General features: G+C 40.9%; 1 protein-coding gene across 1 annotated transcript; it reads right to left on the bottom strand.

Annotated features, from left to right (window-relative positions):
* Positions 1 to 36495: 36495 nt before the first annotated feature.
* Positions 36496 to 65887, bottom strand: LOC141575646 (uncharacterized). Its single transcript, XM_074355350.1, has 13 exons — positions 65856 to 65887; positions 57644 to 59559; positions 56081 to 56156; positions 55682 to 55797; positions 55495 to 55576; positions 54802 to 54840; positions 54133 to 54198; positions 53272 to 53335; positions 51834 to 51901; positions 49666 to 49870; positions 48263 to 48370; positions 46283 to 46397; positions 36496 to 43607 (listed from the first exon to the last, which is right to left on the bottom strand). The coding sequence occupies exons 1-3, from the start codon at positions 65885 to 65887 to the stop codon at positions 56143 to 56145; spliced, it is 1962 nt and encodes a 653-aa protein (XP_074211451.1). The 3' UTR covers positions 36496 to 43607; positions 46283 to 46397; positions 48263 to 48370; positions 49666 to 49870; positions 51834 to 51901; positions 53272 to 53335; positions 54133 to 54198; positions 54802 to 54840; positions 55495 to 55576; positions 55682 to 55797; positions 56081 to 56142.
* Positions 65888 to 72089: the final 6202 nt, after the last annotated feature.

Here is a 72089-nt window from a genome sequence, read left to right as displayed (position 1 = left end):
TCATAGTTGATTTTAAGCACTATCTTAAGTGAATCAGCTTATATTATTGTCTGTCTGAAGCAAAAGGAGAGATGCATGGCCTAATGTGTTTGCAAAACAAACAAACAATCAAACAAACAAACACCAAAAGGTTACAGTTGGCTGACATATACCAAGGAACCATGATTATTCGATACAAAATACTCAAAGTGATGTCAAGGATCATTCAGCAAGCATCGACCCAGTATGGCGGCTAGCATGTACTCAACACACTTGTATTCGGAAAACAGATGCGTGCATTCATATTCATAAATATTGATTCATAAGTGCATATCGTGACCCAAACCAAATGACGGTTTTGAATATGATTGGTTCATAGAACGTGATATACACTTACAAGTCTTCCAACAGGATGAACGAATGTCATATTCTACCCTACGTAGAGAAGAAACGGCATAAGCCTATAGCAAAGACAAGTAGCTCTGCCAAACTGTACTAAGAGCAAAAGAGACAGACTACAAAGGGCACATTGGGATTGGTTTCACTTCGAGGAATTTCAGCCCCCATGAAACAAATGGATCCATGTTCTGAGAGTGTGGATGTTTCAGCAGAAAGCAACAGACGGATATGTATTCTGGGTGAATGGATATTACACAAACATGACTTTACTTTAGTGGGTCTCCATGTAATGTGAACTGTTAGAAAGTATCAAGACGTGTGAAAACATAAACTAAAATTGGACACACTTCCCTCCGTTTGTACTCTGTATACAGTCTGGACCAAAGGAAAGCGGGAAGAAAAAAGGACGATTGGACGCCAGTGGATTGAATCACGTTTCCCTTAGGAACCTCTAGTCTAATGCAGCATCACCCCCAACACTGAAATAATGCAGCAACCATTGGGGATGGCAGTTACCGGATGGAATTCCAGAAGGAATGTTGCTGTGTACTGCGAGGCTTGTTGTGGCTGATGGAACCAAGGTACCTGGGCAGAATTCTGTGGGTGGATCAGTGTGATGGAGGGTCTGCCGCCCTCTGTGGAGCTTGGCTTTGGTCTTTTGCTCGGGAAGCTGTGCAAGTTCGAGTTACTGCTGCTGCCCAAAGACCTGAGTTCACGGGTCAGATTCCAGAATCTGAAAGGGCAGACAGTGGAAGATCTGCCTGTCATCAGCATACTAGTGAGGCTCAGAGTTACTTCCAGACTTGCCCAGTCCTGTTGAAGTCGACTTTATGGGAGACACGAAGAGAACCTGGCAGAAAAGTTGGCTGGATGGATTGAGCTGAGATGCGAACATATTGATGAGAGTTGTTCTGCTACAATGGAGAATACCGGCATGGAGGCTTCTCTAGAGAATTCCAGGCTCGAAATTCTTTCATGAGACCTACTGAACCTCGGTGATACTGGTAGAAATATACGGAGTGTCAACGTGCACTTGAGAAAGTTACTCAATTCCCTGCTTCAAGAACGGGTCCAAGATTCCTGACATCTATAAGAGAAGAGATGGCGGAGATGATAAAAGCGCTCATGTTCTTGGAAGAGGTCACGAGAATCCACAGGTCCCAAGGGGCATTTACAAACCATTCAGACCAAAATGCACCAAGCCCAGGTAAGCCTTTTCCCAGGTTTGGGCATAGCTATCAGGCACTTGCACTTCCCACCCCTCCACTCAGTCATCCATTTTAAAGAATCAGATCCTGAGCTGCAATGAAGCCAGTAGGAGAAGAGCAAGCCCCTCCTAGAATCAGAATTCCTCCAACTTCACACTCTGTGAAGAATGGTGAATTCCTTAAAGGTCAAATACTCTCGACTGAAATAGATAGGAATTAACTACTCAGCTCACACAAAGAAATGATGACCTTCCCGTAGATTCAGCAAATGCTGTGGTTAAGTCTTTTTCGGATGAAGGGAGTGTGGTAGGTGAGGGGAATTTTTGACTGAAATTAAATATGTATTAGGCCTCAGTATTTCAAGACAGTATAGTCAAATATTATAAGTCAGAGAGTGAACTGAACTGTAAAAGTCATGAAAGACATTAAAGACACAGGTTATGTGGGGCGTCTTTCCCTTCAGACAAGCCACGGGTGCACGATATCATGGGGGTGCACACTTGGTTGTGTGAAATTTATTTACCCAATATGATCGGATGATTAAGCGTTCTCATCAATGATAGAAGAACAATTGGTTCTCAATTGCCTAGCAGAGCTGCAGCAGGGTTCTCATAGCTAAAATGCCTCTAGGTGCTTTGGAATCAAGCCTAAATGTATAATTTTGTTTGGTTTTTCTTGTATTTTCCTAAAGAGGAATGTTACCCCTTGAAATGCCAACATTGGCCAGTATGTGTCATTGTGAGTAAAGGGAACCACATGCACAAGGGAAACCCAGGTTCTCGGTTATTTCGTGGTTCCAATAGGTACTTCATGGTTCCGGTTGGTGTTGGAGGCTTCAACAGTAAAGAGTTGACATATCCCCTTCAAATTATTGGACAGTGATTTTACTTTATAACTGTCTATATTTTTCTTATAGTTGACATAATGTTACAAAATTGATAGGTCTGGCATCTAGGTGGATTTAGTATGTTTCAAAATCTACCTTCATTTTCTTATAAATCCCAAAACATGTAAATCAATTCTATTAATCTTCTTAAAAACTGCAACTGAGTTATCAACACAATGTGAAAATTGGAGGCTACTGACAGACCCTCCCACCATGGCTGCATATTAAACAGAGCTAAACAAACATCACAATTCTGTGAATTATATCTGTAAAGTGTTGATTTATCGATGCCCAGTTGGCAGAGAACCAGTGCAAACTGCGCTCACTCCCACCCATGTACACAGCAATGTAAACATCCACTCACCCAGCCCTTGGCACAGGACACTTTCCAAAGTGTGGTCTGTTACTTCCAAAGACAGGATGAGGCCTCAGAAAACCTGGAAGCAGGAGAAGGCAAAGTAGAGAATGGAAATCTGTGCAGGATCTGACCTCTGCTGATGGAGCAGCAAAGGTGAAACTCTGTTTTACTTGGACGCACACTCTCAAGCGGACAGCACAGATGGGATTGTAGGTAATGCGCTGAGTGTTAGAAGAGTGCACAGCAGATGCTTGGCTGACATAACTCATAGAAATCAGCATAAAATATCCCCACAATTGATTCTGAGACCAAGATCCGATCTGCCAAATTTGAGCCAGAAGAGGCAGCGGAAAATGAGGCATAGAGCTACAGATAATGGCACACGCTGAGTCTCAGGGATCTGGAGTGCATTGTGGGTTGTGGTGGGTTCTATCAAGAGAGCAAACCGACCTGTTACCCCAGTAAGAAAGCAACCACATTGGCGTGTGAGGTTGAGTTTTTCGATATGTGCCATGGCCACATCCACTGCATTTTGCAGGCCCAGGATCAATTTGGCATTTTACCAATAGAGCACGTGTGGGGCTCAATCAGAGATGTCGTGCAACTGGTCTGAGGGATTCAGTGGCCCTTGGGCTTGAAATCAGTATGAAAACCTTTAGGATCTGCTACAGTCATAACCTGGACAGGGATTATGGATTGGTTTGAGGAAGAGAATTCGGTACAGCTCTGTGGTTGCATTCGTGCACCCATGACCCAAGGATGAGGGATCAAGGAAGAGTGGTCAAAGTCCACAACGTGAGAAGTTGAAGCATTTCCTTCAGCATTATCTCCCAAATGCAGATGCTACATTTTGGATGGCACTGACATGGTACTGCCCAGAGGACACAAAGATCGGTCTGCGGGATCATTCAAGCAGGCCCTGATTTATGGCATCCATACATATGTTTCCACTGGTGTTTCTGTAGACAGAGGAGCTCTGGGAAGAACTGGTAACGTTGGGACATTCCCATGGCAATAGAAAGCACAAGCACACTCTCAGTTTGCTGTTTTGGAAAGACTCCAATATGACATACAGCAGAATGCCGTGCTGAAAACCTTTAAGCTTCATTTCCAGAACAGGAAGTGTACTCTGCACTTTCAGAATTGTGAGGTAAGTGCAATAAAACGAAGTTTTACTAATTGAAAAAATATGGTGTGTTCATCACAACAAAGGCAACACCAGCAATTAGAGATATACCAGACAACACACACAGGAACAGGACATGGCATCAATGCCTAGGGAAAATTGCCCTCACAGAAATATCATGGAACTTTGTACACCCAATGGTCTAAAATTTTCACTTAACAAAGCCCTATAAATCTATATTAGATATCTGATATTACTTGACCAGTAGAGATAAAGAAGTATAGTAAAAGAAACAGGAAGTACCATTTTCAGTTCCAAAGAGTTTGAAGGCCCAAAAAATAAGCTTTCAAACATCTAGACTGCAAAACGCTACCAGAGCAAGTATTGAAAACTGAGGTGAGGAAAACATGAAGTACAACAGTGTCTCAGAATCACAAAAGGCAGTTATCCAGGAAAGGGGAAGAGAAACTCTAAAAACGAGCCAAATAATATCAGAAAACTCAAGGATGAGATAATATCAGGGCTAAAGTCAGTCCAAAGCAGACTTGATAATGCAGACGGACTCGTGAAAGACTGTGAAGACAGGGGAACAGAAATCCCTCGATCAGAAGAAGACATAGAAAAAGAAGTGCAACCCAATGCAAACATTGCTGTTGAAGCCTGGGGTAAGACAAATCATGAAAGAGTAAGATTCGTAAGAGTCCCAGATGGAAAAGCAAGATTAACAAAAAAAGTCTGAAAAGATATTTGTAGAAAAATCAGACTGTAACTTGCTGAAAGACAAGAAAGAATGAGGTATACGAAATCAGAAATTACACATACCAAAGGAGGTGGAAACCCAATACACCTACATTCAGCAGTATTATTCAAATCAACAAAGTTCATGATCAACCGAGTGATTTTAAATGCATCTAGTGGAAAACAACTTAGTCACAACACTACCTCCAGAGGGGTTTCAGCTTATATTTCGAGAGGAATATTGCAGGATAGAAGGAGTGACAGGACATAGACCAAATCCTGAATAAGAAAAAGCTGCAATCTATGGTAGCCTATGCTACAAGACTGCCATTCCTATTAAAGGCAGAGCTAGATCATTTCACAGACCGGCAAAACTTAGAAGAATTCAGCAGTTAGGAACTTATCCTTAAAGGAAGATTGAGAATTCCACCCTGAATCGAAAAGTAGCAAGTAGAAATGTAAATAAGAAAACCATTATTGGAAATGCAAGAAGAGCAATGAGTTTCAAAGAATAAAACAAAAAGGCAATGAGGAAATCAAAATCCTGAAAATGGAAGTGGGGAGCAGGAAATCATAGGTGATTTTCAGCACTATACTAAGTAAATCAGCTTACATAACTCTCTGAAGCAAACGGAGAGATTCATGGCGTAATGTGTTTGCAAAACGAACAACAAGCAAACAAACAATCAAACAAATAAACACAAAAAGTGTACGGTTGGCTGACATCTATCCAAAGGAAACATGATAATTCAAAATAAATTACTCAAAGTGATGTCAAGGATGATTCAGCCTGCATTGACCCAGTATCGAGGCTTTCATGTAATCAACACACATGTATTCAGAACACAGACACGTGCATAAATATTCATAAATATTGATTCAAAAGAGCATATCGTGACCTAACCCAAATGCCGATTTTGAATAAGATGGAGTCATAGTCCGTGATATAGGTTTACAAGTCTTCCAACAGGATCAATGAATGGCATATTCAACCCTACGTAGAGAATAAATGGCATACACCTATAACAAAGACAAGTAGCTCTGCAAAACTGTACTAAGAGCAAAAGAGACAGACAGGAAAGTGCACATTGGGATTGGTTTCACTTCTAGGAATTTCAGCCCCCATGAAACAAATGGATCCATGTTCTGAGAGAGTGTGTATTTCAGCAGAAAAGCAACAGACGGATATGCATTGTGGGTGAATGGATATTACACAAACAAAAGATTCTTATAGTGGGTCTTGGTGTAATGTTAACAGTTAGAAAGTTTAAAGACGTGTGAAACCATAAACAACATGGACAGAATTCCCTCCGTTTGTACTGTGTATACAGATCTGTACAAAAGGATAGAGGGAAGAAAAAACTGATCATGGGACGCTAATGGAGAGAATCACATTTACCTTTGGAACCTCTCGTCTGATGCAGCCCCTCCCCCAACACTGACAAGATGCAGCAACCATTGGGGATGGCAGTTACCGGTTGGATTCCAGGTGGAATCTTGGTGTGTTCTGCCAGGATTGTTGTGGCTGGTGGATCCAAGGTAACTGGGTAGAATTCTGTGGGTGGATCAGTGTCATGGAGGCGGTACCGCCCTCTATGGAGCTTGGCTTAAGTCTCTTTTTCTGGAATCTGTGTAAGTTCGAGATACTCGTGCTGCGCAATGGCCTGAGTTCACGGGTCAGTTTCCAGAATCTGAAAGGGCAGATAGTGGAAGATCTGCCTGTCATCAGCTTACAGGTGAGGCTCCGAGGTACTTTCAGACTTGCCCTGTCCTTTAGAATTTGACTTTATAGGAGACATGAAGGAAGTTGGCAGAAAAGCTGGCTGCACAAATTGAGGTGAGATGCGAACACATTGATGAGAGTTGTTCTGCTACAATGGAGAATACTGGCATGGAGACTTCTGTTGAGAATACCAGGCTCAAAAGACATTCATGAGACATATTGAACCTCGCTGATACTGGCAGAAACATATGGAGTGTCAACGTGCACTTTAGGAAGGTACTCAATTCTCTGCACCAAGAACGGGTCCAAGATTACTGACGTCTAAAAGAGAAGAGATGGCAGAGATGATAAAAGCGCTCATGTTCTTGGAAGAGGTCGTGAGAATCCACACGTCCCAAGGGGCATTTATAAACCACTCAGACGACCAAGCACGAAGCACAGGTAAGCCTTTTCCCAGGGTTGGCCCTTGGTACCAAGCACTTGCTCTTCCCCCCTCCCCTCATGTATCCATTTCAAAGATTCAGCACTTGAGTTGCAATGAAGCCAGTAGGAGCTGAGCAAGCCCCTCCTTGTATCAGAGTTCCTCCTCCTTCACATTCTGTGCACAACAGTGAACTCCTCCATTGTCAACTACTCTCGACTAAAATATATTGGTATTGAATTCTTCGCTCACAACTTGAAATGATGATCTTCCCCTAGATTCAGCAAATGCTGGGCTTATGTCTACTTTGGTGTGAAGGGAGTTTTGTAAGTGAGTGAATTTTTTGCCTGAATTTGGATATTTATTTATCCTCATTTTTTCAAAACAGTATTTGTAACTATTATAATTCAGTTATTGAAATGAAGTGTAATTGTTGGGATAGATATGTAGTGACACTTCTTTTGTGGACAGTCTTTTCCCTTTTGTCAAGTCCCAGGAGCAGGATATAATGTGATTGCTGTATTTTTTGGGTTAAATTGCTTTTCTCAACATAATTAGTCGATTAAACATTCTCATCTTTGATAGACGAGCACATGATTCTCAATAGCCTAGCAAAGCTGCGGCAGTGTTCTCATATCTATAATATCTCTAAGTGCTATTGAAACCAAGCCTATGTAAAAATACATTGTTTGGGTTTCTTTGTGGTTTCCTAAATAATAATTTTTCCCGTTGAATCGCCAACATTGACCAGTATGTGTCATTATTAGGAAAGGGCACCACATGCACAATGGAAACCTAGGGTTGTGGTTGTTAATGGTTCTAAGAATTATTTCATTGTTTCTGTTAGTGCTGGAGGCACCAAGAGAAAACTGTTGACCTGCCTCCTTCATGACTTTTGGCTGCTAATTTATATTTTCTGTGCATTTTTCTTATTTGGATATTTCAAGCTGGTACCTAAATTTGGCAACTCTGTCTTATAGTTAGATATAGTATGTTTCTAAAACTGTATTTATTTTGATACATTTCCCATGTATGTAATTCAATTCTGTTTATTATTTGAAAGTCTGCAATGAGGTATGAACATATTGTCAGACCTGGAGTTTTTGGACACATCCTCCCACAACTGATATACAGAAAAATAGCTAAACAAGAATCAAGTGTCTGTGAGTTATGACTAAATTGTGTTAATTTATCCACGCCAAACTGGCAGAGTACCAGTGCAAACTTCGCTCACTCTCTCCCATGTATACAGCAAGATAAACATACACTCTCCCAGCCCTTGACTCAGGAACCCTGCTGAAAAATGCCCAAACATCTCTTACTTCAAAAGTCAGAAAATTCTCACATAACCTGGAAAGAGTAGAAGGCAAATTAGAGAATGGAAATCAGTGCAGGACCTGAGGGAGGTGAGGGAGCAGTAAAGGGGAAACTGTGTTTTACTGGAATGCACACTCTAAAGTGGACAGGTCATTTGAGATGGAAGACAATGTGCTGAGGGTTAAAAGAGTGCATAGTGGACGTTTGGTTGACATATCTGAAAGCAATAATCACAAAATTTCTCTGCAATTCATTCCCAGACCAATACTCCACCTGTTAATTTTGAGCTAGGAGTGCCTGTGGAATCTGTGTGTTAGGGCTGTGGCTGATGTCACAAATTTATTCCCAGGGGTTTGCAGATTGTTTTGGGCTGTGGTTGGTACTATCTAGAGAACAGATCTGCCTGGGTCCTCTCTTAATATTAAATCTGCTGGCATATGTGTTGTGGATTAGCTTAGTAACCCAGGGCCTTAGACACAGTCTTTCCACATCCACGGTATAATTGATCATTTTCTCCATAAAGGAGAAATGGGTCCCATTCAGAGCCATCTTCATCTAGTTTCTAGAATCCAGGGCAATTTATTGTTGAAATCAGATTCTATAGCCCAAGGATCTGCAACTTTCATAGGCAGGATTGAAATTTCTTATTGTCCAAAGCAGAGGTTTTTGAAATGCCCCATGCTTGCCTTTGAGTTCCAATGCCTTATTGCAAGAGTTCTTGGAGCAGAGATCTGCTGAACAATATGTGAATTTGAAGCCTTTCCATCAGACTTGACTACCACATGCTAAAGCAACAATAGTTGTGGTGCTGACCCAGTACTACACTAAGGACCCAACTGTGGCACTGCACGCTTCAACAGGTTCTAATGTGTGACATCATTAGATTTGTTTCCACTTTTGTTTTTGTTTGCAGAGAACCTGAGGGAACCAATTATAAAATTTTGACTTTTCCGTGGCAATAGTAAGGACGAATGCAATTTCATGAGAGTGTATTGGAACCATTCCCTATCCACATATCCAGCCGGCAGCCCAGAAACCATTTGGAAGCCTGTATTCCAGCAAAAATTACTAGTCCCAGCACTGTCAGAGCTATGATAAGCATTTAACCAAAATGACACTCTGCTAACTTTACTAGAATAGGTTGTATTCACCACAACAAAAACCACACTAGCAATCATAGATATAACAGGCAACAGACACAGAAGGAATGCATGGCATCATTACATACCAAAAACAATCCTCACAGCATTAATACTAAATGTGCACAGAAATGATGTCACTTACAAAAGCTGTTCAAGTCTATAATAGATAACTGATAATCCTTAACCCATAGCGATAGAGAGATATAATAAATTTAAAAGAACCATTCCAAATTTTCAAAAGACAGGAGTCTCCTGAAAGAACATGCAATGTTTTAGACCACCAAAATTTACTAGAACATGACTTGAAAAGGGAGGACATAAAAACACTGAAGGAAATCTTGAGTCTATGAATACACATGCAGGCTAGTATAAATGGAAAGAGAAACACTTTAGATGAGCCAAATAGAATCAGAAAACTCAATGGTGAGAATAGCTAAGCTAAAGACAGTCCAAATCGGACTAGATAATGCAGAGGAACAAATAAGTGACTTCGAAAGCAGGATAAACGCAATCACTCAGTCAGAAGATGACATAGAAAAGCAAGTGAAAACCAATGCAAGCAATGCAACTGAAACCTGGGATAAGAGAAAACATACCAGACTATGACTCATAGGGAACCCACATGGAAAAGAAGAAAAGCAAATGGTTTGAAAAGATATTTGAAGAAATCAGACTGAAATTTTCTTAAACCAAAGATAGAACCAGCTATCTCAACACAGGAAGCACAGAGGGTCCAAGCATAATGAACCCTAGTAGGCCTACAACAATATATATTCTAATTTAAATGGCCAAAGTTGATAATAAAGAAATGATTCTAAATGCACCAAAATAGAAACAAGTGCATTGCAAGAGAACTTTCTAATGTCTTCAGCTGATTTCTTAATAGATAGATTGGTAATTTTTTCTTCCCTCTTTCATTTTGTGTTGATCTCTATTCCAAGAACTGATGAAAGGCAGATTCCTTCAGTCTAAACAAGATGAGTTGGCAGAGATTCTATAAGTGTTCAAGTTCTTGGAAGAGGTCATCATAATCAACACATCTCAAGGGGCTTTTTCAGACAATACAAGAGACCATGCACCAAGCCCTGTTTATACTTTTACCAGGAGTGGGCCAATGTATTAAGACTTGCTGTTCCTTCACACTAAACCAGCCATGCAGGTATACCTTCAGTCTGCTACTGCAGTTGAATTGGAGCCAGGTCCAATTTTACCAACACTGTAGGGAGAACCTGAGCCTGCTACTGCAGGAGACACAGCACTGTGTCCCATTTCACCAATCTTTAAAGGAGGCCCTGAGCCTACTCCTGCAGGAGACTCAGAGCCAAATCACATTCCACCAGCTGTGTAGGAAGAACCCCAAGCCTTCACTTGCAATGGATCCAGGAATGTGTCCAATTCCACTAGCCTTGTAGGGAGACCTTGAGCCTATTCCTGCAGGAGAACCAGATCTCTGTCATATTCCACCATCCCTCCAGGAAGATGCAGGGCCTCCTCCTGCAGGAGACTAAGGAATGGGTCCAATTTCACCAGTCCTGCAGGGAGACTCTGAGCCAATTCCTGCAGGAGACCCAGGACTGGGTCCCATTCCATCAACTCTGCACTAAGACCTTGAAGTGGGTCCAATTCCACTAGCCTTGCTGGGTGACCCACAAGCCTGATCCTGCAGGAAAATTAGAGATATGTCATATTCCAGAAGCCCTGCAGGAAGACTGAAAACCTGCTCCTGCAGGAGACCCAGGAATAGGTCCAAATCAACCAGCCTTGCTGGGAGAGCACAAACCTGATCCTGCAGGTGATACAGAGCGAGGTACAATTCCAACAGCCCTGCAGGGATATCCTGAGGCCACTTCAGCAGGAAACACATGACTGGGTCACATTCCAATATCCCAGAAGGGAGACTGTAAGCCTGTTACTCCAGGAAACCCAGGACTTCGTCCCATTCCACCAAACCTGCAGTCAAACACGGAGACTGCATCTGCAGAAAACAGAGTGGGTCACATAACACCAGCCCTGTAGTGAGACTACAAACCTGCTCCTGGGGGAGACCAAGCCCTTCACAGAGAACATGAGCCAGCTCCTGCAGAAGAACAAGAGTTGTGTGACATTCTACCAGCTCTGCAGGTAATCCCTAGGCTTGCTCCTGCAGGAGACAGACATCCCAGTCCAATTCCATCAGCCTTTCCAGGGAGAATCCCAGCTTCCTCTTGTAGGAGAGCCAGAACTAGATCTCATTCCACCAACCCTGCACGGAAACACTGAGCTTGCTCCTGCAGGATACCCACAGCCAAGTCATATTCCACAAACCCTGCAGGGAGACACTGAGTCTGCAATTGCAAGAGACTGAGGACTGGGATGAATTCCACCAGCTCTGCAGGGAATCCCTCACCTGCTCCCATAGGAGACTAAGAGCCATAAGTTCTGGTGAGGTCCCTAAGCCTTCATCTGCAAAAAATACTACAGAGTGGAGTCACATTCCACCAGCCCTGCAAAGAGAACAGAACCTGCTGCTGCAGGAGACACAGGACTAGGTCCCATTCCACCAACCTTGCAGGGATACCCTGAGCCTTGGACCAAGGAATGGGACAAATTCTGCTAACCTTCTAGGGAGACCATGAGCCTCTCCTGCAAGAGAACCAGAGATGGGTTATATTACAGTATTCTTCCAGGAAGACCCAAGGCCTGTTCCTGCAGGAAATGCAAGAACAGGCGCAATTCCTCCAGCCTGAAGGTAGAGTCCAAATCTGTTCTGGCAGGTGACCCAGAGATGGGTCCCATTCCACCAGCCCTGCAGGGAGACTCTGAGCCTACTTCTACAGGAGACCCAGGAATGGGTCCCATTAAACCAACCCTGAAGGGAGACACAGAACCTACACTTGCAGGAGCCACAGAGCCAGGTCACATTCCATCAGCCCTGTAGTGACCCCTGAGCTGGGTCCAATTACACTATCCTTGCAAGGAGACCCTGTGCCTACTCCTGAAGCAGAATCAGTGATGGGGTCATGTTCCAACAGCCCTGCAGGAAGACCTGGAGCCTGCTTCTGCAGAAGACCCAGGACAGGGTCTGATTCCACCATCCCAGCAGGGAGAAAACTAGCCTGCTCCTGCAAGTGACCAAGGTCTGAGTCATATTCCACTAGCCCTGTAGGAAGAACATAAGACTGCTGTTACAGGAAACTCAGAGCCATGTGCCATTCCAGCAACACTGCAAGGAGACTCTGAACCTGCCCCTGCAGGAAACAGAAACCCAGTCACATTCCACAAGCCCTGCAGGGATACCTGAGCCTTCACATGCAGGAGACCCAGGCCTGGGGCCAATTCTACCAGCCCTGTGGAAAGACCCTGAATCAGCTCTGGCAGGAGACTAAGAGCCATGTCACATTCCACCAGCCCTACAGGTAATTTATCAGCCTGCTCCTGCAGAAGAACCAGAGCCAGGTCACATTCCATGAGCAATGCAGGGAAATTTAGAACCTACAACTTCAAAAGATCCAAGATTTGGACCAATTCCAATGGCACTGCACGGAGACCATGAGCCGTGTCCAATTCCACTAGCCCTGCAGGAAGGCCCCGAGCCTACTCCTGCAGGAGAACCTGAGATTGGTCATATTGCAACAGCTCTAGAATGACCCAGAGCCTGCTCCTCCAGGAGACCCAGGACTATGTCCCATCCACCAGCCCTGCAGGGAAACCCTGAGACTGTTCCTTTAGGAGAACCACAACTGGGTCACATTTCACCAGCAATGCAGGGAGACTTAGAGCCTGCACCTTCAAGACACCCAAGAATTGGACCAATTCCAACAGCACTGCAGGGAGACCATTAGCCAGGTCCAATTCCACTAGCCCTGCATAGAGACCCCGAGCATGCTCCTGTAGGAGACCCAGCACTGGGTCTCATTCCACAAGGCTTGCAGGGAGAAACTCTGCCTGTTTCTGCAGGAGACCAACAGCTGAGTCACATTTCACCAGCCCTGAAAGAAGACCCCAATCCTGCACCTGCAAGGGACCTAGGACTGGAACAAAATTGACTAGCCCTGTAGAGGGACCCTGAGCCTGCTTCTGCAAGAGAATCAGAGATGGGTCATATTCCAACAACCCAGCAGGGACAGTCTGAGCCTGCTCCTGCAGGTGATACAGAGTAGGGTGAAATTGCAAAACCTTGCAGGGACACCATGAATCTGCTGCTGCAGGAGAAAAAGGATGGGGTCTCATTCCACAAGCCTTACAAGGAGACCCTGAGCCTGGTCTTGCATGAGATCCTGAGCTGGATCCTGCAGGAGACACAGGACTGGGTCCCATTCTACCAACCCTGCAGGGGAACCCGAACCTGCACCTGCAAAAAACACAGAACCGTGTCACATCCCACCAGCTCTGCAGGGAGACTGTAAGACTAGCCCTACAGGAGACCTAGAGCCAGGTTACATTACCAGTCCTGCAGGGAGACCCTGAGCCTGATCTTGTAGCTCCTCCTGCATCTACACACACACTTCTATGAGACCCAGAGCCAATTCAGGCATCACCACCACTACGGGCTGAGATGCCTCTGCAAACACCAACACTGTCATCTAATTCTCAGAATCAACCCACTCCCAGACCCGAACTTTACTTCCCTTCTCCTGGAATCATTTTTGTTTGTTTTTTTCTGTAATTTCCTTGTTTTCTTTCATGTCATTTAGAGTATCATCTATTTTTATGTTTTAAGTTTACAATAATAAAATTTAGATGTTTTTCCATTTTAAATTGTGCAATTCAGGAGTATTAAGTGCATTCACAATGCTGTGTAAGCATCATCACTGTCTAGTTTCAGACTGTTTCTTTCCTCATAATAAAACCCTGTATCCAACCCACACATTCTCTTTTCTCCCTCCCCTAGCCCCTGACAAGCCCTAATCCTCTTTCTCTCTGTGTGTCTTTCCCTACCCTGGATGTTAACTATCAATGAAATCATAAAAAAGGTGGCTGTTTGTGTCTGCTCTCATATTTTAACAAGGGACTGGTGTTTTTTTTTTTTTTTAACTTGAAGTAGTATTTTGGTTATTTGAAAGGGAAACCCAGGTGGATTAAACATGAGATGTACAAAATGAAAATTTTTAGTAACTATGTGCATAATCTCGAGATAGGCACTGCTATTCTATGTGTGATACCAGAGCCAGAAGGGAGATGCTTAGCTCTTCCTGTGGCAAAACATAATCTACAAAATAAAAAATAATAATATTCAAAAGCCATGAAAGTCAAACCACAACCTGGAAAAATCATTTTTCATAACCTAAAGTCAGAGAAAGGTTTCACATCCCTGTGGTCCAAAAACTTCTTGAAACACTGTGTTCTAAACAGAAACAGAACAAACACATGCAATTCCAACAAGAGGAAATGCAGGTGGCCAGTGTATATTAGAGGTGCTTGACCTCTCAAGTGAGGATGCACACAGATGTACACACTTTGGAGACAGCATTGGTCACCATCACACTGGCAGGACTTTAGCCTGGTTACAACCAGCTCTAGTGACAACATGAGGAGGCAGAGGCCACAGTAGATCCCCTGGAGGGAAGAGTGAACAGACACTCCTCTCTGGGAGAACAGTATGCAGGATGAATTACAGTTCCACAAGTTCACCCCTTTCCGAGTAGTGCTGATGCTTATTGTTGATCATACTAAAATTCTTGCACAATTTTTCAAAGATGTCTTTTCAAGGATGTTCATCACAGTTCTGGTTTAACTAGTAGGAGATTGGAAGCAACACTAATGTTCATGGAGAAGGGGTGGGATTCATCAGTTCTGGTTCACATGGAGGAATGATTGTTGTGCAGCTGGAAAAATGACTGCTAGGTCTTTACCTGATGTCAAGGAAGCCCTCAGTTTGGATGCTTGTTAATCCATCATCTACATCCCAGATGCCATCTATGACCACATATGTGTCAAATCATCATAGATGTAAATGAATCTTGTGGTGTGTGAGAGACAGAGGCAGAGAGAATAAGAGAGATAGAGACTGAGAGATGTTCACCAAGCCATTCATGACGGTCACTTCTGGGGGTGGGATTTGCAAATCTCTGCACTTTTCCTTTAGGCAACATTTCAAGTGTTCATAAGGTATCTATATTGCTTTACTAATTCTAAGGTATTTAAAGCATATGTTACTTGAGATTCATTCATATAGAATCCACAGCATAAAGTTTATTATTTTTATTTTAAAGTATTTGTTACAAGTACAATCAGCATTTATGAGAGTAAAATGATAAATTCTAAAGAATTAAGAATCAGATAAAGAACAAAACTTTTTGGTGACTCAGACACAGGCCAGCTAGTTGGCAGCAAATGGCAGGGTGGGACAGGTTTCTCTAGAAGGTTGTGTATGTTCTGAATCAGCATCCAATAGAGGCAAGGAAAAATTACAAAACATGTACGCTGGAAACTACAACAGCTTGTTGAGAGTAATTAAGAAAGACCTAGCCCTATTTTAAAATTTGAAGGAGTCAAAGTGACAGAGTAGAAAGACTCACAGCTTGACCTCTCCCACAAATACACAAAGAATTACATCTACAAAAACATTGAATTGCACAGAAACCTCCTGAAATCTGGCACAGTGTCTCTCATTTTGAAATACAGGAAGATTCTCACAAAATATGGTAAGGAATAAAAAGAAAAAAGACAAATTCAGTGCAGGACTGATCCTGCAGGGAAAAAGTAGCATAGGAAGAAAGGCACCCTCAAACTGGGACAAAACCTCTCTAGCTGGGAGATCAGCTAGGAAAGAAGCAGAGCTTCCAAGGTTTGGAGGACACAGTGGCAACTGCATGGCAGGCAGAACTGGGGAATACTGACACAGAGGGTCCCTGTGATGACCAGCCCTAGACATGAACTAGCAGGGATGAGCCAGGACTGGCTACTGGATTCAGTGAAGAGCCCAGGCAGAGGGTTTGGTCACACTGCAGAGAGGCAGCATCAGGAAACTAGAGGGCATTGTGAGCTCTGGCTGTGTGTGTGTGTGTGTGTGTGGAACAGAACAGACTGAAACTCTCATAAAAAAGCACCAATGTTGGTATAATGGGGGAGGAATGATGCATGGCTGTGCCAAAGTCACTTTCTCCACTTGGCTCCATTGTTGGTGTGTTCTCATGAGAAGAGAAATGGGGCTTGGTCATAGTCAACACTGCTGCACAAAGGCAGAGCTGAATGTTGAATCTATATCCTGTGCCATTGCAACTTCACAGGCGGGACTGAGATTTGTTTACAGCCCCAGGCAGAGAGGGTGGATTTGCTCTCTCTGGTCACTTTGTGGATCCACACCTCTGGGACTTACAGGCAGTGAGTGGAGTTCTGACTCAAGAAGGGTGGCCAGTGAGGGTATTTACAACAGGGTGGTGTATGGTTCCATATGTGGATGCAGGATTGGGGTTTGAGCTGAAACTGTAGTGGACCACAAATTCATGTGTGTGACTACACACTTGCTAAGGCAGGTCCAAGGGACTGACACTGCTGGATCTGCACTGATGTTTCCTGGGGCTCAGAACCTGAGGGGCACCAGAGTAGGTGGCTGATATTCCCATAGCTAAAGCAGGGATAAAGCCAACATCAACAAATATTACTTTGTAAGTCTGCATAACAAGTGACAGACAACACCACAGAGGGAACTCCCCAGTGGAAATCTCCTGCCTATTTTTCTTCACAACTGAAGTGCTCCCACCCTGCCTACTACACACCACAGCTCAGAAACGGGTCTAGAAGAAATACATAGAGCCAGAGAAATATAAGTAAATAAAGAAGCCGAGGAACCACTTTCAATTAAAAGAACAAGAGAAATCCCCTGAAAGAACAAACAGTAAAATAGATTGATAGTCTACTAGACTTCAAAAAGGGAATGATCAACACACTGAAAGAACTAAAAGAGACTATCAATAGAGACAGAAAACTTTGAAAAGAAAATTTAAACTATAAAGAAGAGCTAGTTAAAAATAGAAAGTTCAACTACAGGCAATCAAAAACAGACTAGATAATGCAGAGGAATGAATAAATGACTTAGGAGACAAGATAAAAGAAATAACCCAATACAGCAGACATAAAAGCCAATAAAAACCAATTAAAGCAAGATAATATAAAGTGCGCCAGCCTATGCATAATAGTGGGTCCCAGAAGGAGAAGAAAGAGAAAAGGGGATTGAAAATATAGTTAAAGAAATCATGACTGAAAACTTTCCAAACCTTAAGAAGGAAAGAATTATCCAAGTACAGGAGGCACAGAGGGTCCCAAACAAGAAGAAACCAAACAGACCTACACCAAGATATATTATAATTGAAATGGTTAAAGTTAAAGATAAAGAAAATATTCTAAAGGCAGTGAGAGAAAAACAAAATTTTAGTTACAAGGGAGCCCCATAAGCATTCAGCAGATTTCTCTACATAAAAACTTCTGGCCAGAAGGGAGTGGCAAGATATATTCAAAGTCCTGAATGAGAAAAGGCTGCAAACTAGGATATTCTATCTAGAAAGACTCTCCTTTAGAACAGAAAGAGAGAGAAAGAATTTCACAGACAAGCAAAACTAAAAGAATTCAGCAGTACTAAATCTATGCTAAAAAAAAAATTGAAAGTTCTAATCTAAATAAAACATAAACAGGAAGCTATAGAAATTAGGAAACCATAATTGGAAATGCAATAAATACAGTGAATTGCAAGGGAAAACATGAAGATATAAATAAGTCAGTAAGTCAATAAAGAAAGCAAGAAAGAAAGAGAGAATAGCAAAGTCATAAAAGGTGAAAGAGGAGAGCAAGAGAATATAGATTTTGTTCCCTTTTTTTTTTTCTTCTTTCTTTTTGTCTTCTTTCTTTTTAGGATGCACTTGAGCCTACATGACTATCAACTAAAACCAAACAGATGAAGTAAGGGGTTACCATACTTGAAAGACAAGATAACCACAAATCAGAAGTATATAAAGAGTCATAAAACCCAAAAAGAAACCAAGCTTATAGAAAAGAAATTTATCATATGACAAAAATGAAAAAAAAAAATTAAAAGACAGAAACAAATAAGAAATACCAAATCAACTGGAAAACAAATTTCAAAATGGCAATAAAACCACATCTATAAAATAACTACTATAAATGTCAATGGACTAAGTGTTCCAATCAAAAGAAAAAGTGAAGGAGGAGGAAAGATGGTGGAGTAAAAAAGATGCTCAGAGCTCACCCTTTCCCACAAATTCACCAAGAGTGACATCCACAGACACACCCACCACCCAGAACACCTGCTGAACTTTGACAGAATATTGCCTTCTTCAAAAGATAAAATTTTCCACAAATCTGGTAGGAGAAAAGAAGAAAAAGGAAAATAGTTCAGGACCATTCCAATGAGGAGGGAGCTGCAAAGGAGTAATAACATTAATACACTGAGTCTACCCAACTCCAATGGCGAGTTCAGCAAGATGGAGAGGGAACATCTGCGGCTCGGATCTGTACAGAATACCCTTTGACTGACAGAACTAAGTTAATTGGGCACAAAGAGTCCCAATGATCCCCAGCCCTAGACGTGAACCATCAGAGGTGGGATGGGACAGGCTGTCTGAGTCGAGCAGAGGATTCGGGCTGACTGTACAGAGGAAACCTTGGGGGACTGCAATGTTCTGTGTGCCATGGCTGGGAGAGTATACAGATTAGAACAGCCTGGGTCCCCCATAAAATCCAAAAAAAAAAAAAAAAGGCAAAGCAACACTGCTGGTGTGCCCTGGGGGTAAGTGGATTCGTAGCCTTTGTGTCCACAGACCCACAGTGCCATTATTGGAGACTTCTTGGGAGAAGAGAGTCAAGGCTCAGCCATAGCCACCATATTTTCTGGTTCATGGTTCCCAGGTGAAGGAGGGGTCAAAAGCCGAATCCCTACCTAGGGGCTCCACAACCTCATAGGTGGCACTGAGATTTGTTTACAGTCCCAAGCAGAGGGGACCATTACACACCGATGCCTCTCTGAATTGGCTTTTCTAAGACAAATGGACAAGAAGCAGTGTTCTGGAACAGAGCAGGGATGAGGGCTAGTGCAGCTGTTTTCTCTGAGTCCACCTATGAAGCATGGACCTAATGCGGCAGGGGAGCTACCTGCCAACTACCTTGCACAAGTGTGGTGCTGGGACCAGGCATCTGGTGGGGGTGCAGACCACCCACAAACTAATGCTGGGACACAGACCAGGAGCACGACTGGAGGGCCTCTGGAACCAGCAAGTGGTGTTTTCACAGCAAGATTTGGGCAGGAGTGTGACAACCACAGGAAAAAAAGGAGCTCCTGCTCAATAGCCAGGGCAGACTCAGGCCACCAGAACACCAGCCACACCACCAAAAAAGGGGATAACAGGCAAAAGGCATGGAAGGAAGACGTGGCAACCACCCATAATTAAAAACAACCTTATGACAAAATTATTAAGAGTGCATATTCTTGGAGAAAGGCCAAGATAGTGGAGTAGAAGGATACTTGTATCTTATCCTCTCCAATAAATACACCAAGACTGACATTCACAGACACACCCATCCACTCAGAACATCTGCTGAACTTTGATAAAACATTGCCATCTTCAAAAGACGAAATGTGCCACCAATCTGGTAGGAGAAACGGAAAAAAGAAGGAAGAAAATGCAAAATGGCTTGGGGTTGGTCCTTTGAAGAGGGAGCAGCAAAGGAGGGATAGTGCTGGTTGACTGGGTCTCCCCCTTTCCAACGGAGAGGTCAGCAGGATGGACAGGGAACCTCTGAGGCTCAGATGTGTACAGAACCGCCCTTGACTGACAGAATTAAGTTATATGGGCACAAAGTGTGTCAACAACCCCCAAACCTAGAAGTGAATCAGGGATGGGAAGGGACAGGCTGCTGGATCCAGGCAGACTCTGGTTGACTGTACAGAGGTAACCCTGGGGGACTACAGTGTGCTGTGGACAACTGCTTGGATTGTATACAGATCAGAACAGCCTGGGCCCCCCATAAAATAAGAAAAAAAAATAAAGCAAAGCAACTTTGCTGGCTTGCCTGAGGGAAGGGGAGGTTTGTCCTTTGTCTCTGCTGACCCACAGCAACATAACTGGTGATTTCTCAGAAGAAGAGAGATGAGGCTCAGCCACAGCCATCATACCCATCCAGGCAGAGGCAGGGTTGAAACCTGAATATGTACCTGGCAGTTCTGCAGCCTCATAGGTGGGACTGAGACTTGTTTACATCCCCAGACATATAGGAAGGTTCTGTCCTGGTGCGTCTATGAACTCGCACCTCTAAGACAAATGAACAACGAGCAGAGTTCTGGCAAAGAGCAGGGACTAGGGCTGGTGTGGCCATTTGCCTCAAGCCCACCTACAGAGTGTGGAACAGATGTGGAGTGGGGAGTAGCACTGAACAGAGGAGCAACCAACCCAACTACTGTGCAGGACTGCTGCACCTGGACACGGCATTGGGAAGGGGCACACCCTGCCCACCTACCATGCAGGAGAGCAGCACCAAGATGCAGCATTGGGAGGAGATGTGACATGTCTACCTACAGGCACTGGGAGCAGCACAGACCAAGGGTGTGACCAGAGGGTCTCTGGAACCAATGAGCTGAGTTCATGAAACAAGGCAGGGGCAGGAGCTGTGACAACCACAAAACAAATAGGAGTCCCCATTCAATAGTCAGGGTAGGCTCTGGTTAACAGGTTAACGGCCACATCCGTAACCAAAGGGATAACAGACAAAAGGCACAGAAGTAAGACTTGGCAACCACACTTATTTAAGAAAGACCTCTTGATAAAATTATTAAGGGCACACAATCTCCACGGGAACATCCTCTCATCTTTTTCTGTTTCATTTTCTTTTACTTTTTAAATGTTACTTCTTAAATAATTTTTATATTTCTATTTTTAATCCCTTTTAAAATTTTCTTTTAAAATACTAATATTATTATCTTTCAATTTGTCCAATTTCATTTTTATCTTTGTTTTGTTCTTCTGTTATGATGATACTCTGTTCTCAAATATTTTTCTTCCTTTAATGTTTTAAAAATTCATCCCAACTCAATTGTTATCTTGTTTCAATATGTTCTTCTGTTATTGATTATACTGCTTTTAAAACTAATTTCTTTGTGCTTAGTTTTATTTCTGCATCCACTTTATATAAATAAATAAACTCCTAAAGGACGACAGTAGATAACTGATACTCCATAAGCCATAGTGCCAGAGAGATATAAGCAAGATGAAGAAGCAGAGCCACCTCTCTCAATTAAAAGAACAAGATAAATCCCCTGAAAGAACAATCAATGAAATAGACATTGATAGTCTACTAGATGATTTCAAGAAAGGAGTGATCAAAGTACTGAAGAAACTAAAAGAGATTGTCTATAGAGACAGAGAATATGTCAAAAAACGAAATTGAAACTCTAAAGAGGAGCCAGTGAAAATTGGAAAACTCATTTGCTGAGATGAGAGTTGAGCTAAAGGCTGTAAAATGTAGGCTAGATAATTGAGAGGAATGAATATGTGACTTAGAAGACAGGACAACAGAACAGCTGAGAGAAAACAAATAAAAACCAATGAAAGCAATATAAGGGACCTATGGAATAACATAAAGCATGCCAACCTACTCATAATGGGGGTCCCAGAAGGAGAAGAAAGAACAAAGGGGATTGAAAAGGTATTTGAAGAAATCATGACTGAAAACTTCCCAAACCTAAAGAAGGAATCAGATATCCAAGTACAGGAAGCACAGAGCGTCCCAAACAAGGAGGTCCCAAACAGACACACACCAAGACATATTACAATTAGGATGACCAGGGTTGAGAATAGGAAATGATTCTAAAGGCAGCAAGAGAAAAACAAAGAATGAGATACAAAGGAACCCCCATAAGATTTTCAGCTGATTTCTCTACACAAACAGTACAGGCCAGAAGGGAGGGGCAAGGAATATTCAAAGTCCTGAATGAAAAAATGATGCAGCCTACGATACTTTATCCAGCAAGGCTATCCTTTAGAATAGAAGGAGAGATAAAGAACTTCACAGACAAGCAAAAACTAAAAGAATTTAGCAACACTAAACCTATGCTAAAGGAAATATTGAAAGACCTACTCTAAACAGAAAAGAAGCAGGATGCTACAAAAAGGAGAAAACCATGATTGGAAAGGTGATTGCTACAATGAATTACAACAGAATAAACATGAAATCATAAAAGAGGACATCTAAATCATTAAGGGTGGGGGAGGCGAACAAGAAAATGCACAGGTTTCTCTCTCTCTCTCTCTCTCTTTTGTTCTTGGTAGGATGAGTTTGAGCTTATATTACTATCTGTTTAAAACAAACAGATATAGTAATGGGTTAATATATGTAAAAGTAGGGTAACCACAAGCCAAAAAGTTACAATAGAGTCACAAAACTAAGAAGACACCAAGATAATAAAAAGGAAAATTATCAAACCACAAAAAGAAAATGAAAGGAACAAAGAGGAAATACAAAATCAACTGCAAAACAAAGTTCAAAATATAATAAACACATATCTATCAATAATTATTATAAATGTCAATGGACTAAATGGTTTAATCAAAGGATATAGAGTGCAGAGTGGATAATAAAGCAAGTATCTACAATACACTGTACACAAGAGACCCACATTAGGGAGAAGGACACACATAGATTGAAAGTGAGAGGATTGAAAAAGATATTCCACAAAAATGGAAATGACAAGAAAGCAGGAATATCAACAGTGATTTCAAATAAAATAGACTTTAAAATAAAGATTATAAAGAAAGATTAAGAAGGACATTTTATAATGATTAAAGGAGTCATAGATGAAGATATTACACTCATTAACATATATGAACCCAACATAGGAGCACCTAAATACATAACAGATAAAAAGGGAATATTTGATCGGAATACAGTCATGGTAGAAGACTTTAACTATCCATTAACATCACTGGACAGATCTTCCATACATAAAATTAATAAGACAACATAGAAATTAAATGATAAAATAGAACAATTTGTCTTGGTTAATATTTTCAGAACATTATATTTCCCTAAAATAGAATATACATTCTTCCCAAGCGCACGTACCACATTTTCTAGGATAGATCATATACTTTGGCACAAAAGAAGCATTAACAATTTGAAGAAGATAGAAAATATTTGAAGCAACTTTTTCTGAACACAATACCATAAAACTAGAAATTAACTACAGAAAAATAAAGGAGAAATAAATGACAGCATGGAGATTAAACAACATACTACTTTAAAAAAAAATGGGTTGATGATGAAATCAAAGAAGAAATAAAAAAACACAGTGAGACAAATGATGATGAAAACACAACCACACAGAACCTATGGGATCCAGAAAAGGCAGTGCTTAGAGGGAAGTTTATAGCGAATCAGGTCTACCTCAAAAAAGAGGAAAAACTGCAATAAACAATCAAACTTACCACCTAAAAGAATTAGAAAAAGAAGAGCAAATAATAACAAAAGTAAGCAGAAGGAAGGAAATAATAAAGATCAGGGAGGAAATAAATAAAATAGAGATATTAGAAACATTTGAAAAAATCAAGCCAAGAGATGGTTTCTTGAAAGAGTAAACACAATTGACAAAACTATGCTCTATGCTGGAAATTGACACAACAATGCAAACTGACTATAACTCAATAAAATAAAAATTAAAAAATAAATATATTAACAAAAGAAAAAAGAAAAGGTAGTTTCTATTCACCAGACTGGAGGAGGGGACTGCACCCCATGCAGGGTCACACCCCATGGGAAAGCCTGGGGTCAGAATCGGAGGAGCAGGGTGCTGTGGACAGGATCTGTCACAGGGTTTCTGCAGGAGGGGAGGGTGAGGCATGTGAGCAGGCTGAGGACTGGCCATTTGAGTAAGTTCATGGGCTCTGGGGTGGAGGGTCTCCCCCAAGTGTCTGGACTTGACTCTGGGTGAGTTGGGCAGGTGGACAGTGGCTCAGTGTGAGTCCAAGTCCAGTGGAGGGGGTAGTGTGTTAGATCTAGAAGGACTCCTTCTGGGGTGGGAAGGCCCATAATGGAGACAGGAGGCCAAGCCCAGGTGACTGAGAACAGGGTGTGTCCTGCATAGGCCTGCAGGGCAGACGAAAGCATCCAGTCTACAGAAGGTGGAAACACGGTCCATACAAGGGCTCAGCTCAGATGTCACCCCCTCAGAGGAGCCTTCCTTGCCTGCACAGTCTACAGGGACAGCGTCTTCCACGCACATCTCCAAAGCAGACACCTGCTCCATCTCCTGCATAGCATTCAGGAACCGGGTCCCTGCTCCACGCCCAGCCATGGTTCCGCTGCCCTGAGGAAAAGCCCTCACAGGAGCCATCAAGCCCTGCACGACCTGGGCCCCACCTCTCTGTCTCTTCTGCCACCACTGTCTCCACCTGACCCTCTTCTAATCCACTCCTGCACTCCCCCAGCCCTGTGTGCTCTCCAGAGCACGTGTCCCTCCTAACATGCTGTGTGTGCTCACTGTGTCTCATCCACTGCATGCCTCCCACCCAGGTCAGTATCCAGTGCACAGTAGGGCTCAGTAAGTAGAGAATGAATGACTCTTACCATCACTGCTGGGAAGACCTTTGTCTGTGGCCTACAGTGATCACACACACGTCACACATTCGCTGAGGTCCTACTGTGTGTTGGGCGGGTTCCATATACCGGGCACAGCAGGGAGTGAAGCAGGCAGGTCTCCATTCTCATGCAGCAGACAGCCTGGTGGGGGACACAGAGAAAATTAAGTATAATATACACAATGTCCGGAGGCGATATGTTCCATGGAGAAAAATAAGGTCAGGGAGGACATTTGAGCAGATTCCTGAAGGTGTTCAAGAAGCAGGCGGAGAGAGATCCTGGCTGAAAGAGCAGCCAGCGCAAAGGCCCTGAGGCCACAGTGGGATGCGCGTGGAGGGTCTTAGTTATCCATGTGAGTTCTTAGTCCTGCCTTGAGTACGTATGTTGCTTTTATTTGTAAACCTTGATTTCACCTTTAAAGCAAATTAAACTGAATCATCAATCTGCATAATTTAGCCAATTCTGTTTCAGGTGTTGTGGGCACAATGGCGGGCTAGTTACTTGGGTTGGTAAAGAATTACCAGCGTCTGAGAAGGGTCTAGGAAAGTTTAATAGGGACACTGCTATAGGCAACATCAGGCCACACAGGCAAGAGGTGCCTACACGAGCGCCAAGGTTGAGTGTGTGGGGTCTGTTATTGGGGGGGGCTATTCACACAAGGAGGAGGGGGCTGCATGATCAATTCATGCACAGGTACCTGGTTGGTTGTGAGATCTGTCAGGGGCTTCTCTGAACAACAGGCTTTACCACTTTAATAAGGGCAGGATGTGAGGCCTCTCTTCCTGGGGCAATGAGTTTTCATAGGGTAAACACACAGCAAGAGAAGATGTTTTATAGCTTGTGGAAATGCAGGTGTGCAAAGGGTCCTGCAGTGGGGAGTGGGAGGTAAGGTGCCACTGGGCTCTAGGCACACAGAGAGCCCAGGGGTGAGGGTGTATGACTCTAAAGAGTGCCACCTGGCTTCACACCAGGGACTTTATGTGAAAACAGGAGAATCTAGGTTGTCAGCACGTGTCTACTCAGTGAACTCCCTAAGCCTAGCTCTGTCAGGCACCAGGTGGCTGTGAAATGAACATGAAGGTCCCCACCCTGAGGACCCCAATGAATGAACATCTTGACATCCTCAAGCCCCTTCCCCTGCACAACCACCCCACCTCATCTGGGTCTCAGGCTCTGACCCTGATATCAGTGGCACCTTTGTTCCCTATATCCAGCTCCTCTGGAAGTATCTGTGATGAGCTGTTCCATGTCAGCAAGCCCCAAACTGAGCTCTGCCTTTACCCCATGAATGCTTCCTCCCTGTGAAGCCCCTTGTGAAGGAGCCACCACTAGCAGGATCCTTCAGCCCTGAGTCTCTGCCTTCCCCACCCCTCCGATTTCCCCCAGCCCATGATCCCCTCTGGAGGTCCCTATTATCCTCTCCCTCCCACTTCAGTCTTGGGCTGCACACCAAATCCCTCTTCACAATCTCCCACAAGACAGGTCCAGGTCCACTTGGGGACACTGAGGTGACACAGGTGGGTGTTGCTGGGAATGAAGAGCAGGATCCTGGAGCAGAGGAGAGGCAAGGGCTCCCAATCCACCAGAACACAGGCTAAAGTGGGGGCAAGACACCCATAAAGGGTGAGGCAGGCATCACACTGCAGCCCCGCCCTCTGCTCCCCCAGGGTGCCCTGTGTTTCCTGCTTTGGCCTGGGGGACTTCCCCCCTCACTCTCTGTTAGAGGGGTGCCCATTCATTCATTCACACCCTCATTCACCATGTACATGGGTCCTGCTCAGTGCCAGGCCTCAGCTGGATGACAGCTCATCCTTGGGGACACAGCTCAGATCTCACCTCCTCCATGAAGCACTTCTGGATTCCCACCCCTCCTGAAGTTCCTCTGGCCTCAGTTGGGACCACTAGGGCTGAGACCACACTCTGATTACCTCCCAAGTCTGTGATCTCTGTGAAAGCCCTGGGCCCAATGTGGAAAGAGACTCAGAAAAATGGGGCCAAAAGGGGCTAAGAAAAATGTTACTAGTTCTCTATTACAGAGAAGGGCACTGAGCAGAGAGAGGGCAGTGTCCAACCAAAGCTACAGAGGAGGGTCTCAGTGAGCCCTCCCTTGGCCCTGTTACTAGTTCTCTGTTACAGATGAGGACACTGAGCCACAGAGAGGGAGCAGAGCCCTGCTATAGCCTTGGCCCCACTGCCTGTGTCCTTTATTACTAGCTCAATGCTGCCAGCAGGGGTGTGGGCCTGGAATGGAGGTTGAAAGCAGCCTGACCCCCAGGACGCCTTCATACACAAAGTCAGTCTCAGGAAACACCCCTCAAGACCTACTCTACACCCCTGGGATTGGGACCTGATTGCTGTTCCTGGAAGCTGGCTGGGCTTCCCTGTGAATTGGCCCAGGAGATGCTTGGGACAGACACAGGGCCCCTGAGGCTCCCTGTCCCCAGATGAGCAGCTCTGGTCCCCTTGACTGTCCCTGGCAGAGGCCTGATGACATAAGGTGTTGGCCGGGTAGCCAGCTGTGGAGATGAGGAAATGGGAGCAACATGCAGGTACATGCAGAGGTTCAGGTATTCACTCAACAATCATTGATTCAGGCCTTGCAGTGTGGCTGGCCTGGGCCCAGGCCTGGGTGTCCAGTAGTGAATACAGTCAACCCCTTGAGCCTTCTGGGAAAGCAGTGCTCAGAGAAACGGGCCCTCAGAGCCCCCATCCTGCTCCCCATGAACAATCACACTGAGATGAGGCTGCAGCCATGGGTCCCAGTGGAGGGTGAAGGGAGGAAGGAAACCCAGAGTGGGCACTGACCATGAGCCTGGACACTGGAACCAGATGGCCTGGGCTCTGTAATCTGGAGTGGTCACCTCCCCTGTTCTCTCTGTGCCTCAGTTACTTCTGCAGAAATGGGTGATAACGCCTGTCCCTGCCCCACAGATTTTCATGAGGAGTCAGTGATCTCTTATGCGTGTAGGACAGTGCCTGGCTATGGGTAAGGATCCTGCTCACCTCAAAATAGTCTGTCCCACTTTAAAGATGAGAAAGCCAAGGCTAAGGGGGTTATGAGACCAGCCTGGGCTAGCCCCCTTCTCATGCTCTGCTGTCCAGGTCTCCTGCTTTTACATCATCCCTCTGCCCCCATATCCACCCAGCAAAGTAGATGCTGAGAATCTGAGCAAATCAGAGTATGAATGGAGGCACACCCTCTCCCCAACTTGGGCTCTTGGGGCGGTGGGCAGGATGGGGATATCAGGCTCCCCCAGACTGTCCAGGAGGCCCAGCATGTCCGTCACCTCATTTCCACTCAACACGGAGGTGTGTGTCCAAGGGCCAGAGGGCGATGGAGTAACCCAGGGTGGGTGGATGCTAGGTAGGTGTGGGAGGCACAGAGTGGCCCCTGGAAGACAGTGTCCAGGCAGCCAAGGTGTGGGGAATGAGGGTGCCCAGAAGGGGCAGAGGACAGAGTCCAGCCTGGACACCACCCCCTGCTGGACCCTGATCTGGGGTGAGAATTGGGACAAGCCAGGGCCCCGCTAGGGCTCCTCATCCAGCAAAGAGGTGAGGAAAAGTAAAGGAGACAATGGAGGCTGACCCCACCATGCTCCCTGTGTGAGGGTGCTGCTTCCAGGATCCTGGAGGTTCCTTAGACCCTTGTGAATTGGCTGCTGTTTCCAGCCCCATGTGGGCAGAAGAACTGAGGCAGGGAGGACAGAGTGACTCAGGACAGAGCTAGGATTCATCCAAGAGTGTGTGCTGGGCCTCTCGCTGAGAGCAGCCTCTGGGCATCATGGACTCAGGAAGTGTCTTGTCCTCCCTCTTAAGGCTACTGGCATGTTAGGCAGGAAAGGTCCCAGTGCCCATACCTGGGCCTCTTTGGGTGATGCTGACATGTGGGATCATGATGGTCCTGGGAAAGGAGAGAGAATGTAGGCTGGGCGTCAGGTCTGCATCAGACCCTAATGATGCCCTTAATGTTGTGTGACCTGGAAATTCCCTGACCTCTCTGTGCCTGGCTTTCCAGCTCTGACTCAGAGGACTGCTGTGCTTGGCACACAGTAGGACCTCAGAGGAAAAAGCCAGCCCTTCCCCAGGAACCTCTCCTCTTACATGCCCAAAGCTAAGCCCATGTGCCACACATCACCAGAGCTGATACTTGACAAACAGGGCAAGTGAAATCCAGCAACCCCTCCCTCCTGCCTGAGGCCCTTCCCTCCTCAGTGACAGTGGCTCAGAGCAGGTCTCTGCATCCCAGAAGCCTGAACTGAGCCTTGTGACCTGGAGGAGTCCCTGTTCCACACAACTTTTTTTCCAGGTGCTTCCAACAAGACACAAGAACACCTGGTCAGTCTCTTAGCTGCAAGGTCCTCCCTTTGCAAATTCCCCCATCACATCCGGGCTAGAAGATGTGAGTTCCAGGGCACATGACCATCCAAATGATGACTTCAGGGAAACATCCCTGCCCACACTGCACTCTTCAGAGCCCACCTTCTAAAAGAAGGGGTAGTGACCCACGGTTGTGCACAGTTTTATCACAACACAGCCCTCACCCACCCACCATTGGAAACATGTGAGAAGCAGAGATTCCCAAGTGCCTGGACCCCTGTCATCCAGAAAGCAGAGGTTAGGGTAACAGACAGAAGGGGAGAAAGTAATTTCATACTATGTATCTGATAAGGGGTTAACACCCAAAACATATAAATAACTCTTACAATTCAACAGCAAAAAAACAAGCAATCTGATTTTAAAAGTGGGCAGAGGAACTGAATAGACATTTTTCCAAAGAAGGCACACAGATGTCTAACAGGTACATGAAAAGGTGCTCAACATCACTCACCATCAGGGAAATGCAAATCAAAACCACAATGAGATATCCCCTCACACCTGTCAGGGTGGGTGTCATCAAAATACAAGAGATAACAAGTGATGGTGGTGGTGTGAAGAAAAGGGAAACTTCTGCAATGTTGGTGGGAATGTAAATTGGTGCCATCACTCTGGAAAAGAGTAAGAAGACTCCCCCAAAATTTAAAATTAGAACTTCCATATGATCCAGCAAGTCCACTGCTGGGAATATATCCAAAGGAAATGAAATCACTATGTCAATGAGACAACTGCACCCTCACGTTCACTGTATCATTATTTACAATAACCAAGATATGTAAACAACCTAAGTGTCCATCAACAGATGAATGGATACAGAAAACGTGACGCATATATATGTATATATAATGGAATCTTATTCAGACATTAAAAAAAATGAAATCCTGCCATTTGTGACAACTTGGATGGACCTTCAGGGTATTATGCTAAGTGAAATAAATAAGACAGAGAAAGACAAATACCTATGATCTCATTTACATGTGGAATCTATAAAATAAACCGAAACCCATAGAAACAGAGATCAGGTTGGTTGTTGCCAGAGGTGAGTCAGGGGGTGATTGAAATACGGGAAGATAATCAAAATGTACAAACTTCCAGTTAGAAGATAAACAAGTCCTGGGGACATAATGTACTGCAAGGTGACTGTAATTAACAACACTGCACTGTGCATATGATAGTTGTTAAGAGAGTACCTCTTAAAATTTCTGATCACAAGGAAAATAGTGTGTGACTATGTGTAATGACAGATGTCAAGTAAACTTAATGCAGTGATCATTTCACAATATGCACATGTAACAAGCCATTATGCTGCACACCTAAAGCCAACAAAGTTATGTGACAATTGTATCTCAGGAATACTTATCCCAGGAAGCGGGGGTGCGAGCCTGGACTACCTACTGCAGGAGCTGCCTTTGCCCTCCAACAGCAGAGGGTGGTAGTTGTGACAGGGAGTGTAGGTCCCTCAAAGCCTAGAATGTTTACTGTCTGGACCTTCACAGGGAGAGTGTGCAGACCCTGCCCTGGAAGACGGTGGTCATGGCAGCAACAACGGCCTGCCTGTGTGCAGGCTCAGCCCAGACAGCTCCTGTGCTCTGCTGTCACCGCATTTACTTCCCTCCACACCCTCAGAGGGAGAGGCTTCAATGTTCCGATTTTACACATGAGAAAATTGAGGCTCATTTGCTTTGAATTATTGACCAAGTGGTGGGGGAAGCTTTGAACCCCAGTGTTCTGATTTCAAAGCCACATCTCAGTCCTGATTTTTAGAAGGTGGAGGTCCAGGCACTGGGGACCCTCCACCTTCCTCACTTGTAGTCTTACTCCAGGGCTGCCATCCCCGAGGCGTCTGGGTGAACACATTTAATCCGCTTACTCTGCACCAGCTGAGCCCTTGGCTGCCAGTCTGTTGTCGCTGCCTGACACCAGCTGAGTTTTACAAGTGAACCATCACCCCCTGCCAGCCCACCTGCCCTGCCATGTGGGGCAGACCCCTCCTAGCCTGGTCATTCTAAACCCTTAGCTCACACATTTGCACAACTGCATCGAAAGGGCCCTACTCCCTGTGTGGAGGTATCGACAAGGGGAAGGGAGGGGAGTTTTGGGTGGCCCCTTACTCTGAAGGTGACACATGACAGGGACATGTTCATGTCCATAATGGCACTCAATTTGAAGCTAAGAACATGGTCACAGCGAGAGGTAAAAGCTGAGAGGCTACAAGGCTGCTGAGAAAGGGGCTTGACTATTGAATTGTAAATGTGTAATTTAATTTAAAAATTAGCCTCCTGGGTGATAAAAATTTGCCCCTAAGGCCAGAATTGGCCACCTGACCCCTGGGAACCCCTCAATTCCAGGATGTAATCATCTGAGCATGGAGGGGGCTTAAATTGGGGTGCTGTCCTCTCAGTCATGGTGCACCTGCCCACATGTGCACCCATGAACTGCAGTTCTCACACATCAAGGCACCTCTCATGCCCTGCCAAGGAGGTCCAGGTCATAAGGAAGGGATGACAGACTGTGAGGTCACACGTGTGCCCCTGCAGGGGTGAATGTTGTATAGGGCAGAGCCCCCCCACTCTCACCTCCAGGAGGGGTGCTGGAGGGAGCAGGACTCCTGAGCCCCTAGGCTTAGCAAGCATCCTGGCTGAGGGTGGGGAGGCTGTCCACTCTGAAGTCATAGGTCAGATGGTAGATTGGGGTCCCACCCCCACAGCTCACCAGTGAGACCGTCTAGTCTGTTTTCTCTGTAAACTGGAACCCAGTCACCCTCACCCTCAGAAGTAGGGGCAGCCTGTGTAAATTACAACACAAAGCCCTGGGCTGTTTCAGGTGCCTGGGGGTGTCCAGGCCCCTAGGCCAGGCAGGTGGGAGAGGAGATGTATGGGTTAGCAGGTGTGAGAGCAGGGCTGAGACTTGGCTGAGTGCATGCACTCTAATATCCAGGAACTGCGAGCTACCAATAGCAAGTCTGTTCACTGAGGCCATGTGTACTCTCCCTTGTCATTTACAATCCCCTGTTTGAACAGAGGCCTCTGGAGTCTATTAGCCACATTGTTGCCTGTCACCACACTGTTGCAGTTCCAGGGTCTCCATTTAGCCAGCTTGAAGGAATAGTCAAACTTTTTCTTAAAACCAGTGACAGAAAACCAAAGTGGCTTAAAGAAGCAAACAGGGCAGGAGAGAATGACTTACCTAACTGAGACATCCACAGGGAGATAGCTTCAGGCAGGGCTGTACCTGGTGCTCAGTGACATCAGCAGAAGTCATCTTTCCCCACCTCTGGGCTCTGCCACTGGTGTCATCTTCACATGGCTCTGCCTTTACGAGAGCAAGATAGTCACCAACTGCCACAGGCTGACATCACCACCCCTCAACTCCCAACTGAAATAGAACTTCTCTGCTCCCAGGATTCCAGCAACTAGGCCTGACCTCCGTGGAGCCTGATTGGGCTGGTGCCCAGCCCTGAGCCAATCACAGTGGCCAGGGAGGATGGAAAATGCTGATTGGCCAGATCAAAGCCATGTGACCATCCTCTCCAGGAAACCTGTGAGCTGTTCACCTGTTTTCAGGTTGGGAGAGTGTGATGTCTCCCAGAGGATCCTGCTACTAGCACAAACTGCAGGTGGCACAATGAGCTGAAATGAGCCTGTCTGCGTGGTGACAAGTGACAGGTCACTTAGTGGTTCCCTGTTCCAGGGAGGGAGACATGTCCAAACAATATTGGGGCTTCAGAGCCAGAATGTAGTAGAAAAGCCTCCCAGTCTCCCAAAAGGTGGGAAAGTGAGCAGTGACACTGGAAAGGCACTCCTCTCTGTGGCCCTTGGCTTTCTCCTTGTTACAGTGGAGACTGCAGTGTTGCCCCTGACAGCCCCCTTCCCTGCTGGGAGGCCTTTGCAACAGGTGGAGAGTGCTTGGAAAAGCCCACTTATTCTGAGGAACTGTTATTGCTCCTGGTGGCATTATTATTTTCATGTCACTTGTGAGGTGGGCCCTGAGGGGTCCCTGATCTGGGGGCACAGACACCCACAGAAACATGACCCAGTATTGCATTTCATTCAACAATGACTTACCGAGCACCTACTGTGTGTCAGATTCCCAGAGTAGAGCAGTGGTGTTGACAGCACAAGCCCCTGCCTCACCTCATCTCTGCATCCCAGGTGCGGTCACCAGAATGGGAGTTCAGGAAGCAGAGGACGTGGCCGAAGCCTTGTGGGAACCCCTGGGTTTTTCTCTGTGCTGAGGGCACTAGCAGCACACCGATTGTGGGACTCAGTACCCGCAGGACCCAGTATTGATGGGTAAAGGAGAGGGGCATTTCTACAAGCCCATCCTCACTAACCCCAGGCTCCAGAGGGCAGCTCCACTCTGCTCAACCCAAGGGGGCATCTTCCACCATCCTGATCACCCTCTGGTATTACTCCCGGCTCAGATGCACTTTTTCCTGTGGCAGCTACACTCAGAATATGTGTTTGTTTCTCTCCCATGTGGTTAAGTGGACTTCAGATACATGATAGTGATGGAGTAGCTAAGCCTCTGGGCAGATTGCTGGGTGACCCGCGGAAATTGCTGCACATGGTGAGCTCCCTTCTACCAACCAATGGGCCAGGCCCCACCACTGTTCTGTCTGTTCTACCTCACTTAATCTGCACAGACACTCTGTGCAGGACATCCTGTTATCCCCCATCTCTGATGACCTTGGGTGGACAAAGCTTGGGTTTGAGAAAGTTGCCCAGGTCACATTGTTGACAAGTGGGGAGCTGGGGATTTGCACCCTGGTCCCAGGAGTCTGGATCATGGAAAGGCCTGGGTGGGGCAGCTTATTGCCAAGGGAAGTCCTGCCCAAGCCTCTCCCATGAGAGCCCACACAACAGCACATCTAGCAGAGTCAGCATTTCCTGGACCAGATGGACAGAACCTCAAAACATCTTTGCAAACAGATTGTTTCCATGTTCTTTTGCAAACACAGAAAGGCCACAGGCCAGGGAAGGATAAGGCCAAGAGTGTTTTCATTGGGGAGAGTGAAGGACAAGTGTGAAGACATACAGCACTCCCAGCAGCCCTCTCGGCAGAGCCTGCCACTGGGTGAGCAGCTACCATGACTACCTACCATAATCCTGTGAGGTTCATGCCTGTACAAGCCTGCCTGTGAGAAGAGCAAAGTGAAGCTCAGAGAGGTGTGGGGACACTCCAAAGACAAACAGATAAGGTGGGATCATCACCACCATGCTGTGCTGGGACAGGCAGTCACCTGTCACATTGCTCATGCATGGCCTGCTGGGAGTAGTGAAGGCCTGATAGGAGCACAGGAACACTGTGGTGAAGGTGATGTTTCTACCTGGGACAGCTGGTACCGGGAACTCTAGCTGATTCTTCATTGTGCCTGCTTTGAGTGTCAGCATGTTGCAGCCTCATGTAGGGGAAGGGCTGCCTCCTTTCCACACCGGTGCACAAGGAAGAGCATGTACACACTGGCATCACCATAGACCACCGGCAGGATCAGGATCTGGAGCTCAGAGCAGAAACTGCCAACACCAGGAACTGGTGCAAGAGGAGGACCTGAGTGCCCCCTGAAACATTTCTAGTTTTAAAAACATACTTAATTAGGGGGAAGTGATAAACAGTTGATCCCTTCAAAATATTCGGTTATCCAAGGAACAACAGCACCTCAGCATTGTAAGAGGATTAACTCAGTCATCAATAACCATCACTATAGGTATGAGAAAACAGTGTTAGGAGTTACAAAATGGTCTCAAGATCATGCAGGTCAGAACTGAGAACCGTCCAAAGCATGTGCTGCATGATTGTCTCTCTAAGCTACCTGAGGCTTGGTCTGCTCCTGACACAGGGCAGATGGTCTGAGAAAACCACACTCCTCAGGGGACCCCAGGGAGTTGACAGAGTTGAGTTTGGGTTCCTGATCATCTTCTAAGTTTGGAATTTTGAGATTCTTCTGCACCTGTCCTTCCTCCAGAACAGAATCTGATTCAGGCGGGATTCCAAGGACTGAGGCATGTGTCAGGCAAGAGAGCAGGCATGGCTGGATGAGAGCATCGCCAGTGCCATCAACAAAGAGGCCAAGCCACTGAGATTTCCAGTGATTTAGCATCCTGGCTGGGAGGGGCCATGTGTTCTACAGTGAGTTCTGAGTATCCTGCACCGCCCTCGAGGACCTGCAGGGGGCGCGCGAAGCCAGCGTGTCTTAGGTGGCGGTGCGCATGCGCAGTTCGCATCAGCAGCCAGCGTCTTCCCTGGGGGCGGAGCTTGTTTTCCTCAGGACTGAGCGGGCGGCGCCATGGAGGCTCCAGGACAGCGCTGCCTGCGTGTCCGCGGGAGGAGGACGCTCCCCGCCCGCTGTCTGAACTTACGCCGGTTTCCCACGGCCTGAGCCCGCTTCCTGCCGGGGTGTGTGTGGACCTGACCGAGCTGGGGTCCCGGCCGGCTGGGCAGGAGGGGACGGGTGCGCTGGCGGGCCCGCTTCGACTCTTCTCCTTGCCCGCCGGGAGCGGGTGAGTGTCCGCGTCCATCCGGGCCGCTGGAGTGTACGTGCCCCTGGTCCTCACTGCCCGGGCCCCCGCTCCCCCGTGTGATCGGGGGTGTGTACACTAAGGGTCAGGAGCCGGGATGCGGGTGTTAGTGTCCGCGCCCCTGGTCCTCACCACGCGGGTCCCCCTTCCCCCGTGTGATTGGAGGTGTGTACACCGCGCGGGTCAGGAGCGGGGACGCAGGTGTAATGGGAAAGGGGCTGAGAAAGTACTGAAATAGTTAAAGACAAGTGTGTAAAATCACATTATGTTAATTTTTATATTTTAAGTGTGTCAAAGTCAGAGTTTATCATGCTTTTACTTTCTTGTCTTTAAAGGCATGCAATCATTTATTTTATACTTAAAATATGCTTCTCATCTTATATCGTTTTCAAGTCAAAATACTGCCATGGTTGACATTTTCTCATAATATAGTGACAATCTTCAACATGTGTGAATATAAACTCATTGAAAAAATCTTGCAGCATTCCATGGTGAGTAGTCTTGTTAAAAATAATATCCGGGCCGTTACTAAATTATTACAAAAATATAAATTTTTTTGAATCACTTTTAGAAGTTCCACACACACTGGTATTTTTAAAACACCAACCAGTGCATAGTGCTTAAGACCATTTAAGATGAAATATATTCAAACCTAAAACTTTAGAATACTCAAAAGGCAGGATAATGGCTGCTTTTTCATTGCAAATACATTTTTTCTTCATAAGTGCAAAATACGAAAGTATTCAGCTAAATTTTGTATATCTTTATTCAAAAAGTGAAATTAGAATATAATCTCCTTATTTTTTATATTAAGGCTATTTCCCATAAAAATTGGTATTTTTATCTGTAGGATCTTAATTGTCCATTCATTTGTTTTTTCTTTTGGTTTCTTTAACAGAGAGTGCATACTTGTGTCTTTTTAGAGTTTTTAATTCTGCTAACTTATTCCAAGAGACTTTCTGACACTGATAGTAAATAAGGGGAGAGCCCTTATAGTAACTGTGCATCTTTTCATGTAGTCAGGATTTTTTTTTTTTTTTTTGGATAACATTTTTTTACAATTTCCACTTGGTTCACAATATTATCCCATTATGAAAACTCAATGAAAACTTGTAATCTGTTTACACCAAGACACTTATGTCAGCACAGTGTGCTTGCTGATATGATTTTACATTAGATTATAATATAATTATTTTATTTGATTTACATATATACTAATACACATTTTATATATGTACACACATATATGAATATCTACTAAATGCCATTAATTTGCATGGGGTGGTAGCTGATAACATGTGATCTTTCTGACCATTGGCTATTATGTGTGTCTAACGTACTTCTTAGAACAGATACTAGAACATCACACCTCTCATTATACAGTATTTTAAAGGTTATATTTTATTTTATTTATTTTTAAACATTTTTTATTGAGTAATAGTCATTTTACAATGTTATGACAAATTCCAGTGTAGAGCACAATTTTTCAGTTATACATGAACGTACATACATTCATTGTCACTTTTTCTTTTTGCTGTGAGTTACCACAAGATCTTGCATATATTTAAGATTCCACACATGAGTGATCTCATATGGTATTCCTCTTTCTCTTTCTGTTCTGCTCCACCTAGAATAACATTCTCCAGGAGCATCCAAGTCTCTGCAAATGGCGTTATGTTGTCAGTTTTTGTGGCTGAATAGTATCCCATCATATAAATATCCCACATCTTTATCCAGTCATCTGTTGATGGACATTTTAGGCTGTTTCCATGTCTTAGCTGTTGTAAACAGTGTAGAGAAATCAGCTGAAAACCTTATGGGGGTTCCCTTGTAACTCACTCTGTTTTTCTCTTGCTTCCTTTAGGATCATTTCTTTATCTTTGACTTTGGCTATCTTGATTAGGATGTGCCTTGGTGTGGGTCTGTTTGGGTTCTTCCTGTTTGGGACCCTCTGAGCCTCCTGTGCTTGGATATGATTCCTTCTTTAGGTTTGGGAAGTTTCAGTCATGAGTCCTTCCCGTACCTTTTCAATCCCCTTTGTTCTTTTTCCCCTTCTGGAACTCCTATTATGCATAGATTGGCACACTTTATATTACCCCATAGGTCCCATATATTGTTTTCATTGTCTTTTATTTGTTTTTCTCTCAGCTGTTCTGATTGGGTGCTTCCTGTTGTCCTGTCTTCTAGATCACATATTTGTTCTTCTGTATTTTCTAGTCTGCTTTGCACAGCCTTTAGGTCAGCTCTCATTTCAGCCAATGAGTTTACTAATTCTACTTGGTTCTTCTCTATAGTTTCTATTTCATTTTTGACATATTTTATATCCCTAAACCCTATTTCTTTTAGTTCCTTCAGCACTTTGATCACTCTTTTCTTAAAATCTTGATCTAGTAGGCCATCAATGTCTATTTCCTTGATCATGCTTTCAGGGGATTTCTCTTGATCTTTTAATTGGGAGTGGTTTCTCTGTTTATTCACATTGCTCATATCTCTCTGGCACCGTGGCTTAAGGAGTATCAGTTACCTACTTAACCTGGAGATGGTGTGCCCTTAATGATTTGATCGAGAGGTCTTTGTGTCTTCGTCCTGCTTCGCGAACTCAGCTTGCTGTTTCATAGGCCTTCTGTTGGCGCCCTCATCTGTGCTGCTCTCAGTGGCTGTTGGCTAGCAGATTGTGCCCACTCCTAACACTAGGTCAGGAGCTGAGCTCTTACCCAGTGGGCGGGCAGGTCACTCCCCCTCCTGAAGCCACAGTCAGATGCTGTGCTCAGGGGGAGGCAGGTGGGCAGATCACACCCCATCCCAGCACCGTGGTCAGGTGCTGTGCCCTCTCCTGGTGCTGGTCACTCCGCTGCTCTGTGCAGCTGCCTGCTCTGCCTCGGGTAGGCGGTCTGTAGGTGGGCTCGGGGAAGACCGCGGAACTGCCCCGCCTACGCTCTGTGCCAAATCTGAGCTCCTTGTTTCTCTTGGCAGCACAAGTTCTCTGAGGTGTCAGGGTAGAAAGATCCTCCCTGCCTCAGGCTATAAACAAGTCTCAGTCCTGCCTAGGAGGTTGTGGAGCCCCCACGTGCAGATTCAGGCCTCAGCCCCGCCCCCGCCCGGGCACTATGCACAGGAGGAGATGGTAGCTGTGGCTGAGCCCTGCCTCTCTTCTTGCGGGATGTGCCAGTAATGGCACAGGTCTGAGGAGACAAAGGCTAAAGCACCCCTCCCCCCAGGGCACATGCCTGTTTACAGTTTTGTTTACCTTCTGAGTTAAAATTTACCTGACAATGAGATGTATAAATTAGGCTTTTGAGGTTCATCCTTGTATCAGTAGTTGATTCTTTTTTATTGTTGAATAGTATTCCATTATTTGAATATACTATCATTTGTTTTATCCATCCTCCTACTAATAAATACTTAGGCTTTGGATATCTTTTTTTGCAAGCAAACATTTTTTTTAAAAAATGCAAATATAATATACATGCTTAAATGTGAACACATCTTAAGTATGCAGCTCAGTGATTTTTCACAAAGTAAACACATCTATGTAACCTTCATCCAGTCAAGAAACAGAACATTGCTGTTCCACTTTGGGTTTCTTCCCAGATACTATGGCACCCCTTTGATGGACTCACCATCCTAAATTCAGCCACCATGGATTGGCTTTTTTGCTTTTGAAATTTTTGGTCCCATACTTTCCTCTCAAAATTATGTAAGATTCATCCACTAGTGTTTTCTGTAAACTAGTATATTTATTTTTATTGCTTTAAAGTATACAACTTGTATGCATGTGCCACCACTTATGGTCATGTATTGTTGAAAAGTGTTTGGGTCATTTTCTATTTGGGGGTATAACAAATAGTGATTATGAGAATTTTCTGGATGTCCTTTGGTGCTCAGATGTAGAAGTTTCTGAAGGGTACACACATGGGTTACCCTTGGTAATAGGGTGTGTGTGTGTGTGTGTGTGTACACATATACACACACACATATACATATATAACTTTCATTCAAAAAGCCTATTTCCAAAGTATTTGTAAGAATTTATATTCCCACTGGCCATGTGTAAGAGTCCCCATTGCTTGTTGCCCTCACCAATGCTTCGTATCACTTAACAACTAACTATTCTAGTGGATGCCTAATGGTGTTCCAAGTGTGGGTTTAGTACGTATTTCCATTATTACTAAAGAGGTCAGCCCCTTTTCATAGCTTATGTGGATTTTTTTTGTGTGTGTGAGAAGCACCTTTTCAATTTTTTTGCACATTTTAATATTAAGGTTCTGCCTTTTTCTCCACTGGTTTTTGTTCTTTATATGCCCTAGATACAAGTCTTTTGTTGGATATAGGTATAGCAAATATATTTTCCCACCGTGTGGCTTAGCTTTTCACTTTCTTAATGGTATCTCTTGATAAAAATAATTCTTAATTTTACTGAAGTCCAACTTAAAACTCTTCTTTTATGTTTAGTGCTGTGTCCTGTTTAAGAACTCTTTGCCACTTCAAAGTCATTAAAATATCTCCTACACTATTTTCTAGATGCTTTATTTTGGTGGGGGATTAGGTTATTTATTTTAATGGAGGTACTGGGAGTTGAACCCAAGACCTTATGCATGCTAAGCACACATTCCACCGGAGCTTTACCCTCCCCCAGATGCTTTGCTTTATGTTTCAAATTTATTAGATTTATAATCTATCTAAAATTACTGTTCATGTATGGTACAGGGTTTAATTCAATACTGTTCCATTCGTCTATATGTCTAACTTTAGGTAGTTATCACATAGACTTAATATTGTTTTATAATAAGTCCTTTAACATTGTTCTTTAATATCATCTTGGCTATTGGCTCTTCACGCTTCTCTATGTATTTAGAATCAGCTTGTCAAGTTCTACAAAAAAACAGTAACAACAATTAACTTTTGGGGATTTTGATGTGCACATGTAAATCTTTGAATCAGTTGAAGGGGAACTGACATCTTTAAAATGTTGAGCCCTCCAATCCATAAATTTGGATTATCTCCCCTATACTTATTTTTATCACTGCTGTAACAAATTATCACAAATTTTGCAGCTTAAAGCAACACAAACTTATTGTTTTATGGTTCTGTAGGTCGTCAGGAACAGGTATCACTTGGCTAAAAATCAAGATGTCAGCAGCACTATGCCCTTCTGTAGGTCAAAGGAAGAATGTATTTCCTTGTCTTTTTCAGCTTCTAGAGTTCACCCACACTTCTTTACCCATGGCCCTTCCTCTATCTTCAAAGCTAACAGCTTTACAGCTTTCTAATCCCTCTTCCAAAGTCATATCTTTCTGACCACAGCTGGGAAAGATTTTCAATTTTTAAGGACTCCTGTTGTTAGACTAGGCCCATGTAGATAATCCAGGCTAATCTCCCTGTCTCAGAGTCCTTAACCTGATACATCTGCAAAATCCCCTTTGCCATGTAAAATAACATATTCACAGATTTCAGGATTAGAGCATGGATATAGGTAGGGGTCAGTGTGGTGCACTATTCTGTTTATCAAACTGTTTAACATTTGACGCTTTCTGACTAACGTACAAGATAGAAGACCCTAATCATGTTTAGAATGCTTCCTCTGCAAAATATTGGGCACTGAGTTTATTTGAAAGGACTGAAAATAATATTACCACAGGAATGGTTTCCTAATTCTACTGACATTTACTTACTTTATACTTAAATACCCAAAATGGTCAGCCAGGAGTGGAATCTTGGCAAATAAAATAAAAGTATAATTCAAGCTTTTATCACTGAATTTACTAGCTAATTCTATTTTAGAAACAGACAGAAAATAAAACAATTTAGAGTAAGTCTGCTTACTTATATATTAAGTGAACATAAAGTTTTAAAAGCATGTCTGAATATGGGATAAAGTGAGCATCATAAAATGTAATGGTAATATTTAGTACCTGCAAATCAAACTCCCAATTTATAAACAAGTTCATACTGTATAGCACAGGGAACTATATCCAATACTGTTTTGTAGTAACTTATGGTGAAAAAGAGTATGAAAATGAATATATGTATGTTCATGTATGAATGAAGCATTGTGCTGTACACCAGAAATTGACACAACAGTGTAAACTGACTACATATATATATATATTTGAAAGGACTATATATACCAAGAAAAAAATTAGATTGATAACCAACAAAAAATCTGTCAGTAATATAATGCTAGAGACACTGGGACACAAAAGAAAATCTCAGGCATACATCTGTTTATAGAGTCATAGAAAAAATAGTGCCTATGCAAGTCCCTGATAAGCATGAGAAAATAGGAAAGGCAATATAAAAGTTCAAAATGCTTTGCTATGTAAGAGCTGCAAGATGACTCAGACACAAACTTAAGTGGTCAAAATGTTTATATAATTAATGATAACTTAAAGTAATTGAGGACATCATTTTAAATGAGATTAAAATAGCTGCACCATTTTCATATTACTAAGCAAGTCATTTCTGTTTACAGTAGGTTTATATTATTTTTATATGTATTTATGTTTTATAAAGACATCAACTTAGATCCTGGCTGATAACTGACAGTAGAGCAACTGATTGATTTAAATGGGTATCATAGGCTTATCAGATTTCATATGCTTTAAATATACATTAGTTATTAGCTGTCAGGAAGAGTTCAATTTTCATTTATTCTAACATAGCTGTGTCACAGGCAGGTTACTCTGTATTTACAATGGAGGATCATGATAGATATAAAGATATCAAGTCTTATTGATCTTCATAGGGGTGCTTTTATAAGAAAAGGAGAATAAAATAAGAAAAATCTAAAATACTACTTTTTTTATAGTGTTCTAACAGTTTTATCTTTATTTTTATTTTTTTACTGAGTTATAGTCCGTTTACAATGTTGTGTCAATTTCCGGTGTACAGCACAATTTTTCAGTCCTTTATGAATACACGTATATTTGTTTTCATATTTTTTCACCATGAGCTACTACAAAATCTTGAATATATTTCCCTGTGCTATACAGTATAAACTTGTTTATCTATTCTATATATACTGTCAGTATTTACAAATCTTGAACTTCCAGTCTGTCCCTACTCACACCCTGTAAAATACTATTAAATCAACATATATTTATGAAGAACTATGAAAAATGGGAAACTATAAGTTGTTTCTTTAAATTGGAGCAAAGAGAACTACTTTAACTGGGAAAATAGTTAAAATCTGGCAAGTTTTATGATTTCATGTTCACCCCTGACAGCTTTTCTTTCCTCCTTTCTCCTTCAATCTTTTTTGGACCTTCTAAAGAATTAAATTAAAAAAAAGAAAAAAAAGAAAGAAAGAAAGAAAAAAAAGAAAATTAAGAAACAGCTTTGCATCTAAAATAACCTCCTAACTGGAAAGATTGTATACTTTGTGAAAAATTTACAGCTGCCAACTTATGATCTATGTCTCTGTCCACACTGCGTTACTTGTTAGGAAGGGTTTAAAAAAAAAAAAAAAAGTAAAGAAAAATAGCAAATTATAATGGCTTTTACATTTTAAATTCTTTTCTATGTGTTTATAATCTGCTCTATCATGAGTTATTAAGATAAACATTATCAGCTATACTCTACTTTCCTATCATGCACATTGTGACTCTGAGAAGCACGCACGCTCTAACTTACCATCTGCAGGTGGTGTACAGGTTAATGCAGTTCTTTTGACAATATATGGTTTGTAGTCTAGTTGTCTAACTACTACATAATGGAAAAGATGTAGAACTACTGGTACCACTGCCCTCGGTCTCTGTCATTTACCTTAAACATACCTGGAAAAGTAGATTCAAAAACTCATTGGCAAGAACATTTTTCACACTCCAGATCTGATATTCTTCTAGAGTTAAGATGGCCATTCTGAAAGAGAAACAATATTTAAGAACATCTTAAATCTTCATTTTCTTATATTATTTGAATAAAATCTGTTTTATTAAACTTGCAATGGTCATTTGCCTGAAAGAAAACTAATGATTTAATGTAGATGCTATGTGTTCATCTAAAAGTAGGCCAGCAAAAATAAGTTCAAAAGTAACCAAACTCTGAAGTAGTGAGTCATAACGTGGGCAATTTATCACCAAAAATCTTCCTCCAGTAAGACCTGGGAAATAACTCACAGTATCTTCTGGTTCAAGGTGAAGATTACTAACAGAACCCACAAAAGGTTCTGGGTAGAGAAAAAGGATTATTTACTAACTTTGAAAGCATTTTTCCAAACTCTCTGGATTATGCCCTTTGACCCTAACAATTTTCTAAGATCTTCTTTAAAACATCTGGCATTATTAGACTTCTTAAGAGATTTAAAAGAACTAAATATATATAATAAATGAGTATCTATATTAACATTTCCTCAAAATAAAATTTAACATTACTTTCACAAGTTGAGTAAAGCAGTATTTTTTTTTGTGTGTCAAAGTGTACCAAAAATTACATTTATATACAGTAGACAATATTTCTTGGGAGGCAAAAATATAACCAAATGCCTCTTACTTCATGTTTTGAACAATCACCTTAACAATCCTAGATGAATAATAATGTTCTTAGCTTTTATTACTTAATTATATTTTTATTATTTAATGATTTATTATTTAATGATACTTAATATTATTTATTATTAATGATATTCATGTATTCATTCAATATATAATACCATTCATTATAAGAAAAGATTTTAAAGCACTGTGATGGTACTTATTGGCTTTCATGATGCAACTTCCATTAAAGTATATTAATACCAATGTAATGGTACAAAATAATGGGTAATATTGTCACAGTCTAGTCACCAGTGAATATGGGTAATAGGTTTGGTTGAAAGGTCCAAATTCTATTCTAAATTTTTACCATTTCATTATTATGGTTACACGGAGATGGAGCAGCTAAATGATCTTTTTTTTTTAATGTTCAAAAGTACAGTCATAAGAAGAAACTCGGTCTTACACAAAAATAGACAGCAATGATAACCTCCATACTTATCAAACACCCAGAAAAAAGGCGATGGAAATTGTATCTCTACATAAGTTATTTCCTAAAAGAAACTTTCCTATGTTTCTGTTTTCATATATACCAAATAGAAATGGCTACCTTAGTTTTGGGCAGAAAAGTAAATGAAGATGGTTATCTGAATTGCCAAACAAAGATCAAGCCCTGAAAAATTCATTTCTATTATTTATTTCTATTGAGTGTCAGTTAATAAGACTATGATAATTTCTTCTGGATTTGTGATTAAAAAAAATGTTACTTATTTTTCTAAGCCTGTATAAGACCACTATGGTCTACATCCTACCATCTGCTACTTGGTACATGTCAACATTTGAATAGAAAGGGTCAAATTAACTCATATGTGTCTCACATATATGGATTATCTTCAGTTTCACAGGGATACATAGACATTAAGGCAAACCTATTATAATATCTTTAATAAATGTTGTGAAACTAAAAAAATTCAAGGCTTTATTCTTTGTAAAGTACATGCTCGTTTCTGCTATTATACAATTATTCTGGCTGCTATTAAAGAACATAGGACAGACCCTCACCAATATTATTGAAAAAAAAATTTTTTTAAACAATATACACCACCCAGATTGAGATAAAAAATAATTTCCATCATCCCAGATATCCTATGGTCCTTCCCAGTTAAATCACCCATCTCCAAAATCACTATTGTAACATGTATTAACATTAGTTCTGTCTCTGTTCTAGAACTTCATATAAATTGAATTGTACAATGTGTTCTTTTATTCTGTGGCTTCTTTTGCTCAATATAAGTTTTGTCTTACCATAATGTATTAAAATGGGAGAAGTAAAGATTATAAACTACAAATGGCAAGGGCTGTCTCTACTTAATTTTTATAAAATGCCTAGCTTATAAAATATAATGTTTTTATGTAAATAACACTTAATGGAGTTGTTTAAAGGTGGAATGGGCTTTCCTTAGGGACAACTTGGAGGTATTGTAACGACAGGTCCAAATAAGCATTTAGCAGGGATGATGTAGAAGAGATTCAAGTATGTATATATAAGGTATGTACACCAATTCAGAATATAATGTATTTTTAGAAAAGAATAAATTAGTCTCTGCTAGACTCAACTTTGTGGTATCATGCGCATTCTATGGGTCTTCTACAATGTTGGATACATCCACGTGTAATTCCTTTAAAACCAGAAACCCAAATCAGTAGTTAGGAAGGAGAAGGTATCATTTTTATTAGCCAGTAGCTGAAGTATAAAGTATTTTCGGTCAAGGTTTTTCTTTTTTTTTTTTTTAATTACAGAAATAGATTGCTTGTTTACCTTAAAAATTTATGACAATTTTCCAGTGGTTTCATTTTTTTTTACATAATACATTCAGTTTATTAAATTTTCTAAGGCAAATTCTCTTCCCAATTTTGCATCTTTGGCTATGAATATTTTGAGTAGCATAATATACAACCTAGAAGTAGTAAGAAATCTTTTTCTCAACCTCCTTTAAAAAATTCTTCACTCTATGTTCCTGTTGGAAGTTTACATGCAAGAAGATGTATGCAATCAGACTTTACCAGGATATCATCGGTGCAGTTGTCCTTCCAGACCTCTAAATGTGCAACCACGTGTCTCTCAGTTCAACCCTAGAAAGAACTCCGTCACCGTCAACATCAAATACCTTGAAGCAAACTAAAGAAAAGAAACTCTTATGGAGGGAAATTACTTTCATATTCTGAAGTATAATATATTTTATTACAAGCTGCCCTAGTAAAATTACTTAGTTCCTCAAACAACTACATTCTGGATTAAGTTCCTATTTGGAGGACACTGTGTCCTTAAAGTCCTTTGAACTTGTAGGAATTCCTGTAAACTTCACAAGTCTCTCTCCTTATATCATTAGCCAGCTTAGAGAACTCTATCCTTCACCTAAATCTAAAGTTAAATTTCTTGCAAACTGAAAAAGGGCCAAGTTACTATACAATATCTCACAGATTTTGAGAAGGTAATTCAAGCTTTTAAATTAATTTCTAATATTTAAAACTGATCACTTCAGAGTTGATTCTTACAATGCTGAAAATATTCCATCTACATTAAGAATCAACAAAAAGCTGGTACAGTAAGCCCCCTGTAACCATTGGTTCTGCATTCACAGGTATAAACAATAGATCAAAAATATATATATATATATATATAAAATATATATATATATAACTTTCCCAGAAAGTTCTCAAAAGCAAAACTTGAATTTGCTATGCACTGACAACTATTTACATATCATTTACATTGTATTTACAAATAATTACATTATATTAGGTATTATAAGTAACCTAGAGATGATTTAAAGTATACAGGATGATGTTCATAGGTTATATGCAAATACTATGCCATTTTACATAAGGACTTGAGCATCCATGGATTTGGTATCTGAGGGGGTCTCAGAACCAATCCTCAGCAGATAATGAGAGATGACTGTATAAAGATTTTGCCTCTCCAATGTAATTAATGTGCACCCAATATTTTTGCCTAAGAACAATTTCAAATCTTCAATGAAGTTTATATACAACAAGCTAAAAATCCGAAATATCAGCACTTTGCTAATTAACATCAATATCAGCAAAATTGCTAGTTAGTCTAGTTGGTTAACTTCCACTAGTCCACTGGCAAAAAATAAATTAAAAAAAATTTAAGACAATAATTAATCTCAATTGAGAAAAAAAGACTTCAGCCTCTTTAATACCAGAAATATAATGTGAACAAATAATCTATCACAAAGCTAGGTTAGAGTAATGGTATACTATCAGGGAAGATAAAAGAAATCTAAAGTTTTAAGATTAAATAATTATCTACTTCACACACCCGTGTAACAATTATGCTATTAAATTGAGTGCATCACAGTACAACATTACTAAAGAATATTGAACTATTAAGTATCATACCCAAAATATGCAGTATTTGTGAAGCTGTATTTTACAAAGATGCAGAGATAATGACCCTAGTGAATATATAAGAATTAGGTTCCAATTAAATGTAAACTGCTGCATTTTCCTAACCAAATATGTTTAAGATTTATTAATGTAATATGCTTATAAATTATGCTATAATATTTTAGCTAGGTTTAAAAGATAAATTTAGTATTTAATAAAATTGTTTTATCATAAATTTAATTTTGCTAATAAAATATCAATATACACAGTGCTAGAAAATAAGTTGGAATTCAAGTTAAGCAAGACAAATTTTCTATATAGACTACCAGAAAATATTTTCTATATGCTTAACATTTTCAAACACATCATGAATGATGTAGTTCATTTATCATGAATTGTACATTCATCTGGAAAATCAACCATTATTAATAACAAAGATCTTAAATTACTCCACAGTAAAAAAGAACAGATGATTGAACTTTACACTGACCTCAGTAAAACCTCAGCAAGAGATTGCTATTTGCCAAAGGGATGAAAATTCAAGCTTTAATCAGATGATTTTTTACATGAATGGATGCTAATTTTTTTCTCTGTATAGCTTCCAAATTTTGTGATGTTTAACACACTTACATTTCTGTCTTTCAGCCAGAGGTCCTCTGCAACAAGCTGATAACCCACAGGATATCTCCCTAAAATCTATGTGGCTGTCATGATTTTCACCAAAAGCGTTAAATAAACCTGTAAAATAGGAACACAGAATAAATCACAGCCAACAAACTTCCTGTTAATAATGACATGCTTATGAAAGGAGGCATGACTCGCATAAACTGACTTAGTTTTTAAAAGTTATCAGTAGTTTCCACTGTCTTAGGAAGTTTTTTTTTTCCCCCCTGGAATAATTATAACCAAAATTTAACTTCCTAGAAGAAAATACTATCATTTAGTGTTTGGTTTTGTCTGCCTACCTGTCTCTAACTTATATTAATTCCAAAAGTCTAAAGTGATTGTAGAATGTAAAAAATAAAAGTATATTTTAAAAATGTAACTGGAAAAAAGTCAGAGACCACAATTATCCTAATTTGGAAAGACTAAGAAGAAAAAGGAAAAAAGAAGAAGAAAAGTTGAACTCTATCAAAGATATACTGTGTTGTTATTAATAAGCTTCATACAGCTCCTTCATGAAGCAAAGAAAACTAACACACTATATTATAAGAGAAAGAAATTCTGTACTGCAGTCTTCATTGTACCACTTAATCTGTATACATAAATATATTAAATTTCAGAAATAAAGGGCAATTTATAATCTAATCCTGTGGATTTTAAACTTTTCATAAAAAATAAATGGAATCATTTTGTTTTCAAATGAAATGATTTCTCAATCTCTAATTCTAAAAAGGTAAAAACATAACTGCACTGCTGAAGTGGAAGCCCTGTCTGTTCTAGCTCCCCTAACAAATATTTCTAAAACACACTAGAAACCTGAAGAATACAGACTATTTCAAGAATCTAATTCTGTGCCCTCAAAGAGCAGAAAATTGAAGCTAAGAAGTAGTTAAATGACTTGCTAAAAGTAAGAAATTTTTTTTAAAAAGGTCTGAATCAGAAGCAGAACCCAAGCTTTCAGATTTCAAATACAGTTTTTGTGATTATCAGCCATAACTACTCCTTGTAAACCTCATTTAATATATATATATACTATATATATATATATATATATAGTAGTGAAAAGTTTAGAGCTAAGTGGGGACCTTAGAGATGGTCTAGTCCAGTGGTTTCTTAATTTTTTAAGGGTGGGAGAAGGATACAGCAGTGGAACCTTCTTCTATATAAAAGAAATACAATAGACACTACTCAGCTGAGGAAGAGGTGAGGTCACGTGTGGAAGCTAGAGCTTTGCCTATTCAGTGTCCACCACCCTGACCTTGCACCAGATGCTGAGGCACCGCACTGGAGCACAGTTTCATAATGATTGTCTTGGTCAAACTGATTTTATATATGAGAATATTCAGGTGCAGAAAGGTAAACCGACTTACACAAGGCTCCAAAGGTGGAACAAGGCTCACGTGTTTACCAAAGAACATTTGTAGAAAATAGAAGGATTCCCATCTTCACTCAGAGATGGACAAATTGGTGGTGAAGCCAATGGGCCAAATGTCTCTAAATCAAATCATCCAGTTCGGGATTGAGCCCTCAGCAACCAACAGCATTTCTCCAGATGAATGATGTCTGATTCCTCCACTGACAATCAAATCAAAAAAGACCATAAAATCTCACTCTTCTCTTCTGGACAATTAATTAGTTCATCCTGATAATGTAAGTTCTAAAGATACATTTTAATTTCCCAGTTAAACTGTTAAAAAACTACCTAAAACAAAAACTCTGAAAGACAAATATATTGTATATAAAGTGGCATGAAAATTAAATTCAAATTAACATAAAAGAGGCTTTAAAATGGGAAAAAAACTTGTAATTTCCCATTAAGCAGGCTGTTTAATTCCAACATGTAAAATAATAAACTAAGATATTTATTTTTTGCTTCCCACACTTTTATCTGTATTCACTTTGGTGATATTAATCTCTATCTTGGATTTGAAAATTCTTGATCATAGTCTCTCCTGGCTACACAGGTAACACACTAATAGCAGAATCTCTGTTTGATTTATCCTGTCATTATGGTAACCACTTACACATTTAATACTTATTAAATAAATGTACAAAGGGGATAGACCTAAGCTTCTCCTTCTTGGTCCTAAATTTCTTACTACCCCTCCTATAAAGGCAGGAGCCTCCTCTGTAGGACAGAGTGTAAGTGTATCTCCTGAGAAGGATTCCCCAACAAGGGCTGTCTTTACAGCGTGCTTTTAGATAAGATGTTTTTATGGGACATTTCAATAAAAGGATCAAGGACCTAAGCTTCCCAGTATGGTGGGAGTTGTGATGGGCATGGGAGAATGCTCACTTGGGAGGATGAGATGTTAAAGACACTAACAGTGAAAAGGACAGGGCAAGATGAAGGGCGATTGGGAAACAGGACCACAGAGATGTGACATCTACTTCCCACTGTCATCTAAGTGATACCTACTTGAAAGAAATATTTTTACAGTTAAATTCTATAATGGGGGGTTATTTAAATGAAGCACACATATACTCAATGAGTAGATCACATAATTTTTAGAGATTCAGAGTGCATTAGCATTTTCAGAGTACTTTTTACATCAATAACTAGTATTTATAAATTCCTGTGTGCTAAATAATTATGTGGAATTATTTCCATTTTGCTTTTAGACTTACTACAGCTTAACCTATTCAATGCACTGATACAGAGTAATTTTTCTAATGAATAAAAATGATAATATACAACCTTGTTAAAGATTCTTTAATTTCTCCATCACCAGATTTATGAACACTTAGGCCTATGTGTCAGGCCCCATTTCTTGCCAGCTTTTTCACCAACACCTTACATTTAGGTTATATTGCATTACCCAGAGGTCGGGAAATGTTCTTTCACACATCCATGTCTTTATTAGGTCCTGTGTCCTCTGAGGAGAAACCTTCTCCCCACTTTCACATCCTTCCATTTTACAGCCTAACCACTAATCCTTCTGTAAACACCTTCTAATGCTTTCCAACCTCACCAGCTACCCCAGGGTTTTAACTTCTCTCCTCCACAACTGTCCTCCACTGTATATAGTATCCAATATTCAAGTGAAGTATGAGTCCTCATTTACAGGTCTGTGGCCTCTCTAGATTATAAAGTATTTGGATTCAGAAACCTTGTGCTTTTATCACTGTAGCTGCTAGAATTCATTTCATAGGACCTGATACATTGTAACCACACAATAAATACTTGCTGAATGAATGAATGAATGAATGAATAGCCAAGGCAATCTTCACAGCCAAGGCTTCCCCATCCCAGCTCAGTATTCTTTCTGTTATATCAAAGAGACTCTGCCCCATGAAACAATAGACCCTGCACATTTTAACAAATGTATACAATTATTAGGAACTATTATTAGAACAGAGACTAGCACTACTGTTCTCATAGTTATGTCACATAAGTAGTGTATTAAAGCTCATTCTGATTTGTTATTTATACAAATCAGCTATGTCTGTCAACAGTTTAAATACTAGTAATTTAGAAAACAAAAGTTATTGATTTATCCACTCATCAAAAAACATTATGACAGATCTACTTACATACCTCTTTTGTCAGTTTATATACCAACTGGAAAAGAAGGGGTATACAGTCAACTCTGAGAGTATAATTGCCTGCAAAATAAATAAGAGAGTATTTTAATACCTCCAAATGGACTTCAAACCTGTATTTAATTCTAACTTTATTTTCTAATTATAAACAAGATATAACAGATTTCAAATTGAAGGCATCATTCCTGGAGAATTAAAAATAGGGTGGACCCTACAGATTATCATATTCAGTGAAGTATGTCAGACAGAGAAAGGCAAATATCAAATTATATCACTTATATGTGGAATGTAAACAAACAAAAAAATGATACAAATGAACTAATTTACAAACCAGAAATACATTCACGACATAGAAAAGAAACTATGGTTACCCAAGGGGAAAGGGGGAAGGGAAGAGAGATGTTAGGAGTTCAGGACTAACAGATATACACTATTATATATGAAACAGATAAACAACAAGGACCTACTGTATAGCACAGGGAATTATATTCAGTATCTTATAATAACCTATAATGGAAAAGAATCTAAAAACAATGTATATGTGTATGTATATGTATATGTATATGTATATGTATATGTATATGTATATGTATATGTATATAACTGTGTAACTTCGCTGTACACCTGAAACTAATATTACAAATCAAATGTACTTCAGTAAAAACAAATAAATAAAATTTTAGGATAGATAGATAGGTAGGTAGATAAATAGACAGACAGACAGTCTGGCTAAAACTAAAACACAAGGTGGAAATAACTCTTCAGGAGCCAGAGAGGCTGCAGCACACACTCAGGATAGGAGACTGCAGAGGCAGACTCTGCTGCTAAGGCCGCAGCTCCTGCAGTAACAGTAAGGGCCATTGCTCATTATGGCAGCAGTACCTAGGGGTCTTTGGCAAAGGAAGTGGTAAGGCCATAATGTTCACGTTTTTATTCATTCATTCAATTCAATATCAAGACGTTAGACTAGAGCGTGTCAGTAACTAACATGTATCCTGTGACACTTACCTAGAAATGACCATAACACGATGAAAGCCTACAGATGCACATGCCACATGTCAGGGTCAAAAGGAAGTCTGTAGTGGGTGCTTATTTCAGAGTTGTTCCAATACATACAGGAACTATTTCTGTATGAAATACTTTAGCCCAACTTTTAAAAATAGCTCCACAGGAAGAATGTCAAAAGTACTAAAGTTTTAAGTAGTAATCCAAGATAGGCCAATGGTAAATATACTAAAGAAATTAGGATCAATAGCTTAGTTATGAATCATATTGATTCATTTGAATCATAATAATGTTCTCTCTGGTAAAATGGAGAAATGGAGGTATTATTGAGGCATCTCATAGAAAGAGGATAATCCTAGTTTATGAGTTGGAGTTGACAGACTTAAATACTGGTATACTATTTAATGACAATCTGAAATAAAATTTACCTTCTGTGTATGAGTCTGCATTGATATATGCAACCTCTCTCTCCTGGAGTGTTTTCACATTCTCCTGTAGTTGAAGCAAAGCAGTCACTTAACTCACGGCATTTACAATTGTGGAAATACAAGCAAAACAAATTAACTCATTAAAAGAGTGGTTTGCAGATACCATTATAAATCAAATGCCTATGCCTTTGACCATAATTTTAAGAAAATGCCATTAACTGGTTGATAATACTAATGCAATTAAAACAAGAAAGAAAAATATTAGTGATGCTGTAGCCACTGTTCATAGCAACAGCAGGGAGACCCAGAGGAAAACTGTCCCTGATCCCCTGCACCATAATATGAAGGGGTAAGGCTCGGAGATGCTCAGCCTCACCCTGGATCTACTGGAAGAGAACTGCTCAAAGTAAGGCCTGGAAATCTGTATTTTTAAAAGGTGTCCCTGGCAATCCTTACAGACATTAAAGTATGAGACCCCTTGACGTTGGGGATCCAAGTAACTTTACCATATTAAAAGTGAGGAAGTTGGAAATTTGATTTATCAAGAATTTTTTGAAAGAGAAGATATTGATGAAAAAGAAAAAGGAGGGGAGGATAGAGAAAAAACTAGAGGGAGAGAAGAGTGGCTATTAGGACAAAGACAAGACATTTCTCTCTCACACATACATGCACACACGCACACACATTCTAGAAAAATACAGCAGAAGAAGACTAATGCCATCATACACATGGGAATATGCGGAGAGAGCTCTTTTCTTCTCTCTGTTTCTCTCTCTCTCTCTAGCTTGCTACCTTATAAGAGCAGTTACAGTAAAAACATTTAAAGCTGTGACTGGTCATCCCACAAATGAGAATTCTCACCTCTGCACTTGGCCACACGGGATAGATGACAGCTGATTCTGCTGCAGAGTTTCCATTATGACAGAGCTACAGTAGAAATAAAAAAGATTCCTTAACTATATGTAAAGGTAAATGTGCTGCTGAATATGATCAAGAAGCTAGTAGAAAATGGGAAACAATATTCAAATTGTCTTTTAATTCAAATGAATTTAAATTAATGCAAGGCATATTATCTTGTATCTTGGATTTATTTTATCTGTATTCTAAGCTGCTTAAATTATAGAAAGACACATGTATTTCTATATACATGTATTCACAAGAAATTACATATTTCTAAAAGTAAATGACCTTAATGAATAAGATCTGATTCATGTAAATAAGTGTATTATGAAATGCATGTTAATAACACCAACATAATAATAAGACTTTGCAATATACATGGAATCAAATATGATACAAGTAACTGTGATTTTATTCCCATACTTATTTGATTCATATTATTATTTTAAAGTATGCGGAAATGAGTCAGAAGGAAAGCATTTTAAAAACCAGACACAATGATAAGAAAGATATGATATTCTTTAAACCAATTCTATAAAATTTGGACTCATAAATGATGAACAAAACAGAGGATAGTCACAGGAAAGTGCTTTTTGGTGCACCTGCCTTTAAAAAAATACACAAGCCTACCTTGAACATGTAAGAACTTAGAGTTACTGGACAGAGAGCCTAAGGGAAGAAGATGAAAGAAGGGGGCCTATGAGAGACACTTTAAAATAAAGCATTAAGAGCCAGTGACAAATGAAAATTAAATCATAATTGAATTAAAAATAAATCCTTGAAATTTTAGAGTAATTCAATTTACAAAATCAATGTATTATACTTCCCAATCAGGCACTTTTGTAAATGGTAAAATATACGTATGGTTACAATTTAGTATGGAATCCATAAAGGAGAGACTATAATCAGAGTATAGTCATCTTAAAAGAGCATGTTGTTTTCCTAGATAGAAGAAATCCAAGGAAACTGTAAAAACTTGAAAATTAATGCCAAGGATCTATATCAGATTTTCAATAAGCTAATTCACTTGTCAGAAGCAGCTTCCTAGGTTTGACTATTTTCTGAGCTTACAGATTTTACTTATCACAAAACAAATATAAACAGAAACTAAAATATTTTAAAAATAATGAAAAAATTGGTTTGTACTTAGTAATTAAGAGGTTGTTTTGTTTTGCCAAACTGATGTAAAAGCAAAAACAAACTCTATTTCTTAAATTTTCTTGAGTATTTATCCAAATTAAAACAATATCAGGTAATGGAACACATCTGTGATTACCCTGAGTTACATGTTGACCAAGAAGATACATTTTCTGTCTTAGTTACCTCAGCCCATTTGTGGAACCCAGAAGTCTGATTTTTTCTTCATCCCAGCCAGCAAAAATGGTAGTTCTTCTCGGTCTCCAGCCTGTAATCATTGTTAACATACATGGTTAGGTACATCTGCCTAAAAACAAAGGAAAATTCACTCAAGTCACTTTCTGTCATCACTTGCCAAGGAAACATTATTTACCTCTACTAATCAGTTTTCCAAAATTCTGGACAACTTCTTATAAATCAGCAGTTCCAATGGTTAGGTCAATACCTCCAAATACCCAGAAGTCCTGATGATCTCCCAGAATAACACACCTGTTTGGAAAGGAAGGCATTCAAAAGAATGACAACTTAGAATGTATTACAAAGAGCAGTAATTTATGTTTTTAAATTAAACTTCCTCCTGCTTGAGTTTCCACCATAGAAAACCATCAAGGTAGTGTCTCCTTTTAGAATTTACCTTTTTTTCCCCACATTTAATTATATCACATCAACCAGGAAAAAAATATTGAGTTGATTAAAATATATCTTCTCTTACTCCTGTAATCTTTGTAAAAACAAAATGTTTTAAGACATTTTAAAAAATTCACCAACTCACCAAGTTTCACAGATCCTCAGGTAGTTCTGATTACATCGTAAATGCTTGTGATTTTCTTGATGTTATTTTAACCTTCCTAGAATTTCACAAAGGGAACAAATTACTTCACATACAGCATTATGTCTAACAGGTTCCTTTCAATGTTTTGTTATAAGTCTCAGAAGTACAGAAAACTGTTTAATAGGATGATAAATTCCCATATGCCCACCACCTAAATTCAATCATCGTTAATACTGTTGAACTATTTGCAAGCGAGCTGAGCAAATCATGACAGTTCTCTCCTATGTATTTAAGAATGCACCTTATGGTGAAGTTAAAAAAAAAAAATCAGTATTTTATATTTTTCCTCCCTCATAGCTCTATTGTTGGTATTTATTTAAACTTCAAAATTATTATTCAACGTGAAAAAGAATCTTGTTCTTAGCAATTTTTTTAAAAAAAATGTGTATTTGTCCATTTAGAGCTCAAATCAATTAAGGGATATAAGCCCCAGGTGCTTTTTTTGATATTTTGACCAGGGAAAATTTCTGTTTCTGACTTTTCTCTTAAACTGTTACTGAAGCTACATGCTCTGTTTTCCTTGTGTCTGTATGTGTCTGTTTATAAATCACATTTGTCATTGTGTGCCTCTAGCAGGTATTAATACATGAGATAATAAAGTCTCCTATGTTAAAGGAACTCCATTCTAGTTGAGTTAAATATAGACTTTTTAAAAAAAATTCTTATAAAATAAAACTGAACTTCTAATATCTTAAGAGTTCTGAAATTTTAAAACAAGCTTCTTACAGAACTTATAAAATACTTGCAGAATCCAAATTCACATTGCTAAGGCAAATCATTAACCAACAAGGCTCATTTAACCATTTTAGTTTAATAAAAACAGCTATCTCCTCTCTGATTCATCAGTGTGAAGTTTCCCTTTCCCTCTACATTTCAAGCCAGTCAAACTAAAGTTCTGATCATGCCATGCTGTTTCCCAACCCTGCACAAGCTGTCCTCTGCAGCTGGCGTTTACTGCCTGTCTTGATTCCTTGGAAATCTTACTGTTTGTGTAAAATTAAGCTCAATGAGCACCTGTTCCGTGGTCATGCCTCCTTAACACCAGTGCTGTCTGGGGTTAGTAACAGTAACGACTATGATGGTAAGCGCACGGGGCCATGTAGCAGTTAAGCGTTCACCACTGTGACCATCTAACCCACCCCCACAGAAGTGACCGGTGAACTTCGCTCCTTTCCCCCTTCTCTCCTACTCCTTCCCTTAAGTTAACCTAGGGTTTTGCATGCATAGTGTTTTGACAGTTATCTGAAACACTGTTTTAAACCGTCAGTTGAAAAGGGAAGACAAAATGTTACACCTGGCCCGGAGGAGGAGAGGGGTGGGAGTGGCCCAGAAGAAGCCGAACGGGACGCGCGGCCTCGGATCACAACACAGCCCCGTTCCTTCCCGAGTTTCGCACCCGGGAAAGCAGAGGCCTGGGGCCCGGACCACCTCGGGGCCTTCAGGGGAGGCCGAGGGAGGGACGGAGACCCACGCAGGGCTGGGGAGGGGCCCGCAGGGACTCACCGTCTGTGCAGCGGCTCCTGACCCACGGCTGGGCGGGCGGCGGTGGCGGTTGAGGGTGCGGCGGCTGCGGTACCGGCTGAGGCGGCGGTACCGGCTGAGGGGGCTGAGGCGGCGGCGGTACCGGCTGAGGCTGCGGCGGCTGCGGTACCGGCTGAGGCGGCGGTACCGGCTGAGGGGGCTGAGGCGGCGGCGGTACCGGCTGAGGCTGCGGCGGCGGCGGTACCGGCTGAGGCGGCGGTACCGGCTGAGGGGGCTGAGGCGGCGGCGGTACCGGCTGAGAGGGCTGAGGCGGCGGCGATACCGCCTGAAGGGGCTGAGGCGGCGGCGGTACCGGCTGAGGCTGCGGCGGCTGCGGTACCGGCTGAGGCGGCGGTACCGGCTGAAGGGGCTGAGGCGGCGGTACCGGCTGAGAGGGCTGCGGCGGCTGCGGTACCGGCTGAGGCGGCGTCGGCTGCGGTGCCGGCTGAGGGGGCTGCGGCGGCTGCGGTACCGGCTGAGGTGGCGGCGGCTGAGACGGCTGAGGTGGCGGCGGTACCGGCTGAGGCGGCGGTACCGGCTGAGAGGGCTGAGGTTGCGGCGGCTGCGGTGCCGGCTGAAGGGGCTGAGGCGGCGGCGGTACCGGCTGAGGCGGCGGCGGCTGAGACGGCTGAGGTGGCGGCGGTACCGGCTGAGGCTGCGGCGGCTGCGGTACCGGCTGAGGCGGCGGCGGCTGAGACGGCTGAGGTTGCGGCGGCTGCGGTGCCGGCTGAAGGGGCTGAGGCGGCGGCGGTACCGGCTGAGGCGGCGGCGGCTGCGGTACCGGCTGAGGCGGCGGCGGCTGAGACGGCTGAGGTGGCGGCGGTACCGGCTGAGGCGGCGGTACCGGCTGAGAGGGCTGAGGTTGCGGCGGCTGCGGTGCCGGCTGAAGGGGCTGAGGCGGCGGCGGTACCGGCTGAGGCGGCGGCGGCGGCTGAGACGGCTGAGGCGGCGGCGGTACCGGCTGAAGCGGCGGTACCGGCTGAGAGGGCTGAGGCGGCTGCGGTACCGGCTGAGGCGGCGTTACCGGCTGAGAGGGCTGAGGCGGCTGCTGTACCAGCTGAGGCGGCGGTACCGGCTGAGGGGCTGAGGCGGCAGCGGTACCGGCTGAAGGGGCTGAGGCGGCGGTACCGGCTGAGAGGGCTGCGGCGGCGGCGGTACCGGCTGAGGCTGCGGCGGCTGCTGTACCAGCTGAGGCGGCGGTACCGGCTGAGGGGCTGAGGCGGCAGCGGTACCGGCTGAAGGGGCTGAGGCGGCGGTACCGGCTGAGGCGGCGGCGGCTGCGGTGCCGGCTGAGGGGGCTGGGCGGGCGGCTGTGGCGGTTGAGGCCGCGGGTCCGGCTGAGAGGGCTGAGGCGGCGGCGGTTGCGGTGCCGGCTGAGGCAGCGGCGGCGGCAGTGGCGGCCGCTGGAAGGACTTGAGGGACTCGAAGGCCTTCGCCAGCTTTTCCAGGGTCGCCATGGCGGCCTCCCGCCCCGCGGGGTCAGCCCCCGGAGTCGCAGGGCCGACCGGCGGCTCTGGTCAGCAGCGGTGGCAGTGAACGGGGCTCGGGGCTGCCAGCAGGTGCGGACCCCAAGCGCGCGGCCATCTTGGAGCCGTCCCGACAGCCCCCGCGGCCCTGCGTCCTGCCACGCTCCGCCGGTGGGGCGGGGCCGGGCCGCGGGATTGACAGCCGGAGGCAGCGGCCTCCGCCAATGGCTGCCGCGCCCGCCCCTTGGGCCCAAAGAGCCGACAGGGCTGCTGGAGTCACTGCGTTCTTCCCGGCGAGGGGCGAGGGGTACTGCACGGAGATCGGGAGGGCGGTTCGGGGGCGGGGTTGCGTGGCACGGCGAGGACGGTGGGGAGGGCGGGGTGACTTGTGATTGAGGGTCTCTCTCGGCGAGGAGCGTCCCCGGACGACGCCTAGCGGGTGGCAGGGAGGCGGGGCAGTGGGCTGGGAGCCCGAGACCCCCGCGGGGCGCTTGCCCACCCCGCGGCGTGGGCGGAGGGCCGGCTGGCCGGACAGCCTGCTGTAATATGCTGACTGTTATATATTTGGCCTTACCCTTGTTAGTTGCCTCAAATCACTCCTTGTTCACCTTCATGATCATTACCATAGATATACTTCTTACAATCCTCGTACTTACTATGTTCCCTCATGCTACAGGGCCATACACATGCTATTCTCACTCTCAGGAATAATCTTTTACACATCAATGCCCTACTCCCCTCAAGAGATTTGCCTATCTAATTCCAATCACTCTCAGTGCTCAGCTAATTTGTGAATTCATAAAGCCCATTACATTAACATAATTTCTTAACACCATGTCATTCTCCTTTATCACATTATTAAAGTATGCTTTATAATAACATAAAAACTCTTCCATGCATGAAGGTAGATATTAAACAATTAAATTCACAGTATAAAGTTGTAAGTACATATACTGTATATTATGAAAAATGTTAAGGAATAACATACTATCGTTAAATTCATTCACAATTTTTCATAGAAATATGGAAATATTTATTCCAAGTTGGATCATCACTATATGTGTGTGTGTATATATGTATATATCTTTCATCCTTCATTCACAATATAAGTTCTGATAAAATATTGCCAACAATTAACTTTTATACCCCAAATTACCAATAAAGGAATAGGAAAGAAGGGAGAAAAGAAGAAAGGAAAGAAGGAAATTGAGGGGTTTTAGAACTCTTGAGATTGAGACATATTAGATAAAGACTCAGATCTGTACATTTATGTATGATAATTATTTTCCTGAAATTATATAAAAACATAAAGAAAACTGAAAGCAAAATATAAAATTATTTACAACCCAAATTTGAGGTTAATTTATATCTTCAATTGATATGCATTTTGTAAATTTAATATTACACTGTTCCATTGCTATAATATAATCAAATTCATAAACAGAAAACTATATATGATATATACATCCTCTCACCATTGATAACATCTCTGAAAGCATTTTTGAAGTAGAATACTTTATAAAGTTTTTATCATTAGAAAGGCTTTGAATATTTTAACACTATTAGATTTAATTTGCTTCATAGTACTATTTTTTCCATTACATGAGAAATAATATCTTATATGGTTTTGATTCATTCTTTAAGTAGTTTGTTAATATTGTGTAATAAGTGAATTCATGGAATTGAGGAAAGAATGTATTTTAGGGCCTGACATGTAACAGTTTGACTACAAATCCTTCCTTCCTTCCTTCCCTCCTTTTTCTCTTTCACTAACTCTCATCTTCCTCTCTCCCTCTCTTCCCTACTTTCTTCTTATTCCTTCCTGATTTTAATAATCAGATTTACTAGCTAGCAGGACCATTTTACTACCTCTGTAGATCTAGTCTTCCACAATTATAGCCATCTTATTCTACATTATATTAGTGTGATAAGCACACATATAGATTACTTTTATCAAATATGTAACTTATAGTTTTGATTTTAAGTTAATTAGCTATTTAATTCAGATTGTCCATCATTTCTTAGAAGTCATGGAGTATTCTTTCCAACACTTAAATGAGATATGTAACCAATGGAATTTTTTCAACAGAATAGTGAAACTGAATTTTAGCAGTGACATGCAATAGTTTTGTGGATATTTATTGATAGAATTTTGTAAGATCTCTTCTGTAATGTATACAGTATGTACATTTATTGCACCTGTCAAAGAACTCCAGGCTTTGAAAAGAGAGGTTCTAATGGATCATGTGTTAAACTGCATTGGTTGATTGATCCTTATAAAAGCATGTTTAGTCATTGCTGTTTTTGGTAGTGGTTTTACCAAAAAAAAACTGACAAATTTAATTGTGATAGTTAACAAATAATTCATAGATTATGTGTTATCACATAAAATAGAATGAATAATTGAATGCAAAAAATTCAACATGACTACTTCTACTCTATTGAAGTGTTCATATTGACAACTACCGTCTCCTTACACAATAGTTGCATTTAGTTAAATGTCTTGAAAAACATAATTTGGAAAACTCAAGGTCCTCGGGTGCCAGAATCTTTAATGTGCAATTCATTTTCACAATTTATGATTCTAAGAGAGTTGCTCCAAGTCAAGAAGAGGGAATCTGTTAACCAAAATTGGCAGAGAGGTACAGAGACGATTGCTTCCAGGTAGTTTCTTTTTTCAAAGACACACAGGCATTGTGTGAACAAGACACTTCTGTTGTTTTTGTTTTTGAGTTAAGATTTTATTGTTGAATTCTGATCAAAATAATTTATACATTTTAAATTTGCACTGAATGAAGGGAAAATCTGCACAAGATGGATCAGTTAGATTGAACTTTGTATTCTCTTTTGACAAGTGTGTGTCCCTATACTTTTGCATATAGATCAAAAACAATACTTCAAGGCATTCTCACCAACAGCAAGCAGATCTCCAATTTAGAGTGTCTTGTCTTGCTTTTAATTTGCATTTAGAGTGTACCTTATTCTAGTTGGGAAGTTGTAGTCTCACTTCTGTAAGTGGAATAGTGAAGCTGTATATATGTGAACTTGTTACATGTTGGTAATATTGTGTCTGTTGGGGGCTGGGAAATAAGTAAGCTTAATAAATTGATTCAATTTTGAGTGTGTTTGAATTTAATGAAACTTAAATTGTACTAATTGATTCTCAACACTTTAATTACAGGTTAATTTCAGATCATTGAATTGTTTTATTTACATCAGGGCATCACAGATAGGATAGAATGATATGTTGTAATATTTTGGATACAGTTATTTTGGTTTTCACACTAATTAAAAGTTTTACCTCCATCTCCACCAAGGACAAAGGGACAAGAATACAGTTGTTTAGAAAATGATACATTTGTAGGCCATCTGCTCTTTGCATAGAACTGCATGAGCATTTGCTTATAAAAAGGAATTACGCTCCTCTTTTTAGTGTGCAGATTAAAGACAAGCCAGGAGAGAAAATATTAATGCAGACAATGAGAGGGCAAAAGCAATATGATTTGTTAATTACTACAGGAATGTAAAATGCAGGTGGAAAGGTACATCAGTGAAGGTTAACCTAAATCTTGAATTGTGAAACAAGCTATAACCGTGTAATTAAGCTGAACTATTTACAATTGTTCAAATGCTTTGAATTTTTTAATCTCAAATCCTTTGCTCAGAATGTTCTTCCCTGTGTCCTATTAGCTTGTTATTTATTTTGAAGATTTTTCAGAATTGCTCCATATTATCCTTCTGTAACTCCTCTGAACTACCCTCAGTAGAATTAAATGTTTCCTCCATTGTGCTCCATTAGTAGCTAGTACATACCTTTATCATATAACTATTCAGATACTTGTATATCTCTTCAGCTTGACCTTAATCCCCTAGAAGTCAAAGCTTTGTTCTATTTTTTCTGTATCTCCATTTCCTAGTGCATGCTCCCAGATTTTATTCCTCTACTCAAACCTTACTATTGAATCTATACTGGAAGTATCTTCTCTAGACACTCTTTGGGGAACCTGTTTTTATGACTTATAATTGCAGCCCAAGATATCTCTCATTATACCTCTAACTTCAATCTGATCACCTCCTCTGAAGTTTGACCTATACTCAGCTTTCCACCTGACATCTCTGCTTTAGTGCCAGAAAGGGTGTCTCTAACACATTTTGCAAACTCATCTCACTCCTTCCATAAACTATGTCCCCTATTTTGCTGCTTAAGCTCAGATTTTAGGGGCCATCCTTGATACTTCTGTATTCCTTAGTCCTCACATACAAAAAATCACCAATTCCTGATAATTATATTTCCAAAAAACACCTTCTTGATCTTCAGAATCAGGGCCACCACCCAGCATCTTCTAATATCTTTCTCTCCTTTTATTCACTGAATTTCAGTTGCACTGGACTCTGGTGTACTGAAGACTGTGACTTTTACCCATCTCAGTACTTAAATGTGATGATATTCTACCAGAAAAACATGAATTTGAATTCTTGGGCATGGCTATTTCCTTCTCTTCACTCAGCTCTCAGGTTGATTTACTTCTTTAAGGACAATATTGGGCTGCATATTCTATACAAGAATCTGCTACCCAGATTGTTTTCTTACAAAGCACTTGTCTCTTTCTTAGTACTTAAAATGTCATTATTTTGTATTCATGTCTGCCTTTATTATATAATATTCATTTCCCCATTCTAATTTAAAAACCACGAAGATAGTAATCATCTCACCATTATGTACCAAATATGTAGAACAAAGCCAAGCACATAAGAACACCATAAATATTTGTTAAAAAGATGAATGCATAGATTGAGAAAGAATCAAGAGAAACACCATAATCAGAAGGATAGAGGATGCTATAATGCAAGTTTCGTGGAGGCAGGCATATTTTGTTTTAATCATTATACCCCTTTGTCTAAGGACATTCTGATGTGTTATATGTATTCAATATTTGTTGAATAAATGTAAGAATTTAGAAAGCAATGTTTAAAGCAGTTTTGAATGACAACATCAATGTCAGGATATAGATTCAAGAAAAATAAAATTAAATCCTTCCACATGAATGACACACTTCAGTTTTTACAAAATTTCTGCTAACTATATTCACTGCCTTATCAATCAGTAAATAAAAGGGGTAAGAGCAGTTTTTTGGATCACTGAATAAGATAATGTAATCAAGGTAATGAAGAAGCAGAAATAACTTAAAATCAAGGAACACAGTAATAAACTGACTAATTATCAAAATGACTTTCATGGAGAAGAAAAAATAACAAAAAGCACTCATTATAAATTTTGATCTGTAAGTAACAAAGGGAAAAACAAGAATTTCAAAAAAAATTAAGTATACATTTAATGGTATAAAACTTCTATAAAAATTGGTTTTCTGTCACTTTATACAATAGTTATCCAACTGCAAAACTGTACAATAACAGCTTTCACATTTATTTCTTCTAAAGTCAATGCGTTAGGCTAATTTCTCCTATCCCATTTCTGTTTCTTTTCACTCTCTCCAGGAGACAATGGAAAAGACTTCTAAATAACTACAGCATTTGGCCAGTTCACAATGGAGGGAAAAATGAATGGCGTAAGGAGCTAAAAATCATCTATAGTTTGAGTGTTAACTTTCAGATGATAAACAACCCTCAATCTATTTTAGATTCTATTTTAGAAAGAATGAGAGGAGTAAATATGATATAACTAAATATCCATCCAAATAAATTTCAGAAATACACATAAATAAATTTTTTAAAAAGTTAACATAAAAGCATAATTTAAATTACAACTTAAACAAGGCTTAAATTTAATCCTAATTAAGCTACACATATCTTTGTATAATGTTCAGTGTGAGGATCTCATTAAATAAGTGTTTTCTTCTAAGTCTTCTCAAAAAGCAAGGGCATTATATTGTTTTTCATATGCTTAATGATATCTGTTTTGTAGTGTACTCTGATAGACACTAAAAAAATTCCTTTTATGGGCCCCAAGATCCCTGACATCACAAGGAAATGATTCATTTACAACTTCGGTAACAGATGAGTTTTTAAAGCAGTGATTTGGGACTATTTTTAATAACAAGGTACATGAAAGCTTCTTTATAAAACTAAAATTGTATAATAAGTGAGGGTTTATTATATTAAATGGTAAATGTATTATGTAAATTGTTTCATGGAATCCCACACTGGGGACCTGGGCCTATTGTTTCCCTTTGAATAACAGATTCTTCCCTAAATCATTTGAAATCTGTTCCCTGTAAATTTTAAATAGGATAACATTATTTAGTTATAATAGAGTAGTTTAAATTTAAGCACAACCATTCTGTTTCAATTATAGAAGTGTCATTGGGATTTAATTACACAATTTGAAAGACTGAGAGCAAAAACTACCTGTGTGCTCCTGATCTGGGAAGGAAGGCCTATCTCCTCCAGACCAGGGTTTCTGGACTTTGGCATTATTGCCATTTTGGACGGAATTGTGCTTCTGTGTGTGTCTGTGGTAGGGGGGAGTGAGGAGGGATGCTGACTTGTACATTTTATGACATTTAGCAGCATCTTAGACGAGATCGCAATAGCATTGCACTCCTAGTATGACAATCAAAAATCTTTGCAGATCTTACCAAATGTCCCAGGGATGAATTACTCCAGGTGGAGACCTACTGCTTAAAAAAATAAATAAATAAATAAAAAACTCTGAGCAACCCACCTGGCCACTTAAAAGCATAATCCTTCAGCCTCTCTTCCTTGGATACCTGGTGGAATCAGTGCTGCAGCTGTCAGCCATTCCCTACGAAAATCACTGCCTTTGTCTGAAGTAGTAAAGCTGAGATACTGCACTCAAGAACTCACTACCAAGCAGTGAGCAATCTCCTCTCTACAAACATCATGGACTCAAGTCAGGAGCCCTTTATCCTTTACCCTCTTCCTCCACCCTCTAAGGTAGATGGAGGTAGTAACCAGATGTGCTTTATTCAATCTATGGTTTCTGCTAATAGCCACATTAGAGAAATGAAGCTGCTCTTGTTGTTTCAAAAACTGACCCCATGCATGGAGGGCAAAGAGAGCCTGAAGAAAGAGGCAAACCACTCCAGACTGGTAGGTGGCAGGTTTAATAAGCATGGGAAGTTACATATGAGGTTTGTCTTGGGTGGCTGTGGGACAAATAGACTTCTGAACCTGCCCACCAGAATCTTAAAAGTTTATTTGCAGGACTTTACTGGATTCAGTCACATGTACTTTCAAGATGGTCTGCATCATACATTGCTCTCTCAAGGCTGTGTCCTTGAAAACAGCTCCAGCTGTGGGAAAGGTGGTCAGAAGTTACATGGCAAGGGCAGGGGAGGGGTTGAGGAGCCTCTGATTGGTGGGTCCAGCTCATGAGTCAGCTGAAGTCACATACTCTCATTGATGACCTCCAATAGCTCTTTGTTTCATTTTTGAAGCTCAAAGATCAATCTTTACCTAAGCCTTTATTAAGGACATGTATGTGTTAATAAGCCAGGGCTGTTGACATTTTACATCTATTTAAAACACCATGGTGATGTGTCCTTCCATGGATTGTGATCACATGTAACCATAGGTCCACAGTTTCTGCTCTGGAGAAAATAATAAATAGGAACAGTGCAGAATCCCACCTTTAGATGAGCAGCTACCTTCAGATGTGGCTGACAGAGGACAAGGCCAATAAGCAGGCTAGTCCACTCTCATCCATCCTTTCTAAGAAAGAATCAACCACAGCTCAGGGTCTCTAGAATTTCTAGACAGGTGAAGAAAGCCACATTCTGGCAGGGGGCATGAGTAGTGAACTTAATATCTAGATATCACTTGATATTTAATTTGTCAGGGAAAATTTATTGAAATAATTTTGTCCAATTCCTGTTGGTCAGTGTTGTATCAGTTATTTTGTGTTGAATGAAAGAAACACCTGGAAACTTAACAACTTAAAAAGATAACCATTACTTCTGTCAGGTTCTCTGGGTCAAAGCAAGTCATAGACAAGCCCAGATTCACAGAACTGAGATGCAGATTCCATCTCTTGAATAGGAGGTGCTATAAAATATGTTGGTCATTTGTTTTGTAATTTTTCTTAGATGTTCTGAATTTCATTAATTTTGCAGTTAAAACAATTAAAGGAGGTGTTTTTCAAAGAAAATATCCTTAATTTTGGCAGGAGCTATGAAATTTATAATATAGATTTGCACAATGTTTATAAATGATTCTATTTGAAGAGCAGGCATAGACAATTGTATTTTATAAAGTGCCAAGCCCAGGAAAAAGGTACTGCTTCTAGGAAAATTGACTGCAAGCCTTTTTTCTACTTATTTCTTTTTCTTCCTTTGTTCTTTCCACTCAAATTCTTGATACTTGGATGTCCTCACGTGGTAGAACAGAAGTAGTATTTTTTTTTAAATAACATTGAATAAATATTTTACTATATCCTCTTACACAGATTCCTGTAATATTAATCTATAGGTTTATTTACTTTTAGGGGAAATCATGATTCCATTAATGTGCCCAGGATCTTTTAAAGAGTGTTTTTGGTTCATATTCAGATAACAGATGCTCTGAGGCTATGTAAACTACATAACTTTCTCTCTGCCATGACAACAATTATAAGCACTTTGCTTCTGGCTTATTTCCATAGCTTTTAATATATAAAAATTCCAAATTATATCATTTTATATTTGGTGTCTGTGTATTTGCAAACATACTATTCACATGGAGATTTTGCTTATAAGCTTAAAAATGACAAAAATATTTGTATAAAATTATAGATTTAGGAGTCCTATAAAGTTTGCTATTCTATGATCATATATATATTATATATTTTTCTCTTAAAAAATAAGATATATTCACAAATGTACTATAAGACTGTAGATCTAAGAATAAAGGCTTATGCCACAAAGAAACAAAGCACAGTATGAAAAAGGACATGAAGAAGGGACATAAGAAAGTTTGAAGCCATTAAGTAAGAAAGGACAATAGAAAAGAGGATGAGGAGGACAATGATATAGAGTAGTTTAAAAAAATTACAAAAAAGCAATGTATGTTTTCTTTCCTCTTTTTCATAATTTTATGTGCTTTTACTGTTTTCAGAGTAAGCCACACAGTAAAAGAAACCCACATTCTACTGCTGAATACTCAAGCATGCTTTGAAAGAAGCCATGGTTTAAACTGTGTGGGACAGCAGAATAATTCGGTGGACCTGAGCTCAGATCTAGTCCTACCCCGACATTTGCCATCTGAAATGAGCTGGGGGAGCCTCCCTGAAACTCATTTTCTTCAACAGGAAATTGAACATGATAATAGTTCCCTGTTAGTGTCAATGTAAATTTTGAATTTTTTTTAACACAATCTTTTTTTGAGGTGAGTGGGGACCAAGGTAATTTGGTCTGTTTGTTTGTTTGTATAATGGAGGTCCGGGATTGAACGTAGGACCTCGTGCATGCTAGGCATGCACTCTACCACTGAACTCTACCCTCCTCCTCAAATCTGAATTCTTGAAAAATTAAAATATGTGCAGACAGTGTAATAGTTCAATAAATGGTAGATATTTTACAAATATACACCAACATATTTTTGAGGAACCACTTTCTATTCTGTTTCTGTTATACAAGAAATTTTTATATTTGTAGTAAATAAAATATATGCAGATACTTGAGAAGTCAACCTCTCAACCTTTGCTCAACCTTTAAGCAAACACGTCTAGACTGTTTAAAACTTCAGGGATGTCAAAAAATTTCAGTGGCATCTTGCTGATATTTATGTTTTTTGACAAAATCAAGGGTTTAAAAAATGTTAGTGTAAAGTTGATTCACCAATACTTAAATACTTAAAAAGTGCTTTTTTCCTCTTGTTCATCTGGACTGGAACTCAAAGCTTTCACAATTCAGTTCTCACATTGATTCCTTTGGACATCTTTCAGTACATGGTGTCCTATCTCTGTGTCTAGACAACTTTTTCATAAGACAAAAGATGTTTGAGTAGTGTGTGTGTGTGTAAATTTTTTAAGAAATTATCTAATAGATAATATCACTGCCTTAGAGAAAATGCTCCACTGAAGATCAATTGAAATTAGAAGAATATCTAAGACTTTTTCATGGCCAAATTGAGCCCATATTATTCCTTCACATCCACCCCATAAAACTTGTCATGGTTTTCTTCAATCCCACTAACTTTTTCTCATCTTTTTCTCTCTTTCTCTCTCTCTCTCCCTCTTCCTTCCTTCCCTTTCTTCTTCAATTCTTTGGAAACCTCAAGCCACTATCCTCTTTGGAAATTAAGCCTGACATTCTCTTCTCCCAATATCCTGTTGTGGCTGAGTGTCCATTTGTCACACCCCAGCTTGAAATATAACTCCCTAAGAGAAGACATTCAGAACACTAGCTCTAAAATAGCCATGAAAACATCCTCACTCTATACCTCTGCCCCCTTATTTCTTCTTTACATTTTTATTTTTTGCATTCTGAAATTAATTTACTTATTTTTTTTTCATTTACAGTGTCTCTCTCCCAGTTAGAATGTAAGTTCTTGGAATACAAAAATTCCACAGCCCTTTAGTATAGAGAAAATGTGTGATGAATACATAGTATATATATTTGAATGACTAACCTTTTGAATCAATAGATGTATGAATATATTAATAAGGGCTGGAGAGGGGACAGGGAGACACACTTTGACTTACTCCATTCATAATTATTTCCTAAAGAATGGGTGAGTGGTTTATCTCCTGGAACACATGTAAGTCAGTGTTACACTCCTATGTGTGCGTGGGGAGGAAGTTTATTATGACATCACTGAGTGGCTCACTTGAATCTCCTTTTATCCTGAAAATGTTTAGATATATCTGCTGTGCTACACACAGAAAAAGTGATAGAGAAAGCTGGCCACCACTTGGTTTATTCCCTTCCAAGTCCATTATAGTTTTCAATTTAAATATGAGAGATAATCAATACACTGGGTGCATTCCAGATGTGTTTTTAAGACAGTAAACTGTAAATGTGATATGACCTGAGGTTGAAAAAAGAAAACTGTGTGCAGAGGCATCAGTGAATTTCAGTGCCATCACTGAGCAGAAGTAGCAAGAAGGATTTTGAAAGCAGGGAATGCAGCTTGTTCCTAGGAGCATTCTAAGTTTTAGGCAGTTTCTGCTTTTTTTCTCTTCCAAAAATATTAAATGATCTTACCAATGTTATTCATCTTTCTTACAGTAATTTTATTTTACATATTTACCATGGCTGATTCTACTAGAACCTGAGTTAACCTATCACAAGAAAATCATTCTGAACAGAGACACAGTAAATTATCACAAGCTATGGGTTAAAGCAGTTTATGAAAAAAACTATCTTACTCAGGAAACAACTTAAAGGAAAATTGGATTAATTCTCTTCAGGAAGCAAAAAGTGTTTGTTTATTTAGTTATCTGCTTAGACATCAGGCATATAATGAAATTATAGATAGATATGCAAGTATATGTATATAAAGTCCTGCTCTTCTTTTCTTCAAAATTCCTAGATTTTCTATGAAGTCTTTTCTATTAGCTTCATTACATTCACCCTTTTATTCATTTATCTATAAGTAAAGTTGTATTATAAAATTACCAAATGCCAGGCACTAATCTATAGTAGTGAATTCACAGGTCCCTAGCCTCACAGAGTTTACACTGTATTGGAAATTATTAGCTGGCGTTTAAGAGCACTCCTGATACTCCAGCAGTCTTAGTTCTTTGGTGGGCATTATGTTAATATCATTTCTCATTCAAAGGACAAGGAGATGAAGTCTCAGAGCATGCAAATCACTTCTTCAAGATCATCAAGCTAGTAAGCATTAAATATGAGATTTAACCCCATCCAGTTTGCCCATGCCCACGAGTCCAGCTGCCATGCTATTTCACCTTTTTAACACATATTCTTCTAATACGTATTATCTATGCTACTCACAAGTTTCCTTGCGTTTTTAAGTAAATTTAATATTTTAATGGTGAAAATAGAAAACAACACAGAAATTTGGAAAATGGAGAAAATATTCATATTGACACCATGTTATAACTATTATTCTCTAAATATTCTCATGTTTCAATCTGTTAACACTTGGAATCATAGTTCATGAGCAATTTCACCTCCTGTCTTTTCCATTTTATTATAATGTTTCTATTATGTTACATGCAATTCACATACATTTTATTATAATGTTTCCACAATGCTACACAGAGTTCATAATCATTATTTTTAGAGGCCACTTAAATGTATATTGAGTTGATATAGCATAATATAATTAATAATCTCATTGGTAGCTATTTTACTTCACTGGAGGGAAGAACCCCATGATTTTATCACATAAAAAAGGTCTTTAGAATTTCAATTCAATTTAAATTGAACATGTGCAATTGTTTGACAACTTTATGATAGCTAGCCTTCCAGGTACTGATATGTCTCCAAAAATGCACTTCAACAAATATTTCTTGTAGCCTAACATTCACCACTCACTGTGATAGGTCTTAAGGATGTTTAATTGGTGGGAAACAGTCTCTAAACTGAAGAAGCTTCTAAATCAGTCTAAATCAGTCACAGGTGACAGAAATCCAAAACAGTATTAGCTAGAACATATAAAAATGCAGCAAGTCTAGTAATGTGGTGTTGATTAAAATGGATGTGATAGCAAGGGCTTTGGAAAAGGTGATATTTACACAGAAATCTGAAAGGGTGGTAGAAATTGGTTGCTTAGGTTGAGACTGCTCAGGCTGCTATAACAAGATACCACAGACTGGGTGGATTAAACAACAGGCACACTTATTTCCATACCATTCTGAAGGCTGGCAGTCTGATATATAGTTGCCAACAGGTTGGTCTCTGGGAGACCTCTCTTTCTGCCTTGTAGATGATGATCTGCTCTCTGTGTCTTCATATGTCCCCTTTTTTGTATGTACATGGAGAGAGAACCGGTATCTTTTCCTCTTTTGATAAAGACAGAAGTCCTGTGGGATTAGG

The sequence above is a fragment of the Camelus bactrianus genome, chromosome 3, assembly GCF_048773025.1.
Source record: "Camelus bactrianus isolate YW-2024 breed Bactrian camel chromosome 3, ASM4877302v1, whole genome shotgun sequence".
NCBI classification, from domain to species: Eukaryota; Metazoa; Chordata; class Mammalia; order Artiodactyla; family Camelidae; genus Camelus; species Camelus bactrianus.
This window is presented reverse-complemented; position numbering and strand designations above follow the sequence as displayed.

Excerpts from the sequence above, each read along its gene's own strand:
- LOC141575646 (XM_074355350.1), bottom strand. The coding sequence starts at position 65,887 with ATGGCTGACAGCTGCAGCACTGATTCCACCAG. Across the intron at positions 59,560-65,855 it reads TGCAGCACTGATTCCACCAG|GCGTCGTCCGGGGACGCTCC; the intron begins GTATCCAAGGAA and ends GCCACCCGCTAG.